The sequence below is a fragment of the Cervus canadensis genome, chromosome 8 (genome assembly GCF_019320065.1).
Source record: "Cervus canadensis isolate Bull #8, Minnesota chromosome 8, ASM1932006v1, whole genome shotgun sequence".
NCBI lineage: Eukaryota > Metazoa > Chordata > Mammalia > Artiodactyla > Cervidae > Cervus > Cervus canadensis.
Window position 1 is genome coordinate 13,146,066 of NC_057393.1, and position 72,089 is coordinate 13,218,154.

The following is a 72,089-nucleotide window of genomic DNA, read 5'->3' on the forward strand; positions in this document are numbered from 1 at the left end:
TCTTAAAATTTTTTCTTCGTAGGATCTCTGAATATCATACAATTTTTCAGCTCATTCCTTAGCACTAAGTGCCTTTTAAAAAGCTATCTTAATGTTCTCAGTTCTGATTACAAAAATAAATAAAATATTGCTTATTGTAAATAAGTCAAGCAATAATGGCAACATTCGGCAAACATGTCACACTCCTCTCATGGTCTTAAGTTCGTTAGGGACAAAGACTGTATTGCATTCATCTTTATATCTCCTCTAGAATCTATCCACTATAGCTCCAGTATGTCTACTCCAAGTTTGGTTTATAGTGAGAACTAAATAGATCTTTGTCTGAGTGAAGGAATTAGGCTTAGAACTTTTATAGCTAAACCTAGAGCTGATTTTTTTATTGTGTAAGTTATTTTTATTGGATGTAGTTGATTTATAATCTTGTAATAGTTTCTGCTGTACAGCAAAGTGAATCAATTATACATATATGTATACATGTATCTAGGGGTTCTTGATGAAAGTGAAAGAGGAGAGTGAAAAATCTGGCTTAAAATTCAACATTCAAAAAACTAAGATCATGGCATCTGGTCCCATCACTTCATGGCAAATAGATGGGGAAACAATGGAAACAGTGAGAGACTATTTTCTTGGGCTCCAAAATCATTAGCAGATGGTGACGGCAGTCATGAAATTAAAAGATGCTTGCTCCTTGGAAGAAAAGCTATGACAAACCTAGACAGCATATTAAAAAGCAGAGACATTACTTTGCCAACAAATATCCACCTAGTCAAAGTTATGGTTTTTCCAGTAGTCATGTATGGATGGGAGAGTTGGACCATAAAGAAAGCTGAGCACTGAAGAATTGATGCTTTTGAACTGTGGTGTTGGAGAAGACTCTTGAGGGTCCCTTGGACTGCAAGGAGATCAAACCAGTCAGTCCTAAAGGAAATTAGTCCTGAATATTCATTGGAAGGACTGATGCTGAGCTGAAGCTCCAATACTTTGGCCATCTGATGCAAAGACCTGACCCATTGGAAAAGACCCTGATGCTGGGAAAGATTGAAGGCAGGAGGAGAAGGGGACGACAGAGGATGAGATGGTTGGATGGTATCACCAACTCAATGGACATGAGTTTGAACAAGCTCTGGGAGTTGGTGATAGACAGGGAAGCCTGGCAGGCTGCAGTCCATGGGGTCACAAAGAGTCAGACACAACTGAGCAACTGAACTGAACTGAACTGAATACATATATCTACTCTTTTTTAGATTCTTTTCACGTATAGATAACTACAGAGTATTGAGTAGAGTTCTCTGTGCTATGCAATAGATTCTTATTAGCTATTTATTTTATATATAGCAGTGTTTACATGTCCATCCCAAACTCCCTAACTATCCCTTCCTCCTATTTCTCACCCCCAGCAACCAGAAATTCATTTTCTAAGTCTATGAGTTTCTTTCTGTTTTGTAAGTTCATTTGTATCATTCTGTTTTAAAAAGGATGTCATATGATATTTCTCCCCTGACTCCTCTGGAATACTCCTCCTCCGTATTACAATCTCTTCAATCTCAATGTTTCTGCAAATAACACTATTTCATTCTTGTTTATGGCTGAGAAATATTCCATTGTCTATATGTATCACATCTTCTTTATCTATTCCTCTGTTGATGGACATTTAGGTTGCTTTTATGTCCCGTCTATTGTAAATAGTGCTTCAGTGAACATTGGAGTGCATGTATCTTTTCAAATTATGGTTTTCTCCACGCCCAGAACTGGGATTGCTGGATCATGCAGTGGCTCTATTTTTAGTTTTTTAAGGTACCTCTGTACTGTTTAGAGCTGATTTTTTTACAATTTTATGTGGGATTTATGGTCAGTGATGTTGTTAACATGTCTTTATTTCTAATATTATGCACTTCACTAAAAAACTACTAACAAAATCATTTTGTTACTAGATTAAAGGAAACGCCTCTGCTTTCTTGGAGTGTGGGCCAAATCCATTCCTGATCATCTGTTATTGCTAGAAATCCTATTGCCTTTATCTCCAGACCACTTTGGAGATGAATTATTTAATTCATGCTGAGAACATTTCAGTACTTGAGGTTGTTCACCTTTCCGAGTTCCTCAGGTATCTGCAAGAATTTGTGAGTTAAAATATTCCTGGGTTATAGGTCTTTACTTCATTGGAAATTGACTGCATATTTTTATCATTAAATCATGAGCATCACAGATGACTTTATCCTTTCTGCTGAAGGCATGTTTCTTATTAGACTCAAGCTTTTCAACCTACAATTAATGGTTCATAGCACACTAGGGAACATTTATTAATTTTCATTTTACTTGTTTTTTGAAGGTTATGGGGGTTAAGGGTTCTGAGTTGGAGTTATTGAAAATTTAAAAGGTGTAAATAGGTAAATATTATAGCTCTTGGAAAAGTGAGACACTTTTCCCTTTAAGCAAGTGATTAATATTACTAATAAAAATGTCATCAGTCTTCCCTGCCAGGGTTATACAGTGAGAAAGATATTTTGTATGTATGTGGTTTGCTTTCCCTATCAAATAGGGCATTTTTGAGAGATATTTTATATAAGAAAATTACTTTTAAAAATAGATTATTGATGCTTTGTTGACCAAATAAAATAATTCTAAATGAAAAATAGTACTTTCCTATGTATTTACTAAAGATTTTTCTTGACTATTCTTGGTGGCTTATATCAGTGTTTGAGATGCAGGGAATTTTTTCCCCTCTTATCAGATCACCTAACATGAATACTATTCTTGCTGAAGGCTGGATTTCTATTTCCTATCCTTTTATGGATAGATTACTTATTTTATATTTCATTCAAGTTTCATTTGCAAGCAAGTTTCCTAAATAGTTATTTCCTTATGCTACTATTTATAGTACATGATGTTGGGTATATATGTAATAAAATATGTAGTTTTGGCATCTGTCAAGTAGTATGTTAACAGTTTTGCTGAGATGTAACTCACATACCACACAGTTTACACATTTAAGTGGTTTTTAGTCTATTCACAGAATTGTGTATCCATCACAACAATATAATTTTAAAACGTATTTGTCACCCCCAAAAGAAACCCTATTCCTACTAACAGACACTTGCCATTTTCTGCACTTCACCAGCCCTAGACAACTGCTAACCTAACTTGTGTCCACAGATTAAGCAACATTTTAAAAAATACATTATCTTATTCAAAAAAGATAATTTTAATTATCTAAAAAGTTTGGTGATATTATGACATTATTAAAACCAATACAGTCAATATGATACTTAGGTAAGGTCATTTTTCTTTATCTTCTCACTGATTTTATCCTCAAAATAAAGCATCTTCTTTGCAATAATTTCAAATCCATTGTTAAATGGATTTGTAAATACTACAAAATAGTAGTATTATGTTTGCCTGGGCTGCTCTTCTATTTGGTTAGTACCAGAAAGTTTATCTATACCTCCTCCAATGGAGAAGTGTTACATTAGAAAAATGGTGACCATGTCAGTGGTTAGCATGAAGCACCTCAGAGCAGACCGTCTCAAGCAGCTCCACTGTCCTGTTTCATTCTCCGGTTCCTTCTACCTTATCAACACATACACATGCATATGTGCACACACACACTCACACACACATATTCTCACCCCCCCCCCACATGTATGCATACAGAGTGGCCGTGGTCACATACAGTGGAAGATGCTAGAGAGCAAACTTTATGCAATGACAACCCGAAGGATCAATATAGGTCCAATATAGAACTGACACATTCTTAAGCACCCTATAAAAACAACATGTGTTGTATATTTTGATTGCATGTATATATGGTTTATTTCAGAATCATAGTGGGGTCACAGAACATTCTCTAGAGGTCAGAAATGCTAAAGCAGAAATGTATAAAATAGTATTCTAGGTTGATGCTTATTTCTACTGATTTTGCTCATGGCATCATCAGAAAGGCTGGAGGTCATTCATTTCTTCATTCATTCATGCAACATGTATTGGCTAAAGATAACGTGAAGGGCACAGTGCAAGGCCCCAGGGAAAATGAACACCTAAAAGCCAGCTTCCTTGGGAACTGTTACTCAACTTCAGCACACAGAAGGAAAGAGCTCAATGAATCATGCATCTCTTCCTTTTTCTTGAAAAATTGCAGCCTATATTTTGCAGGAAAATTCAACATAATTGGTATATACCCATCTTTTTAGGTGAATTAGGTCTTAACTGACAGCTAGCCCATTTTGTTCTAAAATTCAACAAACTCTTGGAAAATCTTATTCCATACAATCTTTTGAATATGTCATTTGCTATTTATATTTGATGGCCTTAAGCAAAAAAAAGTTATAAAAGGTATTAATGCAAGTAGATAATAAAGCTGCATTCTATAAATCTATAGCGGCTTACAGTAATCATTAAAGCATGCAAAAGTCTTTCATCTATTCAAAAATATGCAGTGCACAGAATGTCTGCTAAGGTGCATGACAAGTCAGAGTTAAATATATATTAATAAATGAATTAGCTTCATAAATAATAGCCATAATGACATTTTAGGAGACAATAAGTCTGAGGATTGTCAGAAAACGGTTGATGTATGAGCTTCACGTCTCAGTGATTCTTCAAAATGAATAGGCTTTGCGAGATAGTTCAGACCCGCGACCAGCCTATTTCCTTGAATAATTTACTTGTTGTCAATTTGTACAGCCACATTACACATGCAAATTGTGCTGCCTGTGCAAACACCACTTGGAGATGATAAAAACAAATTTACGAAGGCTATAGAAGAAGGATTTATTTCACTTTCTCACCCAGGTCAAGCAATACATGTATCTGACGATTGTGTGTACCCAATTTTGTTGTAATTATATCAGCAAATTATTCCTTATAATCTTATTATTTTTAGCAGTCTCCTTGTGCTTGGGATAATTAGCTTTCTTCACTCAGTGTAAAAACAATTCAACTTGCCAGCCAGGCAGGGCATAGCTCCATTATCTGTTTTGGGTTTAAATTTATTCCCTATATTCTTGGACACTTTGTGTAAATTAAAAATTTCATAGTCCCTAATACTGTACACGCTGTTCATTCAGTGATGAATTAAGGCCCCTAAACCTCTCCGTTTGCTATTAGATATCTCACCCACTTTATATGTTAATCTGTGCTAATGAATTCCACAACCCCTAGCCACAGCGAGATGACTAAAATTATTACCACTTACAGAGATAGGCCTTTTTCATTTAAAGTTCAATTCAAATTGCTCCCATAAACAGTCTGCCACACAAAGATACCTCCTATAAAGGAGAGTTACTTACCTATAAGTAGAGTTCTCTGAAGGTAGTATTATCTTGGGATGCACATTCCTAGGTCACATGCCCTCAGGTCTCTGGTGTAGGGGGAGAGAACTCATAGCTGATGGGTAAGACTTTCTTTCCTTGGGGCACTTCGTTAGCTCTGTGGCCTGTATTCCTAAGGGTTATTGGTGCCACACCCCTTCATGCAACCAATCCCTTCTGGCAGACCAGTCCCCAAGTGCAATCGGAGGCCAATGTAGCCTTCCAATGAGAAGTGAAGGACTGGTTATCATAAACAGTGGCTGATGATCAAGAAACACATTTTCCATTTTAAAAGAAGTTACCTATAAAGTAATATGCCTAATAACTAAAAAAAAAAAAATGAGTTTTTGCCTATAGTATGAAATGTTAAATGTATATTTACTTTTTATAGAAATGGCATTTTTATTGCAGAAGAAATGAAAGTGACAGTGTTAGTCACTCAGTACTGTCCAACTCTTTGTGACTCCGTGGACTGTAGCCCACCAGGCTCCTCTGTCAATGGGATTCTCCAGGCAAGAATACTGGAGTGGATTGCCATTTCTTTCTCCAGGGGATATTCCTGACCCAGGGATCGAACCCCCGGTCTCCTGCTTTGCACGCAGATTCTTTACCGTCTACAACACCAGGGAAGCAGAAGGAATACATTGTCACTATGGAAGAGCTAGAAAATATATATCAACAAAAAGAGTAAAAATCACACATATTCTCACAAAGAATCCTGTCACCCAGCGATAGTCACTGGCTGGTATCTATTTTTACAGACTAGCTTTCTACACACTTTTACATAAACTCTTAAGATGGCAGCACAATCACTAGTCTTATTAGGTCCCTCTTCACCCCATTTCTAGGACAAGGCAGCACCTGCCCTGTTTGCTCCTAAGTCTCCAACTGAACACATTTTAAGATGCTATTTGCTGTCTTCCTCTAAGGTTGAGAGATTACCAGAGTTTCAAGGGCTGAACCCTTGGCTTCTTCCATCTCTGATTCCTCAACAGAATATTCAAGCTGGTTCTCCTGCTTCAGCCCTGAAATACTCTCAGCGATTACCATCTTCCTGAATAATCTTTCACAAACAATACAGCAAGTCACAGGCATGTCAAGCACGGTCTGAAGGCTGGGTCCCTGCACCAGACTTCACCAGATCTTACATACACGGTGTTCTATTGGTATGGGTGCTGCTTCATATTCATTGCTGTCTCTGCCCTTGATTTCCACAACCCCCTGTGAGAACAGGCGGGCAAGTGCAGTTGTTCCTGCTCCACACACGAAAGTATCTCAGGTACCAGAGTTTAAGCCGCCTTCCCGGGAGAAAAGAATTAGTTCCCGAGTCTTTGTGACTTCTAGACCCAAGTGGTCTTCATTTCCATCCTTGTCCTATATGGCTTTGGAACTTAGGGCGTTTGGGGTCTTTTCAGTATTTCTCCTTAAGGGCAGATCCCTCCAAAGGTAACGCTTTGGAAACCTTTTTGGTTAGAAACTCAGAGCTTCGTACATTATTTTGTATTGAGTTTTCCTTAATTATTTATAACTGTAAGAAGGCTATTTACCTAAAGCAAATATTTTGCTTCAGGAGAGTTTATAATAGTCTATCTTTTATAGTATCCTCTGCTGAAAAGTCAAAACAACTTCTTGAAAAAGGAGATTTTTTTTTCCAGTCCATAGGTCAGAAAATGCTCACAGGTGAACTTAATTCAATATGACGCCTGGATGTAGTATGAGTGAGACGCTGCTGAGCCCTTCCTCACTCTTTGCGTTTCCCTTTTGGCCTCAGGGTCACACACAGTGGTAAACACCCAGGTAGTGAGGATGACACGTCACATGTGACATATGCGATGGGAGGAATATCAACCTAGAGAAACCATTTAATCTATCATTTGGAAGTTTGAAAATGTCATGCCCATGATAGGTTGGGCAGCCTGCAATTAACCCTGGTTAATATTTGGCAGAGCCAGACGTATAGCTCTTAACATCTAATCTCACAGAGGTGCTATATGTTCTCTCATTAATGAAAACCAAGTGTACTTTCAGCATCTTCTCTGGATCACAGTACGTTCACCTCCATTGTCTCATCTCCATTCATGAATCTCAAGTGCAGGCGTGGTTCTGCAGGGACCAAGCTCTGAGAAGCATGAAGTGGGAAGGGTTGGGATCCTATGCCTCAACCATCCCCAGAAGTGTCTTCTCCCTTCCTCCTTCCAGTCGACCCTGCCCGTCTCCCTGTGTGCCCTGTGACCCCTCACCTCCCCTCCACTTGTTAAATCCTCCTGTCTGGAGACCAGCTGGTCATTTAGTCACAATGCAGGGCAGTGGCTAATAGCCCTTCCTAGGTTTTCTTTTCCAGAATCATCTTCATTTTGATTGGAATGAATCCTGGTAAGAAAATATTTAGGTGCCAGGTAAACATTTCCAGTGACCATAGAACGATGTGACTTGGATCCAGGTTCATGGGGATTAGGGATATTTTAGTTGTAGAATTGTTGAATTGCCACGAGGATGTTGAATGCCAGTTCAATTGTTGAATGCCAGTTCCTTTTCTGGTCTGTGTGACAACTTAGAATTCTCTTTTTTTGGGGGGGGGTATAACTTACTCTTATACAGAATGAGGATAAAAATGAAATCTCTCTCATGATTGTGGTGATGATTTAATTGGTTAATATGTGTAAAAGCAATTGGAATGGTACTGGCCTTTAGGAAGTACTCAGTGCATTTTGTAGATATTCTTCCTCTTCTTCCTGGGGTAGGCAAGGTGGCATAGAAAAAAGCACATGGGTTTGGGAAGCAGGTGATCTTGGCAGGTGGCTGATCTAGATTCTGCCACTTGCTAGTTACGTGATCGAGGACACATAGCCGTTCTGAAATTTAATTTCCTTTACTATAAAATAAGGATAATAAAAGTATCTTATCTTACTTCTTACTGTCATGAAAATTGAGATCATGCATATGCTATGATTAGCAAAGCATTTTGTACCTGGCAAGTGCACATTAATGAACTGTTATTTTTGGTGCCAATAAAGGCAAAAGGGCTTCCCAGGTTGTGCTAGTGGTAAAGAATCCTCCTGCTAATGCAGGAGACACAAGAGACTCGGGTTTGATTTTTAGGTCCTTTGTGTATGTTGTGTCCCTTCAGACACAACCGAGCGACTGCACTCACTCACTCAAAGGCAAAAGACATACATGTATTTGAGGCTGCAGCACAGTTTTCTAAATATTAAATTGCCTCTTATAGTCACTTAGCTAAATATGAATGTCAGCTTGTTTGCATTTAAATACTGAGAGTTTCCAGGTTAATGAATCATAAACCTCATTTTCTTTATGTAAATGTTTTTCCACTATCCGAAACAAATAAACAGTAACGGAAAACCACAACAGCATAATTTGGCAAACATTCTAATGAAATGGAGGTGCTCGTAAGAGGGTTGTTACTAAAAAGAAAAATTTAGTGTATCTGAAAGTATGAAGTATATGTTAATAAGATTTCAATGAACCAGAAAGTAGAGAAAAGAAAACATAGAAATTCTATTATTAAGTGAAATTATGAAGAAAGTTCCTTGAGTTTCTTTTTAATTAAAAAATTAGAAAACTTTGAAAATTATTCTTTCCCTCAATCTCTTTAAAGTCCCATTGCCATTTAAAAATAGTTTACATATTATATTAATATATGCATCAGATAATTGTCTCTATATTGCAAAAAGGAACCCTACACATATATCATACTAACAAAATTACTGTAAACTACAATCTGGTTTCCATTAAATTCCCTGAGTTTTCACTTCTTTCTTTCCTCCATAGAATCTATTTCCAAGTTGTTTATATTTGTATCCTCATTTTCAATTTCTTCCAAAGCCTATGGCTGAAATAGAAAATACAGTCTTTTGTTTTCAGGTTCAGTCTTGCAAGCATTTTTTTACCTAGCTTATTGCTGTAGCTTCCTAAAAGGCTTCCCCAACTTCAGTCTACATGCTTCTGTCAATCTGTCTTTTAAGCCTCTCCATAATTTGATCTCTACTTGACTTTCCCTGTTTGTTTGTTTGTTTTCCTGGTGGTGAAAGTGAGGCTCAGGGAAATATAAGGAGTTGAGCAGGGTCATGCATATATTTAGGCTTCCTAGGTGGCACTAGTAGGTAAAGAACCTCCCTGCAGTGCAGGAGATGTTAGAGACACAGGTTCGATCCCTGGGTCGGGAAGGGCTCCCGGCGGAGGAAATGGCAACCCACTCCGGTATCCTTGCCTAGGGGATCCCATGGACAGGAGAGCCTGGTCGGCTACAGTTTATAGGGTCTCAAAGAGTTGGACACTAATGAGCAGCTTAGCATATGTGACTTTGTGACTTCAAAGTCCAAGATCTTATCACTAAACCATGCTACTCTTCCCCAAATAAGACCTATAATTTCCCAGGCTTTTCTAAAATGAATTTCCCTACCAGATACACCTACTAAGTTATTTTTATCCTCCTACTTCCCTTTTTTTTCCCAAGGCCAGTATATATCCTACATCTACCAAGAAACTATCCTGGAATTTCAATCTGATTTCATTGCTTCCTACTTACTGCAATCATAACACTTTATTCTGTTTTTGAAATCGCACTTATTGTTGTCTGCTTTATATGTTAGGGTTATTTATATCTGTCTGTTCCTCTCCCCAACAAGATTTTGGATTTTTGGGTGGCAAGGACCATGTTCTTATCTTTCTCATTTAATTGTCCTTCCCTTTCATCCTAAAATAGTCAATGTCTCCCACGGTGCCTTGTATCTAGTAGAAATTAAATCAATATTGAATAAATTGCATTAAAGCTTCATTTTAAAAATGTAAGAAAGTAGGTTCCTGTATTTTTGAAGGAAATATAAGGGTTTTTTTTCTAATAGCATTTTTAATGAAAAAATACCTGTTATTAACTAAGTGTTCTTGTATAGAAAAATTTTTCTCAATAATAAGGTATTCTATATAGGTAGGGAAAATTTCATGCTACGTTAACTCATTTTTCATCATATAATTATTGACTGAATGTCCAATGTATAGGACAAGAGAGCTGGCAGACATTAGGTGGTGCTTAATATAAAAAGTAGTAAAATGAAAGTGCTAGTCACTCAGCCGTGTCCAACTCTTTGTGACCCAGTGGACTGTAGCCCACCAGGCTCCTCTATCCATGGAATTCTCCAGGCAAGAATACTGGAGGCAGTAGCTGTTCCCTTCTCCGGGGAATCTTTCCGATTCAGGGATCAAACCTGAGTCTCCTGCATTGCAGGTGGATTCTTTACTGTCCAAGTCACCAGGGAAGCCCCCAAATCTTTACCTTAAAAACTGTAACCAAAAATGAGTAAACTCTAACAGCAACAAACAGCAATACGATTACATGAAAAACATGAGAATGTTTAAGAAGATACACACCTATCTGAATTAGAAATGCTTGCATTTCCAGTCATGGCCAAGTAAGCTCCTCTGTGGTCCACCATTCTACTGATGACAACTCTAGACTCTGGAAGAAGCAAAATTATTTTTTGAAGACATTGGAGAGTGAAAGAAAGCAGTCAGACACTGGAGAGTTCAGATACTCAGAAGAAGCAGACTCAAAAGGATGAGTTTATCATTGTTTTTCAGCTCTTAGCCTGAGGGAAGGTCTCAGTCAGCCTTATGCTAAGGGCTAGAAATAGATCAGAAATATAAGCTTACTGGGGAAGAGTTTGGGTCAATCACAGGTGCTAAAAAGTAAAAAGGTGTCTCAAAAAGAAGAGACAGAGGGTGAGCCCTCTCTATTCTATTTATAAACTATGCCTTAATCTTTGGAGAGGGCTTCCCTGGTAGCTCAGTGGCAAAGAACTTGCCTGCCAATGCTGGAGACATGGGTTCAATCCCTGGATTGAGAAGATCCCTCAGAGAAGAAAATGGCAACCCACTCCAGTGTTCTTGCCTGGGAAATCCCATGGATAGAGGAGCCTGGTGGCTGCAGCCCATGAGCTGCAAAAAAGAGTCAGACGTGACTTTGCAACTAAGCAGCAACAAGAACACCACTCTTTGGATGATCCTTGAACTATGCAAGTTAAGGACAGATTCCTAGCAGCCCAGCTAACACTAAAACAACTGAATTTAGATTTTAACTGCCACCTATCAGAGGGAGACAGAGGTTGTACTTTGAGCTTAGCCAGTTAACTGCCTGCTTTGAAACAGAGCAAAAGCAGCAGCAAAAACAACAACAAAACAATGTTCTTTAGAGAAACGTAAGCGAATCTAGTGTTTCTACAACATGCCATTCACAGTTTCCTGGATGAAATCCAAAATTTTTCATTGTCTATAGATATGAGAAAATACGAAACGTTAAAAAAAAAAAGGAAAGTCAATGGAGACTAACCTGGAATGCCCCCAATGTTGGAATCGAAAAATAAAAATTTTAAAATAGTTATGCTAAGGCTAGAAAGGAGAATACTATACTATAATGAGTGAGGAGCCGAGGAAATCTCAGTCAAGATATAGAAATTACATAAAAAGAACTGAATAGAAATGATGAAACAGAGAAATAAAATACATATAATGAAAAATTTACTACATAGCTTAATAGCAGCATAAGTATGACAAAAAAAGAGAGATTCAGAGAACTTGAAGATACATCATTATAAGTCATACAATCTGAAGAACAGAGGAAAACATTTGTAATAAATGATCAGAGCCTCAGGGTGTTGTAGATCAATATCAGAACGTCAAATATTTGAGAAATGGAATGACAGAGGGGAATATAAAAAGTGTTTGAAGAAATAATGGCTGAAAACTATCCAAATTTGTTTAAAGACATAAATTTTCTAGTTCAAGAAGTTCAGTGAGCACTTAGCAAAACATATAAAATCTAAAATGTGCATCTAGAATCATTATAATCCAACTGCTGAAAACCAAAGGTAAGGAGACAATCTTATAAGCACATGAGGAAATTTCTGTGCTTTGAAAGACACTAAAGAAAATAAAGACACAACCACAGACCTCATTAGTTATTAGGAAAATTAAAATTAATACCACAAAGAGATACCACTAGACATTTATTTGAGTAGCTAAAATTCTTTTTTGTGTCTCTGGCAAGAATTTGGAGCAACTGAAGCTTTCACCTATGGCTGATGGGAATAAACAGTGGTACAACCACTTTGGAAAACAGTTGGTGGCTACTTATATAGTTAAACACAAATTACCATATAACCCAGCAATCCCGCTCCTAGGTATTGACTCAAGGGGAATGGAAACCTTTATTCACACAAAAGCCTACATCAGTGTTTTCAGTATTCTTTGTTCATAATTCATAATTGGTAAAGATGAAAACCACTCCAAATATCCTTCATCTGGTGAATGAATAAATAAACTGTGTTTTAGCTACATAACTGAATACTACCCAGCAATAAAAAGGAACAAACTGCTGACGGATTCAATAAGAACGATTCTCAAATGCATTACATTACATGAGAAAGGCCAGACTCAAAAGACTACACACTACTAGATTTTACTTGTATAACTTCATTCTGGAAAGGGCAAAACCATGAGGACAGAAAACATCTCAGTGGTTTCCAGGAGCTGTGGGTGGAAGAAATAATTTACTTCCAAGAGACATGAGGGAACTTTAGCCGATGACAAAATGTCATGTATTGATTGCAGTAGTGGTTACATGAGTATATGCATTTGTCAGATTTCATAGAATGTACACTATCAGAGGTAATAGAAATAGAAATCTTTAATCCTTTCTTTTTTTATTTTTTAAATTATGACAGTATGATAACACATTTACAGGAGACTTGGAAAATACAGAGCAAAGTTACATATATTAGTAGCTCCACTGTATATTACAATTATTTTTAAGTAGATAAAGTATGGATTTTAGTTGCAGTTTCAATATCAAACTTTCAAAAATTAATAGAATGAATAGACAAAAAAGTGGAAGGATATAGTAGGCCTGAAAAGTACTATGAACCAATTCTACATAATTAAGATTTATACAATTTTCACACAACAGTAGGATACAAGTTCAAGTTCCCATAGACTATAAACCAGGAGACAGTGGAACATATCCAGGGACATAAAACAAGATGCAAAAATTTCACGGACTAAAGATATTTAAATCATACAGAGTCTGTTTTCTTATCACTTATGGAATTATGTTAAAAATCAGTATCAAAAGATATTTGAAAATAACCCACATATTTTCAAATGCAATGGGACATTTACCAAGAAAGATCTTTGACAAAGCCATTGAAAGCCTCAATAAAGTTAAAAGGCTGAAAAAACACAGAGGGTGATTGCAGAGAAGAAAACATTCAAATGAGAAATTAATATCAAAGATACTTTAAAAACCAGTAAGGGATAAATTTTATTGTACTTAAATTCTACCTCAATAAATTTGACTGAGAAAAAGAATGATATTTTCAGGTAAAAGAAAATGAAGAAAATCCATTGCTAGCAAATGTACTATAACAAAACATGCTAAAGGAAATTCTTCAGAATGAAAGTGAATGAAAGCAGATATAAATTCACATCCATAAGATAGAGTGAAGAACATCAGAAATACTAAATGTGTAGGTAGATGTAAAAAACAAATTCCACCTCTTTATTCCTTTAAAATACATTTAAGGTTTAAAACAGACACTGGATTGTGGGGCTCACAATGCGTGTAGCCCTAGCATCTGTGACAACATTGAGGTTGTGTCTAGAATCACAGATGTACCTATACACCTCCACGGTTTCCACATTTTTCATGAACTGTTAAAATACTAACTTTAAGTCATCTGTGAATAGTTAAGGATGAACACTATAACCCCTAGAGTGACCACCAAAATGTCAGATGAAGAGGTAAAAATAAAAAGCCAATATATAAGTTTAAATGAAATTCTAGAAAGGACCTATGAAATGCACCTGGAAAGAGGGAAGGCATTGCTCTAGGGATGGTCAGGCTCAGAGCTGGGAGGCAGGATGGCAGAGTCTGTGTAGCTCAGTTACTAATTTGGTTGGATGGGCTGAGAACGTAACCATGGAGTAAAATGTGCTTTCCTTTCTTTTTAATTCAAGTATAGTTCATTTATAGTGTGCTGTCAGTTTCAGGTATATAGCACAGTGATTCAGAGATTATATCTATCTCTATCTCTTTTGATATATTCATTTTTTCTGATTCTTTTCCCTTACAGGTTATTACAAAATATTTTTTAAAATGTATTTACTTTTGGCTGTGCTGGGTCCCCATTGCTTTGCGCGTGCTTTCTCCAGCTTCAGTGAGCAGGGGTTACTCTTCATTGCATGCTCGGGTTTCTCATTGTGGTGGCCTCTCTTGTGGCAGGGCGCAGGCTCCAGGCACACAAGCTTCAGTAGTTGCAGCCCTTGGGCTCAGTAGTTGTGATGTGCAGGCTCTAGAGTGCTGGCTCAGTGGTGGGGGCACATGGGCTTAGTTGCTCTGTGGCATGTGGAATCTTCTCGGACCAGGGACTGAACCCATGTCCCCTGCATTGGCAGGCGGATTCCAATCCACTATGCCACCAGAGAAGTCCACCAAATATTTTGAGTACAGTTCCCTGTGCTATACGATAGGTCCTTGCTGAAAATGTGCTTTTCTTAACTGGAATTAAAATAGTACTTACCCACAGTTTAATCAGTCAGTTCAGTTCAGTTCAGTCGCTCAGTCGTGTCCGACTCTTTGCAACCCCATGAGTCGCAGCACGCCAGGCCTACCGGTCCATCACCAACTCCCAGAGTTTACTCAAACTCACGTCCATCGAGTCGGTGATGCCATCCAGCCATCTCATCCTCTGTCATCCCCTTCTTCTCCTGCCCCCAATCCCTCCCCACATCAGGGTCTTTTCCAATGAGTCAACTCTTCACATGAGGTGGCCAAAGTAATGATAGAAAGCAATTCAAAAACATTTCCAAGTTAAAACCTAGCAAGGGAAAATTGTATGAGACAGCTCACTCAGGATGGCCTCAATTTAGCAAATATATGGTTTCAAGTGTTTGTTTCCAAATAGTTACAAGAAATTCAGAAAAGCCATTTCACTAGAGACAGACAATATCCTAAACGCCAATTCAGTTCCCAGGTCATAGAAAATAATGCCACATGGCAATAAAAACCAAACAAAATAAATAATAACACTGAATAAGAAATGATTCTTGCTTACTTTGAAAGATGGAAACTTTGGAAAACTTTCTGAAAGGCTCTTTCCTTTCAGCCATTCAAGGTGAGATGCTAGTTCCATAATTAGTCACTTTAAACTTCCAGCTCCCTTTTTCCTCACCAGCACATCATCACTGTGTGCTTGGCAGTCAGGATGAGTGTGGTGGGTAGCGGTGTTTTATGTATCACAAAAAAAGATGATGGAGAATAAGACACCAATATTACTGGGTTAAAACTGGAAAAGAAGCTTCCAAATGGGTTATCCGTATCTACGAGGAAGAGATTTGCTGGAATTTCCATCTTGTGAACTGTAAAGATTGAAGGGGAGGCAGAGTATCTTTTTCCATTCTCTGCACCAGAGGAAATGTGTTGGTCAGCCTCCAAGCAGGCCACCTACATGACCACTGCTTATCTGGAACAGCTTTGCTGTTTTTTGGAATAATTTGAGGATGTGGTCCTGAAGGTGGAAGGGAGGTGAGAGGTGGCATACAACATGTTTGCTTGAGCAGGTTATTTGAAAGTCAGATTTGACTAAGGGAGTTTCTTAATGAAAAGGATGCTTGAAGATTGTGTTGAATCCATAAAACTGAATGCAATATAGGAATGGGTAGAAAGTAGGGAGCAATAAAAGAACAAAAGCATGAAAGTGAGAATGAAAGGGAATGAATGAATGAGGAAAACATTACCCTTGATGATCAGATTTCTTATCCTCATTACCATTACTTTTATCCAGATGCTTCTCATTTATCCCACGATGGTCTTCTAGCTAGGCATCTTTCATGTTGGCTCACCTACTTCCAAATCCATCTTTCTTATTCACAAGACTATAATATTAATCTTGTTGTGGAGGACCTGCTTCTTCTAATTATTCCCTTGATCAGAATCCATTAATTCCCTCCTCTGTATCAAGGTAGAAATTGTGTGTTTGCCTTAGGGAAGTCCCCTAGGACGCTGACCCAAGTTGGTTTCTTATGTCTGACCTAAACCATAGCATTCTTGCTATTCTACATTGGTTCCTAAACACCTTCCCTGTTTCTCTTCATCTCATGCCTTGACATCTCCACTTCCATCATCCATCTGTCTTCTCCACAAACACTTACTGGATATTTGTGCCAGGACAAGGACTTTGCCTTCAGAGGAGCTCACAGTCCAACAAGGTTAGACTCACCTATGACAACTGATTGCATTTCAGTGTGATGAAGCCCTAGCTGGGCTGTGCATCAGTTATTATGAAGGCACAGAGAAGAAAGCCATAACTGTGTGTCAGGATAGATTTTACTTAGAAGATAATATTTTAATCTAGGTTCTGAAGAATGAAAAGAAGCTCAACAGCTAAAATGAGAAAGGCATTCCAAGAAACAGAGATAGCACATGCCAAATTCCATTCTGGGGGGCTTCCCTGCAGTCCTATGGTTAATACTCTGTGCTTCCATTCCAGGGGTCCCGAGTTTAATCCCTGGTTGGGGAACTAAGATCCCACACATTGTACAGAGCACTCAAAAAAAGTCCTCTTTGGGACTTGTGTAATTTCTACTTATATCATGTACCTCATAATTTTAGTAATTATGGTACAAAATATGCCATTTAAAACTACATTACATTTCTTGCACTAAAGACTTCTTTTTTTTTTTCTTTTTTGTACATATGTGGTTTTATTTATTTATTTTTTTATAATTTATTTATTTTTTCAGTGGGTTTTGTCATACATTGACATGAATCAGCCATAGATTTACACGTATTCCCCATCCCGATCCCCCCTCCCACCTCCCTCTCCACCCAATTCCTCTGGGTCTTCCCAGTGCACTAAAGACTTCTTGACAGGACAGTTTACATACTTCATTTGTATTCTCTTCAAACCTTAGCAAAATGCTAAGCATTAGGTCCAAAGTAAGGACCACAAAGATGCTGACAGATTAATCTGGCAAATCTGTTAACATTTATATTCTTGGTTTTTTTGTGTATGTGTTACCATAGAACTTTATTTACGGACACTAACATTTGGATTTCATGTGGTTTTCACAAGTAATATTATTCTCTGATGATTTTTAAACAGTATTTTCAGAGCAGTTTTAAATTCATAGCAAAATTGAAGTAAGATACAGAGATTCTTCCATATATGAATCGCCCTCCCCCTACACCATGACAGATATTCTCTACCAGCATGTTACATTTGTTACCACTGATGAACCCACAGTGATACATCATAATCACCCTAAGTCCATAGTTTACATTACAGTTTGCTCTTGATGTGGTACACTCTACCAGTTTGGACAAATGTTTATGGTATCATTACAATATCATATAGAGTATTTTCTCTGCCCTAAAAATCCTCTGTGCTCTGCCTATTCACTTCCCCTCCCCTCAAACATGCACACACACACTCCTTAGTTTTTACAGGTAAAGGGAGAAAACTAGTGTTTATTGACTATTAACTACATTCCAAGATGAATGTTAAAAGCTTTACATGTGTTTCCTCATTTAGAGAGATTAAGCAGACAATGGGCTGTTTTGGAAGGTGAAGGTATTAGGAAAAGGGAGCGTAACATAGATTTCAATGCGGCAACCAATGAATTATCGAATAGGATGGGATTTGATAATAGGATGGGATTTGATCACTCACTACTACCAAGAAAGATGGAGAGAGAAGACACATTTTGCTCCTGAAGCCTCTCTTTCCATGAGTTCCCACCCAGTACACATCCCACTGGGTAGTGATGATGTCTACGCTTTATTGACTGCACTGTGTTAGGATTTCCCAGGAACTTCACTGTAAAAGGGACAGTGTGTGACAGTGGAAAGAGCAGGAGCACCAGAGTCCAGTGGAACTTTCCCATCTTAGTTTTGCATGTTATTATTGTGCCCCTTGAGAAAGCTGTATGCAGGTCAGGAAGCAACAGTTAGAACTGGACATGGAATGACAAACTGGTTCCAAATAGGAAAAGTAGTATGTTGAGGCTGTATACTGTCACCCTGCTTATTTAACTTATATGCAGAGTACATCATGAGAAAGGCTGGGCTGGATGAAGCACAAGCTGGAATCAAGATTGCTGGGAGAAATATCGATAACCTCAGATATGCAGATGACACCACCCTTATGGCAAAAGCAGAAAAGAACTAAAGAACCTCTTGATGAAAGTGAAAAAGGAGAGTGAAAAAGTTGGCTTAAAACTCAACATTCAGAAAACTAAGGTCATGGCATCTGGTCCCATCACTTCATGGGAAATAGATGGGGAAACAGTGGAAACAGTAGCTGACTTTATTTTTTGGGGCTCCTAAATCACTGCAGATGGTGATTGCAGCCATGAAATTGAAAGACACTTACTCCTTGGAAGGAAAGTTATGACAAAACCTAGACAGCATATTAAAAAGCAGAGACATTACTTTGTCAACAAAGGTCCATCTAGTCAAGGCTATGGTTTTTCCAGTAGTCATATATGGATGTGAGAGTTGGACTATAAAGAAAGCTGAGCGCCAAAGAATTGATGCTTTTGAACTGTGGTGTTGGAGAAGACTCTTGAGAGTCCCTTGGACTTCAAGGAGGTCCAACCAGTCCATCCTAAAGAAGATCAGTCCTGTGTGTTCATTGGAAGGACTGATGCCAAAGCTGAAAATTCCAATACTTTGGCCACCTCATGGGAAGAGCTGACTCATTTGAAAAGACCCTGATGCTGGGAAAGATTGAGGGCAGGAGGAGAAGGGGACGACAGAGGATGAGATGGTTGGATGGCATCACCGACTTGGACATGGGTTTGGGTAGACTCTGGCAGTTGGTGATGGACAGGGAGGCCTGGCGTGCTACGGTTCATGGGGTTGCAAAGAGTCGGACACGACTGAGCGACTGAACTGAACTGAACTGATTTGACCCTTGACTATATTTGTGACATTAGATCAGTTTCTTAAACTCTTGAAGCCTTAATTTCTTTTGTCTGTCAAATGGATACAATAATAACCACCTCTTGGGTTTACATGACATTAGTTACATGGGGTTGCTAAGAGTCGAAAACGACTGAGCAACTTCATTTTCACTTTTCACTTCCATGCATTGGAGAAGGAAATGGCAACCCACTCCAGTATTCTTGCCTGGAGAATCCCAGGGATGGCGGAGCCTGGTGGGCTGCCGTCTATGGGGTCACACAGAGTCGGACACGACTAAAGCCACTTAGCAGCAGCAGCAGCAGTTACATAATAGCAAGCACCCAGAAATGTTTCCCCTCCTATCTTCCTATGTACAACCAGCTGGACCAGAAGAATCTAAAAGTAAGGCACGATGAATAAAGAAACAGTACTTTTCTTTGGCAACATCCCATATTACAGAAATTTCCTTTCCTCAAATGTCAACTGTTGCTAATGTCATAGTGTTACTTGTTCAACATATTTTTGGAAGATTAACATTACCTAGAGATGCTTCAATTTGCAAGTTTAAAAAATCCAGACAGAGAAATTGTCATATGTTATCTAAAGTTCAGAACTCCCTTGATTCTATTCTTTTGCATAAGTCATTAGCCTAATTTTTCTTCAATGCAGAAAGAAGGGCACTTTATACAGATGCAAAGAACTGTTCTCTTTCTCAGTTTCAGCTAGAAGTACATTTATCATATGTTCAACAAAGTAGCATTCACTTTTTCCAACTGAGACGTATTTAAGGGACTTCAATATATTTGGGAAAATTTTCATCAGAGATTTAGCAGCTACCAAAAAAAGACCTCCACAATTAATCTTTTATAACATGAGTGTGACTTGTAATCTCTATGCTTAGGATAAATATTACTAAATATAAGGAAAAACAATTCATAAACTATAATATTTCTTGGCAAAGAAAAACTGCTTTATGATTTTTAAGATGTTTGAAAATTTAAGTGAAACTTACATGTTTGAAATTAGTGCCAGATGCAACACAATTCAAGCACAATTCTCTAGCTGAATCACATTCACTATGATTTAGTAAAAGAAATTCAATAATTCTGTATTTCATAGAAATCTCACAAAAACAAGTATTTCATTCACAAAATGCATGGTTTGGCAGGTTTCCAAAGTAGGAATTTGCTGGAGGGAAGGTAAATTTATTGATTAAAATAAATCAAATGACTGACAGCTCCTTTAGAAAACTGGCAAAATAATAATATTCAGAGACTGAAGGTCTTACAACCGAGACCAGAAGAAATGTCTGAGCTATTTACATGTATTATAGGAATTCAATAATGTCACAAGAGTAAGTTAATCAGATATTTGAACATTCTCAGATTAACATTGAGAACATTTTAAACTATGTATTTTGGGAGTAGGATTTTCCAAAAATCTTTGATATGAAATCGGTAGTTGTAAGTCTTTGGAGTACTTATAATTATATTCCCCATTTATCCTTTGCAGATTTATATGCACTAAATAATGAGTATTCTGTGATAGAATTTATATAGAAACAATCCAGACAGTTCTTAAACAGGCCGACAATACTTCCTTCCGATCCTTTGTCTCAGTTCTTCTCTCTCAGCATTTGTTATGGACCGATTGTTCCGGTACTCCTAAAATTCAAACACTAAAATGCTAAACCCAGGGTGGCTGTATTTGGAGATGGGGTGGTTAAATAACTGATTAAGGTTAAATGAGGTCATAAGGGTAGGGCCCTGATCCAATAGGATTAGTGTCCTCTTAAGAAGAAACACCAGAGAGCTCTTTCTGTCCTTTTTCCTCTCCTTACACAGTGCACAGAGATTTTATGAGCACACAGCAAGATGACTGCTGCCTACAAGCCAAGAGAAGAGGTATCAGAATGAAATCTACTTTGCTAGCACCTTCATCTTAGATGGCCCAACCTCCAGAACTATGAGATATAAAGTTTTATTGTGTAAGCTATATAGGCTTCCCTGGTGGCTCAGTTGTAAAGAATCCACCTGCCAATGCAGGAGATGAGGGTTGCATCTCTGGGTCAGGAAGATCCCCTGGAGAAAGAAATGGCAATCCACTCCAGTATTCTTGCCTGGAACATCCCATGGACAGAGGAGTCTGGCAGGCTACAATCCACGGGGTCACAAAAGAGTCAGACAGGACTTAGTGACTAAATAACAACAACAAAGCTACTTAATTGTGATATTTTATTATGGCAACCCGGCAGACTAAGATAGCAATTAGGAGGCTTAATGTATGAGCCACAACAGAATTTTCCGACACACTCTCTCTTTAACTGCTAAACTTGTTTTCGTATCTGGTTACAGGGAAAACACTATTGAGAGTCTGGACACACTTGGCCTGGAGAGTTTCACACAGATCCTGGAATCATTCAGCCCTCTTCTATTCTAAAATAAGAGAATGTGAATGTAAGAAAGGGTCTTTGTAACCCAAGCTTGTCAATTCAGATTTTGCTATCATTCTGGGGTCATAGAAAACTACTCCATACACCTAGCACATCTCCTGGAAAACAATGGGGGTTAGGTTTAGCTCAGTTGCTCAGTCGTGTCCGCCTCTTTGCGACCGCATGAATCGCAGCAGGCCAGGCCTCCCTGTCCATCACAAACTCCCGGAGTTTACTCAAACTCATGCCCATTGAGTCGGTGATGCCATCCAGCCATCTCATCCTCTGTCATCCCCTTCTCCTCCTGCCCCCAATCCCTCCAAGCATCAGGGTCTTTTCCAATGAGGGGGTCAGGTAGTGGATAGTTAAGTATTAAACATCTGTTTATACTAAATCATGATATGTTATTTAGTGCCATACACAATTTTTACACAGTTTTGGAATACTTCAAAGGTATTATTGACAAGGTCAGTGACAATAACAACAAATAGCTGAAAGACTGGAAATGAATGGGGGCCAGGTAATGCCTGAAGGGGTTAATATGTATTTTGTTACATGATCGTTACAACACTAGAAAACAGAAATGTATTTTTATTATTACAGAACATTATTTCAGAGTATGAAAGCATTTCTAAAATAGTTCCACTCCCATCATGGTCATATGCTGTTTTATTTTCCTCATAGTTTTTTTTTTTTCTTTTTGGTTATTTCTTTTCCCCTTGCTTATTTTCCATGTTCCTCCCAACCCCCTTCTCAGAGCCTAAGTCAGTGGCTGCCAGGGAAAAGGAGCTCAATGAGTTTCTGGCCAAGGCCACACAGCGGGTCTGTAGCAGCTGCCACCATCACCAGATGCTAAGCGCCACGAGAGCAGGGCTAGAGACCATTTTGCTCTAAACAGAGGCTGGCACGGTGCCTGTTCAAAAAAATATGTATGGGGAGGGGGTGGGAAAGTAAGGAAGGGAGCGGGGGGATAGTTTGAATGAATGGAAACGTTCCCAGAAGGGTCTAGAGAGCTGCTGCAGCGAGTCTCGGTCTTTGCGGAATGAACTCAGTTTAAGGTCTCTGACAGCACTTTCCTCAGCACAGAGTACCAGAGTACAGCAGGGGATGGAAAAAGAACAAAGTCTTTAAGACGTCCAGAAGAAAGGAAAAAATGGCGAGAGAAAAGCAGAGGGGAAAAAAAGAAATAGAAAGAAATGATTTGCCCTTTTTCGTTTATTTAAAAGGCAAGGCAAGCGCGACCGGTTACCATGGCGACCCCAGGCCAGAACGGCCCCAGCCCATTGGCCGAGATGTCGGAGCCAATGAGAAGGCGCGATGTTGGCAGGTTTTAAGATGGCTGCCGGGCGGCACCGTCACGACCGGTGAGTACGGCTGATTGCGAGGCTGGCTCTTGTGCTCCAAGGTGACGGGTTCAGGGAAGACCGGGTGCCAGGAGCGAGGGAGCAAGTGTGGGTGGCCTCACAGCCTCTCGGCCGAGCTCGTAAAGCCTTTGGTCAGGCCCGCCAAGCCTTTGACCGGGCCCGTGGGAACGTCGGCCGAACCGGCCCCCGCTTTGCTCTGACGCGGCGTCGCGGCGGAGTCCCAATCCTGTTGGTGGGAGAGGGGTTCTCCGTCCCACCCCGGCCGGAGTGAGACGGGATGAGAAGGCTTTCGACCCGGGAAACGCCCTCTTGTTTACAGTTGCCGTACCCGGAAACGAGCTGCAGTTGATGGGAGAGTCAGCAAGGTAAACATCCTACGTCAGAATCTGTGGTGCTTAGTTCTGTGCCGGGAGGGGATTCTTCCCATTTGGGCCTCGGAGTGTGGCCCCGCCGCAGGGGAGCCTGCAGAGTTCCGGGTGGTTCAGCCGCGCAGCGAAAGGTGTGCGTTTCTAGAGCCACCCCTCTTGCAGTCTTCCACCCTGTAAGTATTCTCACGGAGACATCCAGTTTTAAAATGGGCCTCGAACTATTGGCTACCTGTAAATCTTTCTTGCAGGGTCTTGACTCTCGGGGAATGTTTTCTAGCCCTAGGCTGAACAAGACACTCGCTTTGACATATGCATACGTGCAAAATGCTGCTAAATAGTTTATCTAGGTAATCGGATTGGTAACTTAATTCCGAAGTCAGGCCTGAGATTCAGTTGTATTTTCTGTTCCTTTTTGAGAAAACGGAGGACATTTATTTCATAAACGTGAACAGGGCATTTGCATTAATGTTGATGATAACATGCTTAGAAGTATTTCAGTTAAGTAATTAATGCCCAGTCACAGAAACTGATTATTGTGTAAATTATTTAACAGGATCTTTATGCTGGTAGGTGGTGATTTACGATTTCTGTAAGATTTAAGTTCAGATCAGACAAGATTTTCCGTTTTCTGTGATTATTTCTAATTGAATACAAAATTTGGGAAATAAGGCAACTTCATTCAGTAAAAATGGAATTGAAAGTCTGGAATATGAGAGTCAGGGGACATTTACCCATAAACTGCTTAGTTGAGTTTTGATTATAAGCTGTTACCTGGACTTCAGAAAATGTGATATTATTACCCAGGCCTGTATTCAATTTGGTATAGCATTTTTGTATAGCTTTCTGCCCTTAAAAAGTGAGAAATAAATTTCTTCTTGATCAAATTTTAACAGAATTACAGGCTGGAGATATTCTTCAGACCCACTCTCAAATCTTTGTCACCAAGAATATAATACTACTTAAACTCTGCACTCTAAAGAGTTTTGAGTTACAGAGTTCTATTTTTCTAAGATTAGTGGATCACCAATCATTGGATGAGTCTGTTGCCGCATCTGTAAAAGGGGTTTAGATAATAATTCCTAGTGGAAGGGTCATTGTGAGGGTTAAGGGTAAAACAGTGCCTGTCACATTGTTTGCATGCCATTTATAGCAATGACCTGGTTTGTTTTTCCTTTTGGTTCTGTTTCTTCTGTCACAGGGGGGTTTCTTTCCCTTTCTCTGGAACACCTTTTAGGTGTTTTCTCTGAAGTGCAGGGTCTTACCGAAAACTTGCAAGCTTGGCTGTGGTGGCTGGGTTAGGAGAGAAACCTGATCTTCTTGGGTGTTGGGGTTTAATTAGTATTGTTCTGACTGAGAGAGAATGGAGTGTTACATTAAAGAATGAGGTGATTCTGGGCATTTGGGCACACATAATATTAAGATCCATAAAAAGGCATATTAGAGCCTCTAGACGTCTCAGAGATTTGATCAAACCCTTCATGTTTTAGGTTAAGGGTGAAGACCCAGAAGATGCAGTAGCTTTTCCACAGTTATGTTGTTCAGGACTAGAAACCCATCTTCTGACTTCTAAAACTGTTCTCTTTCCCTGCTCTACCGCTGGCTCCCAGTCCTTTCACAACCTAGAATCTCATTTATTGTAATTTGATATCTCCATGGATACTGTATTTTGAAATATTGCCTCTACTAAATTATACCCATTTAATTTGTGTTTTTTCCTTTTTAGTAAAACTCAGGCCTTTAGCTACCAATCAGATGAATGAAAATGTGGTGAACAATAATGTTTCATTGAATTTAAGTTTCCTAACCTAAAGGTGTTTCCTAACCTAAATATTGTTTGAGGGAAAATGAAATATGTTGGGCTTTTTGAGTATTGAAATTAGCTTAGAAATCTCCATTACTATCTTCATAAAACTTTGAAAAACACTTAGCTGAGGAACTGCTGAGCTGTGTCATATTCTTCTAGATACACTGTCATCTGCCCAGGTGTGCTAAGTAGTAGCTGTGCTTGATTTCCAAGGGCAAAAGAAAGCCCAGCCATTCAGACTAGGATGTGACATAAATGTTTTTGTTCATCATAAATCATGTCAACCCCGGACTGCATAGCATACACAGAATTTTTCTTTGTAGAATAACTGTGGATTGGGAAGAATCTTCACTCCAGCAGTACAGAGTATGTGAAATGGAGAAGCTGATATTCAAAATCGCAGAGAATAGGGGGATTCTGAATGATTCACATCTTCTTTGGGGCTGAATGATTAAAGTATTTGACTTACAGGCTAAAAACATGAAAGTCAATATATCAACACATGGACTGTTACATAGACTTGACTATAATCTACACTACAAAAACTTCTTTCTTGGTCTCTGGTATGTGATGTTTCTTGAGAATGGCTGAGTAATGCCCACATTTGAAGGGTTATCTGCTTTAAAATGAAAGAGTGCACTCTGAAAGGTATGAGATGAGAGATGCTTCAAAGAACTAGAGAATCAGAATCCAGAGCAACCCAAACAGAAGTAACAGGAGGCCTAATGGGACCAACTGGTACTGTAGTACAATTGGAAATGTATAAATAACATGCGTATGCTTTGACTAGAAAGACAGTGTTTTTGAATCTAAGCCCAAAACAAGTCACAAAGCAGCCACTCCATATTGGCTGATTTGCAGTCAGAGCTGCTGCTCAGATGGGCAGCCTCACTTTGCAGGCTGCTCAGTTAACTGTCCGTGTTTGTCAGTGGCCACCAAGTTATCCTGCTATTTGTGTGTGTGTGTATGTTATGGTCACAGGAGAATGGCACATCACTTTAAAGATATTTAGGGATTAAGTTCAGAAACATGTCTTATTTGATTTTTACCTTTTATGGATTTGGACGTAGAGTCCACTTTTTAAAAATTATTTTAATTTTTCCCCCACCATGGGCATACACAGGGAGTTATCATACTAGCCAATAGCCTGCTGAGGACAGTTCTTAGTGCCACATCAGCAAGAACTTATTAAACATATACGAAGTTGAAGAAGTCCAAAAGTGATCAGAAATGATTAAGGGCTGATGAAGAAAGGCGTGTCCTCTCCACGGCTACTAGCCCTGCTTCCCAAGGTGAAGCCCCTTGGGGTGCCCAGAGCATAGACTTACCCTGTGAAGATACTGCAGTGGCCCAGTGGAAGAACTGTGCCCATCTGAGCTGCCACAACTGAAGTCTGGGCTGAGTGATACTTGGCTGCTGATGAGCAGAAGCTTGCCATTTGTATAAGAATGTTGGTTCCATGAGGGTGGGCATTTTTGCCCATTCTGTATACTGCTGTTTCTATGTCTTGAAGAGTGCCCGGCACACAGTGGATATGCAGAAGATGCTGTGGACAGGGAGAAGAAACAGTGGCTCCAAACCATAGAACCCCCAATTAGTTCTAAGAAAGCTAACTCTGAAACTTGTTACCATCCGTAAGGCCTAAAATGGATAGTGAGTCTGAAGGTGTATTATATGCCAGTGGCAAAGTCATGGTACAGCAGATTATCACAGCCTTCCTCCTGCTTCGCAGAAGAGTAGAAATGTTTTTATTAATAGCTCCACACCTGTTTTTCTATATTGGCTTATTATACGTCATGTCTTTTGTGCTAACAGTATCTCAATACTACCTCCACTCCAACTTTTAAAATCCTCAGTCCAGATTTAGGGATGGATTCAGGTTTCCCCAGTGGCTCAGTGGTAAAGAATCTGCCTACAGTGAAGGAGAGGTGGGTTCGATCCCTCTGCCTGCAGTGAAGGAGAGGTGGGGAAGATCCCCCTGGAGGAGGAAATGGCAACCCACTCCAGAAAAGTCTGAACTTCAGGCAGTCCAACTGCCTGAAAAGTCCCATGGACAGAGGAGCCTGATAGGCTACAGTCCGTGGGGTTGCAGAGTTGGGCATGACTGAGCAACTAAGCACGCATACACATAGCAGGTTTTATAGGGCTTGGAATTTATGTAATTTGAGTCCTCTTTAAAAGAAGGAATACAGATTCAAAATACAAAATCAGGTATAGTGCTTTGGAAGAACTTACGCAAAAGACAAGCCTTGAAGCTTAGGTTCAGTCTTCCTGGTAATTTGCTTCTGATTTTATTGCTCCATTCAGAAAACCAGACATCAGTGTTTTTAATTGAAAGTTCATGTCAGACTGTGGAAATCAGGGAGTTAAATGACTTTTTATCAATTACTAAATGAATTCATCTCAAACATTAGAAATTTCAAAACTTCCTTATATAGATGCTGCCACCCATAATAGAAGTGATAAAAATGCAGTACATGGCCACAGAAATAAATGATAATGGCACAAAGAAGTGGTCATTGATCAAGTCCCCAGAACCTCCTGAACACTGTGTAGAGTGTTTAAGTAGCTTACCTCATTTCATTCTGAGAATAACCCTGTGTGCAGGGTAATTAGCCCCATATTACAGATGAAAACACAGGGTCAGAGGTGTTAAAAATGACTTCCTCAGAATTACAGTTAGAGTAGTTAGATGTTAGAAATCTTCCTCTGAAACAACCAAAACAGTGTTTTGGTGAAGATGCTTTACAGAGAGCCGGCAGCTGATGAGACTGGACCCAAACTGTGAAAAGTGAGAGCTGATTCTTTGGACTTGGGAGGAGGTCGTTAAAAGTGATCAGGAATCCATTGTTCAGAGTATGCAAAATGCCATGATACTTTGTCTCAGAGACAGTGCTGGTGGTTTTCTTATACTCCGTTAACACAATAGAGGGCAGAAAGATAGCGAAAAAGATTTCCACCCTTCCGTTTTATTCCTTCAGTTGATGGTAAATCATGAGCAGAACAACCAGCTTCTCTAGTCTAGGGATCTTTTAAATGAACTAGTTTTGGCTTATTGTGTATGCTAAACTAGACTGTGCCATGGAGATTAAGAGTGAAATGTACTCAATTACCATAATTTTAGAAAATGATTACAACTTCAGTTTTTAAAAATTATTTTTATTAGACTTAACAATAGTTAATGATTCTCTCTACCAAGGGGCTGTGTAACTAATGATAAAAGTCACCCCGAATTTGTTTTCCGAATACAGTCTTGTTACTTTAAAAAGCTATACGTTTTTGTTAATTTGTGAAGATTATACTCCATTTAGTATTATTTTAACAAGCAGTGTAAAATGTAAAACTGGGCCATCCTTTTTACCACCATACTTTTCTCAAACTGCTTGCACAGCTTAAACATTTTCCTTTGTGTAATTGTTTTCCTCCTCCATAAATAGTAAGTCCCCTGAAGTTTTATACGTTCAAATACAGGCGAGAAATCCAATTTTATTTTCTTCTCTAATTGTTACAGCTTGAAATATTAGTGTTATAATTCTTAAATTACCTCCAGTGTATATTGTTAGGCTTTTAACATTCTTGAACTATGAATGCTTTTACTGAATTTCCTGTCTTTTTTGGACAAAATTATTCATGTATTAGAGGATCAAGATTTTGTTGTCATTAAGTCATTCAGCTGTAGGTGTGTCTTGTAACAGACTTACTTAAACTACCTTACACTTCTAAAAAATTTATATAAGCAAAATATTTAAATTATTTTGATATGGAGGGTATATCCTGCTTTATACCAATTTTTAAAAAGTATAAATGGACTTTCTCCAAACCATTGGTATAATTATTAAATTCCTGGTATATCTTTTAATGGTTTTAAAATTCTTTCCATGTCTACTTTGTATATCTTAATTCATTTTTTTTCCCCCTCGAGCAGAAAAGATGTGGAGTGGGCTGCTACCTCCTGGCCTAAATGAAAGTGATGTTGAATTGAGTTCTGACGATGATACCACATTAGAGAGCTCTGAACTTAACTCACAAGAGGGCAAAGAAGATGGGACCTTTAAAAAGACAGAGGCCGTAGACATTCCTCCAGACGGACCAGACGCTGAAGCAGAGGCAAATATAAATGCGTATGCAGAGTGTCCGTCTGGGATTCCCTTAAATATGTGGAACGTAGGTTTTCTCTCACATGTTCTCACTGAAGTCTGTGCCTGTGTCTCTGCCAGGGTCAGAATGTGTGTGTTCTTGGTGGGTAACGGGTAGGAAAGATTGATTCTGAATGATTTTATTGCTCTCTGTGTCTGTGGCCAGCTCATTGGTCACTCGGCATTCATTTTTGTTTTCTTTTTCATAAAAAGAGGAAGGAAAAAAAACATTTAGTAGGATTAACTACTTTGCTTAACACAATACGTGAGAGTTTCAGTCTTAATCTGTTACAAAGTCTATGAGTCATTGACTTTTACCCCTAAATTACCGGATTGACTTGTTTGGAAATAAATGAGGATAATTCAGGTTGTAAAAGTCTCAGACAATAGAGCATCTTAAGAACTAAACTACTTTCATTATATTTGTATTTTTATAAAAGTTAAGAATATAGTTTTTATTGACATGTCATTTTTCAGATGTATACTTTGCTTCAAAACATATTTGCTCTTTTTTTTTTTTTTTTTTGCTTTTATGTAGAAATTTCAAGAATTGCATAAAAAGCATTCTGAGCAGAAAACCTCAGCTTCTAGATCCGAAAAGAAAAAAAGAAAACGCTCCAGAAAAGGTGTTTTAATTCAGGTTAATTGTCAATAGTGTTAAATTGTGACCAGTTGGACTTAACAATTTTTAATAACCATCATTTTGAAATAACCAAATGCTTAGGTATTGATACTTTGTGAATTCTTTTCAGGTAAATTGAAGAATGAAGAAGAATCTCATAGGTAGGTGGAATTTAAAATATCTGTCTGTCCTAGACAGTATTGTAGAACTTGTACAAATAGTTGAATTACCTCTGAAACCTAAGAAGTAGTTGATGTAATATAATTGTAGTAACAAATTAAAAACAGTAAATGTAAAAATGAGTACATTTTGTGTGAAAGCTAAGTTATTGTCTATCTTTTTACAGTGAACAGTCTTCAAGTGAAACCCAGTGGAAGGAGCTTACCCAGTATTTTGGAGTCAATGAGAGGTTTGACCCACCTGTTAAAAGGAAAAAAGTTGAAAAGGTAAGATCTTTTTTATTGCATTTTCTATTCGCCAGTGGGAACTGTTTGTAATTAGTCTTACCTAAGGTATTTCTCCTCATTGATTCATTCAGTGAAGAAGTTAATGTGTGCAGGATGCTAGGTAAACTAGCAAATACATAGTTACAAATCATTTTTTAAAACTGTTTAAAAAGAAACAGGGTATTGTGAAGAAATTAATATGGAGGCCCCACGTTAGCTGAGTGGTCTTTGAAGGCCTGTCTCACTAAGCCTGAAGGATGGCAGGGAGCCATCTGTGTAAGACCCACTAGTGTAGAGGTGATAACCTGGGTAAAGATCCTGCTGGGGAGGAAGGGCCGTCATGGGACATGGGAGTAGCAGTGAGGAGGTCATCCTGGCTGGGTGGCGTCAGCGAGGAGAACGTGAATGGCCAAAGATTAGACTGAAGAAGCAGGCAGGCAGGGAGCAAACTGTGCAGGACCTTAAAGGACGCAGTAAAGAACTGGGTTTTGGTCACGATGCAATTGAGAACCATTCAAGGGATTTATATGAACGGAGTGACGTGATTACAGTTATGTTTGAAAAGATTGCATCTTACATCGAAGATGGACCTTGGAGCAGCAAAAGCAGATGGGAACAGTTAAGAGACTCAGCTAGACATGAGATGATGGGAGCTTGAGTGAGAATGGTGCTGCTGAAGGTAGACGAGAGCATGGGTTTGAGGTACACTGTAGAAGTAGAATGGACAGTATTTGCCTCTGGATTGCTTATGAAGTGGTGGGGAGATTGGAATTAGGAGGATGGGAGAGAACCATTCAGGGTTTTACTTAAGCAGTGGTGTGAATAGCCACATTGATAACAACGATGAGAAAGCTTTGAAGGGGAGATTTAGAGTGAGGCCTATCCAAAGTTCATTTCGGGGCATGGGTGGTATCAGTAAGCAGAATAGAGTAGACCACTGGTAAGATGAAGCAGGAGCTTGGAGGAGAGTCTGAGTCTCGAGATGCATGCTTGGGCAGTTGCCGGTCTATAGATGGTGTTAATATTTGGTAGAGGCTAGAATGAATGAGTAACTTACACATTTATCTCAGGGAATGTTGACAGACTTCAGGAGCATGGAAATTGAGCTCTGGGCTGGAATGGAGGTACAGAGGCCTCTTGGTTAAAGCCCAAGGATATTGTGTCTTGCATATACGGACAGGATCATTGCTGTATACTACTGTATGTACATAGATATTGTTACTGTTTTCTGGTTCATCAGTATTTCTTGTGAAAAACTGCTTGATTTTTAAACCCATCATTGGGGTTTAAAATTGGGTGCCTCATTGAGGGCACATGCATTAAAGAACTGGCACAACAGAGTTTTTACAAGTGAACTGTTGATTCCAACTTTGCCAAGAATTCTTGCCACCTAGTCCATTGAACACTGGGGAATTGGTACCAGGATCACCTTGTACTGCAAATAGTTAGAGATGTTGAGCAATCTCCTTTTCCCAAATGTTCAAGCAGGTACAGAAATGCTAAATTTCTTACAGAAATCACTGGTTAGAGCTGAAGCTAAAACCCAGACTTTGTTCCACCATTCTCAGTTCTCCAGCTTCACCACCCAAAAGGCTGATGAGCGTTTTAACGTGATTGCTGTGCTCTGGACGACTGTGATTCTGCTCTGCCGGGCTGGGAGGAGGGATCTTGTGGGGAGGATGCTCTTGACTGTGACAGACCTGCTCCAAAGCTTGAGGGAGGAGGCTCATGCTGACAGCAGTGGTCCCCAGGCCGTCTCTGGCCCACCTGCTTTAAAGTCCTAACTGCTGACTAGATTGTTATTTTGAGGGAAAAATGTTAATTAAAAAAAATTATATTTTATTTTACTGCCATGATGCATGCATGTAGGCTCTTAGTTCCCTAACCAGGGATCAAACCTGGGACCCTGCAGTGAAAGCGCCAAGTCCGAACCTCTGGACCACCAGGGAATTCCCAGAAATGGTGAAATACTGGTTCTCATCAGAAATATTTTTTAAAAGTTGTGCTTGTGAATTAGGTGGTCTTTGATCTTCAGTTGTTTATAATATTTGTTATGTTTTCTCATAACTATATTGTAAGTCACTCAGTCATGTCTGACTCTTTGCAACTCCATGGACTGTAGCCTGCCAGGCTCCTCTGTCCATGGGATTTTCCAGGCAAGAAAGGGTTGCCATTCCCTTCTCCAAGGGGTCTTCCTGACCTCAGAATTGAACCTGGGTCTCCTGCACTGCAGGCAGATTCTTTATCGTCTGAGCCACCAGTGAATCCTGTATTTACTTTAGAATATCTAAATTGTTTCTTAGTGAAGTTAAAGCCATAAAATTCAGTATTTTAGCCTTTTCAAAAAATAGAAATTTTGAGAGTATTTTTTACAGTCTGTCTGTATTAGAATATTATTTCCCTACATGTATGACGTTGTACCTTCTTGATAATTGGCAAGATATGGCTAAGTTATTCTTTGTCTAAAGTTTGGAATTCGTGAAGAGTAACTTTAATAAAGGATACTAGGATTCCTTGTGCAAAGTCTTTTGTACAGCTCAATTTTAAGAGCTAGTGTTCTGTTTCACATTGTATATTAGATGTATTCTAGAAAACAGTGATAAGTCAAACTCCATTTTAAAAAGAAATTTCTGTTTAAGGGAATACTGCTGTAAATCCTTTTATAAATACTCACGGATCTGTTTTAAGTTTGGATTTTCTTAACAGCAGCGTTTCTCTGTATAAGTGATATCTGACTAAGAAAGTCGTGGCATCTCCTGAACAAGGAAACTGATGCTGGCCAGGCTAGTATTGCCCAGGATGTTGCCAGCACTTAACATTCTATTAGTAAGTGTAAGCATAAGAGTAAAGGAAGGATTCAGTGAAGCCAGATGATTTCATATTCTCTTGGTGAAAAATGAAAGTTAAGTCGCTCAGTCGTGTCCGACTCTTTGCGACCCCATGGACTGTAGCCAACCAGGCTCCTCTGTCCATGGGATATTCCAGGCAAGAATACTGGAGTGGATTGCCATTTCCTTCTCCAGGGGATCTTCCTGATCCAGGGATCGAACCCAGGTCTCCTGCATTGCAGGCAGATGCTTTAACCTCTGAGCCACCAGGGAAGCCCAATTTTCTTGGTAGTTCAGCTTAATTGCATGCCAGCAGGTTCACACTTATTCTTTGGTTTGGATCACTGTTTTCCATGCCCCCTTGGGCTATCATGCCAGTCTCTACCATGAGTCCAACAGAGTAAATAGACAGTAAAAGATGTCCACTTTGGAGACACCAAAATAAAAGCTAAGAATAAATGTCAGTCCACCAGATAATAGCTACTGGCTGAGAAATCTAGAGAGGATCATGAAAATCCCTGATGCAGTTTGGACAAAACCAGCATGGATTTCTGGTCCATTATTTTACTTCTCAGGAGCAAAGGTTGATCTGTTACCATATTAGCAACCCTTTTTAGTCCCCTTTTCACTCAGTCACTCAACTCTCAAGAATGGTAAAATGAAACGAACTTGTTAAGTCTGTTGTGTGATCCATCTTTGTTATTCTTTTCTCCCCCACCCCCCTTTACTGGAACACTGCCAGACTATTGAAACTGTTGCTCAACCAAGGGTGTGTGTTTACAACACTGCTGTCACCTGCTTCCCTGACAACGCACAGAGGCTTATATTTTAAAACACAATCTCCCTAATGTATAGAGCTGTTTTGAAAGTGTTCTTATATTAAATACAGCTATAATCGTGTTTCTGGCAGCAGTTCTGGGTCTTACAAAACTTCTGTAATCGTAACATAATTAATGTTGAATCTATGTGGGAATTTCTTTAGAATAAATTTTACTCATTAATTTCATTATAAATGCCTCAAGTATTCTTTAGTTGCATCAATTTGATTAGTCAGCAGTCATCTTTGGGAGTAGTTTTATGTCTACTTAATGGGTACTTTTTGGCAAGAAAAACCAAAGGTGCGTTTAATAATTTGTAGAGTGACTGCACGAGGTCTGGGATAACTTTTGTTTGTGAGAGGAAGCTGCTGGTGTACTGTGTGCCTATTTTCAAACTTGTTTTTTTAGAAGAATACTTTTTCTTACTAGGCTCTCACATGGAGATCCGGTACACAGATCATAGGCTGGCTGCCTGGAGTGGTAGGGAGTCGGGTGGCTGGTGGTGGGAATGTAGAGGTACCCGATGTTCCTCTGGTATCAGGTACAGAGTTTTCTCTCTTGATCTTTATGTGATCCCTGTTGGGTGGGTTAATACCTACCAGCTATTATTCTCATAATACAGATGAAGCAACTGAAGCCCAGCATGATTTGTCTAAGAAAACAGAGCAGGTTGAAAAGGAAAATGGTCCCAAATCTAGATTCTTTTGAAGTAATAGTATTTAGTTTTACTTTGTTTTTTATTTGCTGAGTGTGTCTTATCTTTTTTGTGACCCCATGGACTGTAACCTGGCAGGCTTCTCTGTCCATGGGATATTCCAGGCAAGAACACTGGAGTGGGTTGTCATTTTTTTCTCCAGGGGATCTTTTCTGACTTGATTCAAATAGTTCAAGTGTGTGTGATTTATATGTAAAAGTAACAACACTTAATTCTTTTTTTTCTTCCTCCTTTATGGAGAGAGTTACCTAATTTTTTCCCTAGATATTTAGATCTGATCATAGAGCAGCAAACTTGAGTGGACATTTCATTTGTATTAAGGTTTAAAAGTTGAATGTATTATCTGATTGAATATTCAGTAGCAAAATATCTGTAGAAATGCATTATGTTACAGTTTGACCTAAACAGTTTTAATCGGTATATTAAAAGAGATTTTACTACACACATAGGGACGGTTAATCCTTAATGTTAAGCCTAGTACCAGTAAATTTCTTAGATTCTTACAGTACTACTGCCTTGATATCTGTAATAAAACTGTTAGTTAGCGGTCACTTATTGCCTCATGGGAACCTGTCAGATACTGGCCTTAGAAGATTTTCCACCTGTGACCAATTTGCCATCCCTAAGTTTGTCTGTACTGAGATATATCTTAAGCTAAATTCTGGGTCCTGCCAGAGGCATCTTAGGAGCACACTGAGGCCTTAATCATCAATCCTGTCCCCATCAGTCCTGAATATTCATTGGAAGGACTGATGTTGAAGTTGAAATTCCAGTACTTTGGCCACCTAATGCAAAGAGCTGACTCATTTGAGAAGACTCTGATGCTGGGAAAGATTGAAGGCGGGAGGAGGAGGGGACGACAGAGGATGAGATGGTTGGATGGCATCACTGACTCAGTGGACATAAGTTTGAGTAAACTCCGGGAGTTGGTGATGGACAGGGAGGCCTGGCGTGCTGCAGTCCATGGGGTCGCAAAGAGTTGGACACGACTGAGCTGACTGACGGACGGACTGAGGCCCTGCTGAGGATCAGCAGTGCTTCTGTGCGTCCTGCTACTCCTGCGGTGTGAAAGAGGTTTCTGGTAAAGGTTACTCGGGGGTCCAGCTTATGACTTGGACAAAGCCTTACTACTCAAATCTTAGTTCATGAGATGACTGACTGACTCAAAGTTGAAATCTTGGGTCTTATACTTGTGTCTGAGCCCTTGACTAACTGTAATGAGGTCTGTAGTTATATAGAGGTGAACCTTCTCTTTAATGGTATCCTGATAGATATAATGTGAATACCTTATTTATTGAGTGACTACTGTTCTAAAAACTTTGCTAGGTATCCTATTTTTTGCCTGTACTGTAACTGCAAAGTATGTGGTGATATTCTCATTTTACAGGTGAGAGAACTGCAGCCTGTAGAGGTTTAGGAACAAAACTCAGGGTTTCTTGGCCAGTAGGTAGAGGAGCTGGGATTTGAATCCAGGTTTAACCTCCGCCACTATGTTCTTTGTAAACTGTTGTTAGCTTTTGGTCTTAAGGTGATAGAAATGTTTGACCTCAGGGTTTTTATTATTATTTAAGCATTTTGAAAATATTTGGAATGTTACTATCTTCTTATAGAAGCAAAGAGTCTGGGTGTGCATATGGAAGCAGAAAATTTTCAAAGCCAAAAGAAGCTGTTATATTTTACTTAAATAAATTGCTTAAAAAGAAAAGAAAAGAGAAAACGGGGAAGAAAAAAAGCAAAGTCATATCTAGTGAAACTTTATTGATATTAAAAAAAAAAAAACTCCTAAAAGAGCTAAAAACAAAGTTGAACATGTAAGGGGAATTCTGGAATTTTATTTCCAGGGGAGAATTTTGGTCGTCCGTGCTGCTTTTCTGATTTTCTCTAAGGAAACTGAAGCTTGTGAGTTAAGTACCTCCTTTGCCTAGTGCTGTCGTCGCCTTCTCTGACTTCCGGCCCAGTGCTCTTCTGCTATATCAGAGGCTGGTTGGAATGGCTCGGGGAATGGGAGTTCATTGATAGTAGAGAGATTTGTAATTTTAGCTCATTTATTTTTCAGTGAAAATTATACCAATCAGCTCAGCAGTTCATATAAGTTTCCAGAAAAAGGGAATGTTCTTGTTTTCCGTTTTGGGGACTTTCACTGTAATCTGTGTCTCCATGGTAACCAAAGGGAGTTAAGTTGATGGATTTCTAGGCCTCACCCCCAGAGTTTTCTGATTCAGATTTGCATTTTTAACAAGTTCTCAAGTAGTGCTGACGCTGCTGGTTCAGACTTGAACTTTGAGAACTTAAGGCTTAGAGTCTAGTTTGAAAAGGTTATTCATGAGTTGCAGGCCTGAAGGGAGGAGAGGAGACTCAGGATGGGGCTGAAGGACTGTGAGAATAAATATGATGGTGCTAGAGTATGGGGTCCAAATGAAGCGATAGGTTCACTTTCTCTGAGGACTCGAGGTAAGTGGAAGGACAGAATCTTGTGTTTGGAGAGAATTCTAGATTGTAAAGCTCTTATGTGACCTAGAGCAAGTGTATTCAAAGGTTCCAGGAGATAAAGTACTTGTGCCTGAGTGTAACCCAGTATACGCCTTCTTTCTTTGAAGAAGTCTGATTGTCCTCATCAAACCTTACCCATCCGCTTCTAATAAAAAATCAACTAGGCAAACCTATGCATAGTCATGTAGTTGATTTGCATTCTGGCACAAGCTCAGTTCACAGACTGTCATCATTTGCAGACTTGAACTGGAACATAGACCACACTTGTAGAGTCCCTGACTCGAGTGTAGGGTGGGGGTGGGGGGGGCTATTATTTAGTGGCCCCAGAAGATGAAGGATGTTGGAAGAGTGAGTCCAGGATGTTGTTTCAGTCATCAAGAGAAGAAATCTGCAGCAATACAAAAAAAGAAATTTCTGGAGACTGGTGGATGATCACAAGACCAGGATGGAAAAAGGACAGTAGAGCAGCATGGCCTGGGCTCAGAGACTCGGAGAGGCTCCTGAATGACACTCTGAAGCTCCAGTCCAGAGCGAGGGAAAAACTGCATCGTCCTCCAGGCCTGGGTGGGGTGAAGGATTGGTCAGAAGGGACAGTCTGGAATGTTAATATAGACACTTAATATAGGTGTCGTCAGCAGCCTCCTTGGTCTTTGCTTCCTAGTCTTTTTAGGCGTGGGCGTTTTTAGAGTCTTGTTTCAACAAAGGCTCCATGGGAGTGAAGTTTCTCTTATAATCAAGCAGTACTCTGATGGAAGAGACATTGCTTGGACTTCTTTTATTAGGTTAAGTAGGGAGAAGTCTACTAACCAAAAATGAGATAAGCCATTGGGATAAACTTTTCTTCTAAGAAACATATATTAGACTATCTCTTTAAAAAATTTGTATTTTCTTTGGTAACTATTTCTTTTTTTTTTGTTTGTTTTGTTTTTTTTTTTTTTTGGTAACTATTTCTACAAACCAAAACTCATTTATTTAAGTCTAACAAGTATCTTTTCATAGGGTATGGTACATCCTACCAAGTCTGTTTGGTAATCCCATGAAAATTTTAATTATGACTTCATGAAGTATCTTCAGCTAGTAAATAGCATTTCCATAGGAAAGTAAAATATAACTTTCCTCCTGTGTTTAATATCCAGCTTAATACCCGTAGTCAGAGACTAGGAGGGGCTGGTGAATGCAAGTATGGGCAGTAGAGAAAGAGGCAGAGGAAAAGGGTGGTTTAGAACATGGGCTCTGGGCAAATCTATTAATAGATTCATGTGATGGCTTAACACTTAACAGACTCTGTGACTTGGATAAATTGATGAGTCCAAACTTCTGTTTCCTTGTGTTCAAAACAGGATAACAGTTTTATTTCATCCAATTGTTATATGGATTAAATGAGCTTTCTTATAGTGAGAAAGGGTGTGCTATATAATAAGCATGCCATAATTTCAAGCTTATTATTATTAACATATTGTTATCAAGGGAAAGTTTAGTCCTTAGGATCACAGAAATGTGGATTTGCATTTCCTTCTTAATTCAATTAAGTCTGACCCTGGATAAGTCAGTTATTATTGCTGATTCACTTTCTCGTCAGTAAATGGGGGTAGCAACTACCATTGCGGTCATTGTAGGAATGAAGTAGTCTAAGTACATAATGTGTTTGGTGTGGTCCCGTGACATAGTCTTTACTAGCAAGGGTTTGCCTTTCTTTCCTGCCTCTAAGTTTGAGATTTCTTTTCTTTCTAGTCGGGACTTGAAAAGAGGATAGACCAAGCTGTGGAAGAGTGGAACGTTGAGAAGGCTGAGGAACTCAGCAACCAGCTAGCTACTCGAGAGGTGAGTCAGCCCCACCATGACGCTCTGCTGTGCTTTCAAATCTTCTGAAATGAGTGTATGTTCTTTGCATGATCACGAGTAAGTGCAGTGTTCAAATATTTGATCTAAGATTTTCCTTCCTGTCCATTTTCTTCCCTCTTAATCTCCCATTTATTTTGAGATACTGGGTTTTATTTTTGTCTTTAATGTTAATAAATTATTCTGATCTAAATCTTGATGCTGGAAATAATCCATGGTTGATCTTCAGCCTCTAGATTTCATCTAGTTCAGAGCTCTTTCTGCCATTTGTGCTGAAAAGGCTAGCTTTCTTTTTCCATTTTCATCTTTAGCTCAGTTTAACTCTCCCTGAGGGCAGCCGTGTGTTCTGGGGTCACATCTCTCAGCGTGTTCCTAACCCTTTCTCCCCAGAATGCTTTCTTACTGCATATTCTAAATAGTTCCCTCAGCCCTAAAGAACTCTCAGCCTTTTTTAACCTAAAAGTCTGTAGTATAAAGCTGATACGTATATTGAATATTCTTTTCCCAAGTACCAAGGCATCCAGAAGATTCTCACTTGCACCTTCTGGGAGAAAGTTGCAAAATTTGTAAAACAATTTCTGTTTGCCCTTCACTCAGATACCTGAAATGTTAACAGTTAACATTTGCTTGATCATTCTTCTCTGATTTATGTACCTTATTTAGATTTGCCAAATATGTCAGTGATTGCCTTTATAGCAAAAGAAAATTTTCTTTTTTCTGGTCTCGGATGCTGAGTTTTGTTGTTGTGTCTTTTTAGTCTTCTTCAGTCTGGAATGTTTCATCAGTCTCTCTGTGTTTCTCAGGACCTTAGTAATTTTGAAGAGTAGCTGATGATTTTGTAGGATGTCTGTCAAGTTTGCTTTGTCTGGTGCTTCCTCATGATTAGATTCATGTTATACATGTATTGGTGGGAAAATCACAGAAGTGTCCTCAGTGTAGGATATCAGAATGCATGTGGCATCTATTTGTCTATTTTATTGACGATGTTCCTTTGATTATTTGCTTAAGGTGGTGTCTCCAGGTTTATTCTAACATTATTCTTCCCTGTGTAAATTAATAAGTATCTCACAGAGAGGTGAGAGATGATTTGAGACTGTGGATATTCTTTTTCTCACTATTCTTTACCTACTAATTTTAGCTGTCATTGCTGATTGTTTTCCAGCTTGAGACAATTACTATTATAATTAAGATCTTGAAAATGTTATTTGAGTGTACTTTTCATCTTTACCTGGCAAATCAGATCTAAAATTTGCCTTCAGTGAGATACTGGATTCTAGAATCTCTTATGTATGTATGTTATATTTTCCCTAAGTGATGTGCTGGGAGGGTTGGGGTTGTGGGGCCTGGTGTCCACCAGGGTTGCATGTTCAGTCCCTGCTTGTCTGTCTCATCAGCGGTCACCTGTGAGCGGGAGGCAGTGTGTCAGAGCGAGCAGGAGGAGAGCCTCTGAGGCCTCAGACCTGGGTGTTTCATTTGAGGGTATTGAGTTTCTGTTTCTGTTTTGCTTTGTCATACTGCTATTTTTGAAATGGGAATTGCATACTACTGACTAGGTATTTTCCATTTTAATAATAATAATATAGTACATAATATAATAATAACAATAATATTTATATAAATAAATAATAACCATTTAGGTTATTATTTCCTGTCACGCTTTATGACAAATGAGATTGCTTTAGAAATATACACCATTTTCAGCACTTGTAAGGATAGTAAGCATTTTCTCAAGAGTTCTTTTTACTTTCATACCAGCATAACGTTTTATTCTAATGAAAGAAAATTTATCTAGCGTAGGGTTAAAGATTTCTGGTTAAAAGGAAAAAGAGTAATTTGTGCCCTCCTCTTTTCCTTGTATAAGTAGAAAGACATCTGGAAAGTGTTTACTGGCCAGACACAGACACTGGAGAGATACTGATGCCATGTTAATTAAACACCTGTGGAAGAATAACTAAAGTAATCAAGATGGAATTCTTGAATAAACAGTTTAGTTTGAGGTTTAAGTTTTTCGAATTTATCTCCTTGGTGCCAATCACTGGATATGAAAGATGAGATTTTGAGGAGTAAGTAATCGTGAGTTTGGGGCAGAAACCCTTTATGAATTAAAGGTATACATGCATGGTAGGTGTCCTTTTGGAAATCAGGTATACAGGTTTTTAATCAGCACTGTTTTCTTTTTTCAAGAAGCAGTGAGTGGGATGTGCGGATAAAGCCTTTGCTCAGAGGCACAGATCTCAGAGTTCTTAAAGCCTTTTCCAACTGTAATAAGTGAAACTAATTTTTGATGTTTAACATTTATAAGCCTGTGAAACCAATAGGGCAGTATCAGTATTGAGAAGAGTGAAGTCAAAAGTAGAACCCATGTCTGAGAATGAGCCTTGAAAACAGTTCTCAAAACAGAACAGAACAAAATAAAACAAACTGGTATGTCAGAATAAAGCTGTCAGTGCACTAGCATTATCACACAGCAAGCACGTATTTTTCCAGAATCACATACCCTTAAATTAATGATGACATTAAAGATGGGTGTAATCTGGTGTGGGGGATGGCTTAAGTTCACATGTTGGAAACCAGGATTGTGCTGTCATGTTTGACTTTGCCAGGTAGTAATGTGGTTGCTTTGGGAAAGTCCATCCTATCGATTAAATCCTTCTTTGTTGTTAACAATCTTGGAGGAGAGATAAAAGTGGAAAAATACATTTGGTTTGTGTCATACTGATGAAAATGTTCTAATTTGAAAAAAAAATAGCTCTTAAAAAATTACTATTTATGTATGTATACATACACACGCACATTCACACGCATGTTTGAGCACATTTATAGCTTCTTAACCTCAGGCCTGAGCTGGAAGAACATTCCATTTATTGATAGTGATCCTCAAAAATGCCATCCTTTGGTTCTTATCTTTTCTGACACACTTTGTTACAGTCCAGATCATACCAATTTGTAGAAACCAGTAGAAACAAGTATTTAAAATTAAGTGCTAAGCCTAGATTTAATAAAGTAAGCAGCATTTCAGTTGAACCTCACATTTTGAAAACAGACTTTGTCTCTAGGCATCTTCATGTTAGCCTGCTGTACATAAAAACCAACTTGGTTTGGCAGCAGACAGTGAATTTCTACCATTGAATGAGTCACACCTACATTAACTAGAAAATATATTGCTTTCAATTATAGCTGTACCATGTTAGGGCAAAAATGAGTGGGGAAGAGAGGTTGCCAGTGAATTTTGTTTGAGCTTTGTATATAACTCATGCCCCTGGAGGTTACCTTTTCTGTAAGTGATTCAAACAGGATGATCTTTGACAGCACCAACTAAACTTAATTCCTTGGAAACATCAGTACATACTTCATGTTGTAATGTTACAACTATTTTATGTAACTTATAGTAATTAAAAAAAATTTTCAAGGTATTAATATTCATATCTGAAATATTTTGGTTATAATCTGCTACTATCTTTGCTAAGGTCAATAGCCTTCAGTTGGAGTAATGGTATAAAATGTTTCATATCCTAATCTTTTGCATCAACCTATTACTTTAGCCTTTAGTACTCTTAAGCACAGTATTTATTTAGAATCTAACCAAGGTGTCACAAGTACAAATGATTAAAAAAAAGTGTCTCACTTTGATAGTATTCTTCTTATAGGTAATGATAAATATTTCATTGGCAGTATGAATTAAACTGAAAATTTAATTTTAGCTGTATTAAATTTCTTAAATAGGCTACTTAGATTTTTGGATTCCAAAACATAGGTGAAGTTAATAATGTTGAAATAGTAATAGCTTGTTAATATTTAAATGGGCAAGGTAGGAATGGTCTTTTTAAAAAACCAATGTTTGAATTGATTGAGTTGTATTCTTTCCTAGCTAAATACATTAAATACTGTGTAAATTTGGGGTATATTATTAATTTGTTGTTGAAGTTCTATTTTTAGAGCCATTTCCTAGAAAAGTCTTAAGGTATTCTTGTTGGAGAGGTATATATACACACATTTGAGGAGTTAGTTTTTGTATTTTATGTTAACGTGTAAGAAGAAACATTTCTTATGAAATATTTCCTATTTCTCAGAAATATTTCCTATGCTACAGCACTTGTTCTGGCACTCAGAATTTTTCCATTGCAATTTATTGTTGGGCTGTAGTTTCCTCGAGAGGATTCTGGCTATAATTCACCCTTTCATTTTGATTATTAATTTCATGTCGATGTACACACTGCATTGTCTTGATGGAATAAGACATTCCCCCCTCCCCCCAAAATAATTCACCCCCTACCCCCAAAATAATCTCCCCTAATAGAACAGTTTTGACAGATGTAGCTATCAAAGTACCTGGAGCATTTGCATATCCAGAGTTCAGAACTGAAACATTTGTTTCAAGTTTTGAGATAGAGATGCTGCCAAACTTGGTGAGTTTGAAGTTGCTGCTGATCAGTGCTGTTTCCAGAGCTCTGATATTTTAGGAAAGTTGTTTGCTTGCATCACATACAAAAAAAAAAAAAAAAAAGAGCTGAGTTCATGGATATTATAGTGAAGAAGTCTTGTGGTTCTAAACTCTTGATTCTCTAATCCAGAGGGCAAAATTATTTTCTTCCTGTTTTTGTGACTACTTTTAGAACTCTCTTAACAACCATGATTCCAGAGGTAAGGCAGTTAGTTCAGATATGAAGCTGAACATATATTCCAATTAGCTGTTATCAGAATTTATCAGTAGAACCTGTGACTCTAAGAAGGCCAGGAGGTGCGTTCTATTTTCTTAATTATTATGGTTTCTAACCACTGAAGATAGGGTAAACGAAGTACAAATACATTAAGTAGTACCCACTGGTACATATTAAGAAATTAAAATTAAATATCTCCATTTCAACATCTTATTTTTACAGAAAGGAGATTTCCTTTGTTGTGAATTCCAGGAGTGTATATGAAGAATAGGTTGTTTCAAAGTCATCTAATGCCTGAACTGTCTGGCAAAATTTATTTTATGTCCCTCTTTGAAATTTTACTACCCTACCTCCCACCCCTTACTTTTTCTTTCTTTTGGTCTTTCCATTAGACAGCAGAGTGTAGGACCATTTTCTTTGCAGTATATTTCACTGATTATCACTGGGAGGGAATCCAGGACACTGGGGAAAAGACGTCCTCACTGAACAGGCTCTTGCTGGTCGGCAGTGATCAGCCACCTGGGGAAGCTGCCTGCCAGGGAGGGAGGGGTGTGTGCCTCCGTTAAGGATCATGTAGAAATGACTCACTTTCATTAACTTTGGTCATTTCTCAGTGGTTTTTTAATTTAAACATTCCTCTTTGTGTCATTTTGTAGTCTGTACATAGTCCGGGGGGCTTTTCAATGGTAATTTTAATTCTTTGAAGCCTTGTTCTCCTTAGTTCTTAAAAGTAGTTCTGTTGTTTCATATAGATGAACAGGTAGCACAGTGTATGGAAAATAAGCTCGGCCTGTCCAGGCGAGGGAAGGCCTAGTTGAATTCCTTTACGTGGAGCTGAAAGATACGTTCTTACCTATAAAAAAATGGTGTACATCCTTGAAGTTGGAGCATTTTAATATGAGAAAAATAAAAATGGTACTGAGTGAAGGGTTTTCCTCAAGCTTTTAGGTGTGCTTTTTAGATCTCATTGCACTGAGGACATTTTCTCTTAACCTCTGGGGTATGATTGGGTGATCACCTAGAATGGTGTTCCTTATGCTCTCTTTTAATTATGTTTATGGTGCTTTTAACAAACCTTAAAAAAAGATTTCAGATGTTACAAGTCTAATTAAAGAGACAGACAAAGCACAGTTTATACTGTAGATTTTTTCTGCAGTTCAATTAATCAGCATGTTTTCTCTTTTAATTAAAACCATTTTAGTAAATTAAAGCCCACAGCAAAACACATATATAATTTGTTTGTAATTAGCTCTTAATTGGTGGTAGTTGAAGCTTAGCACCCTTGGTTTCTTTCTTCATGATTGCCATTTTATTAGCAGCCAGTCATTAATTAATCTTTTTCTAATTAGCTTATAAAACTGTTGATGGCACATTATTGTAAATGTGATTTTAAGTTCAAAGCTTGTTAATAAGCTTTCTTACTTAGAAGAACAGAGATAAAGAAATTGCTGAAAACAGTACTACAGTTCTTTAAAAAAAAAAAAGAAAAACTGTCTTTCTGATGGGGACTGTGTAAAGCATCTAACAGCTTATGGTTAATTTTTTTCCCTTATGAATGGAATAAGTTGCTTGAATATGAATGTCTCTATCCAGGAGTGATTTCGACAGTGTAACATCTTTTCTCCCCCCTTTGGAATACTGTAATCTACATACAATTTGAAGCCTTAATAGTCATCATTAAACCAGGTGTTACATAAACTATTTCATTATGAAATCAGAGTTGAGGATATGAGTCAAAATATATCTTCTCACACATCATGGGCTAAATACATTTTTTTTATAAATTGCAACGTGAATCATCTATATTTATACATGTAAATATACAATATATGTAATATGTCTATACAAATATATCATATTTTAAAAACAGGGTTTGTTGGGTTATGCCTTGAAGTAAAAACCATTTGGCTTTAACTGATTTGAAGTTATAGGTGTTAAAATAAATAACAGGTGTTTGTGCAGTTGTGCACACAACAGAGATACATGTAGTACACAAACATGGAAACCTGTGCACGCACATTTTAAGGTGACAGTGAAATTAGGCTCTTCTTTCTAACAGAGGGAAGAAGACTTGATTTAAAGTCAGTATTTAAATGACTGGATATGGCATAGCTTATTTGCTGTCCTCAGAGCTTCGGCATCTCAGGTATGTCCGTGGAAATGTACCAGTCCCACTGGAGACATCCTGAATTCACTGTAACACCTGCCATGTTAACCTGTGGTTTGAATAAAACACATTAGCCACGTCATATGGTTTATTGAAATATACTATCGGTTTCATAAAACTTAACTTCATGGTATTCTGAGCTGTTCATCAGTATTTTTTCAAAGTTTTGAAAGTTATTAAAAAGAAAAAAATAAAGCATCAGCGGTCCTTGGAAGTGCTTTTTCTTCTTTGCTGTTTGAACTTTGCATGTTATTTCAACTTTGGCTATTTCTCTGCTTGTTTTTAAGAAGGCATTTATGATGCCATGCAAGAGACACTAGAAAGGGATAGCTGACAAGGAAAAAATTAAAAATTGGATAAAAAGTAAATGAATAATGTCATATTACCAAAAAGATGAGAGGCTAATTTGTGCCGACTTTTTGCTAATTTTGTTCAAGCCTCAAAATGAGGAGCTGTCACCCGTTCTGTGTAGCGCTGATGACAGTGCCAATGATCCATGAAATAAGCTGCCGCTGGCTTTGTTCTGATAAGAATGAACAAATCTGCACAATGTTCGGCTCCCAGAATCTCATTTTCATACTTGCATGCAGGCGAAAAGAAATAAGCTGTTTGCAGGCTTGATTAATCAGACATTGGAGGGGTTTTTGTCTCTTTGATCTCTTTCGTCTCCTAGGTAACTTGCTTGACATTAATGTTGAGCTTGAGTAAAGACAATCAGGAATTGTCGACCAAACTGATATAAAAATTAAAGACCTTAACACTTTAAGTACTCCAGTAATGGTTCCGCTTTACTTCAGAAAACATCTGTTTTCATTTAATTAAAGAACAAAAGAGAATGGCATAAATATTTTTCATAGAGACCTATTATTCCATAAAAAGTTAAAGTATGATAATTGGTATTTTTAAATAAGTGCCTTGAAAGTGTGCAAAAGGGAGGGAAACTTCATAAATCTGTTACAAGCTAGTAATTTGAAGATGAGTAAAATTTTTTATGAAATGGATGAGAAGTTTACAGTGATGCTAGATGAAGCTGTTTGAATCAGATTCTTCAAATGAATATCAGCAAACTTTAGCAGGGCAAGGTTTAGCAAGGAAAACTAACTTTATTTTGCAAGTTTGTCTTTTAAAAATCTTGACTATGTTACACGATGTGCCGTTATATCTGTTTTACAACCCAATATGATTTACACATGCTCAACCTGTAAAATTGAAAGGAATTAAAAAAATGTCGCCGTGCATTTGCTTGAGGTTATGCAGACGCTTTTACAAATCTTCCAAGTGGCTGTAAAGATGAATGCCTCAAGGGTCCAGCCAGGGCCCTGCTTTTCCAACCAGCTAAAGCCCTTATCTTAAATCCAAGCAAAGTACCATTAATCTTTTTGAAAGACCTTTTATGGCTTTTAATATATCCCAAATTAGAACATTTTACACCCTTGGTTCCTGAAATATGGTGATAAAAAGCCTTTAGAGCTTAATTTTCCTTACCGCTTGCTCTGACCAATTTGCAGTTCTTTGTGATAATGTTTAGACACCTTAATTAAAATGCAGCAAAATATTGGATGTTCTATATGGAAAATGCTGATACTTTGGCGACACATAGAAAAAATTCTGTATATATTTTTATTCTTGAAAAAAATTCCTTCCCACATGGTGTTGCTCTAGTTATCTGATGACCCGAAACTGGTTTTTAATGTAAAAACCATTGACCAAGGTTTTGTGATGTTTACATTGGGCCTGAAGACGCTTTTTTCTTTTTAGAGGAGCAAAAGGGGGATTCTTGGGGACCTATATTGTTTGTTTGTAATATTGAAATGTAGCATAGTATTCTTTTATCTTCTGGAGCTTGGCTTAGTCTTCTTGCCTGGGAAAACACGTTTCTTCTCAACTGTCTCTTCTGTAGAAGATCTTATGATCCTTTCGGATTTCCAAATATTTCCGTTTTTTCTTTTCCCCTTGGGAATAAGTAAAACACATTCGTCTTAAGCATGCAAAGGCCCTGGCGTTGATATGACTTTTCATCATCCTTACAAGCTAAAAGATCCTTTTAGTTAGATACATAGACCAGGCTTGTTTAATGTTTATCAGTTAAAGAACATTTCATTGAACGTAACCCCAGGCAAAATACAGTTAGAAAATACAAACTTTCCTACAAGCAAGTCTGAATATTGCCTATGTACCTGATCGCTTACGCTGTTCACTTAGTCTGCAAAACGATGGAGCCCTCTCATGTAAACACGTGTTTCTTACATTGTCATGAATGCTTTGTAAGATGTTTATTCTGTCTTACGTGGTGCGTGCACGCTCAGTCTGCTGTGATGCTGATTGTGCTGGGTTTGGCCTTCATGTTGCTAGAAATTCTCCCTTCTGAGAATATGTGACTATGCTGCAAGGAGTCCCACGTGAATCAAATGACCACAGTCAGCATCCAGACATACTGAGATAGATGGTCTTTGGTTTGTCTACTCCAAATCCAGAAAACCCATATTGGGAAGTTTCAATAAGCTAAAAATAGAAGCTACACCCTAATTTGCGACAGTTTCAGGAAATAATTTTGTCTCACAGTTAATGGTACATAGCAGCTGTATAGTTCAGGTCATTTTTGTTTCATACTCAAAAGTATAGGCTCAATTTAAATAGAAGATAAACTAGCTGAGGCGGGGTGATCTCAGCAAAGCTATCATATATCAGCTTTGTATTTGCTGTCTAATACGTAGGAGTATAATTAGACAGACAAATACTGAATTCCGTGTTTTACCTTTTGGAGGTGGGAGACAGAGAAGGAGACTGTCCTACATGAACGTGGGGGGACCCGGCGTACCTCTTAAACGGAAGTGGTAAGCTGCGTGTTCTGACAGTAGGCAGTTCCTCCGGGGCACTTCCTGCTCCCCTCGCGTCCCCGAGCACCCCTTAGCCAGGTGGAATTGTACTCTGACCAGGGGGCTGTGAGCAGAAACGCTGTGTGTCGCTTTTGGACTAAAGCACTGAAGAGGCAGTGTGAGCCCCCCCAGCCAGCTCTTCTCCGCCGCTGAGACTCGAGAGCCGCGTGTTGAGATGCTGGCAGCACCAGATGGAGAGCCTGGCCAGTCCACAGCTGATGTGAAGTGAAACAGAAACAAAAGTTCAGCCAGTGAGATTTGGAGATTTGTCTGATACTGTGGTTTTGACTAGCCTAACCCAACAGGCACTAACTTGATTTTTTTTACATTTATGACAAATGGATGGCATTTTAGTCAATAGGAAATCCATCTTCATGATGAATGATGCCACAGCATTCTTCTGAGCTTCGTTTTCTCCTTCGATGAGGAAGCTACAGCCCTTGGATTCTTAGCCTTTTCTTAGTTGAGTTAGATGAACTGTTCTGTGGTGAAGAACTGAAAGTGAAAAGAGAGCCAAGAGAACAGGGCGGGGGTTGACGCCATCAGCTGTAACTGACAGCCCCTTCTCCCTAGCTCCCTGCACCCCAGCCCTCTTGTTCAAAGCCGTGTCTGCAGTGCCTACAACAGTGCCTGGCAAAATAATGCACCTGTGCCCTCGTTATATTGGCTGCATGAATGTCCTCCTTGTGAGAAAAGATGGTGATGACGGTAGTGGTGCTGGTGTTGGCTTGGGTGTCAGGAAGACTCTGAGTTGGTCTGTTGTCACAGGTGGGCTCTCAGCGACAATCCACCCTCCTTCCTTCAGTGGCTTTCCTCTGGGTTTCGACCATTTCAGCACACTGGCTTGACTGTCACATTGCTTGCATCTGCTTACCTTCTTTATGTGTATTCTTCCCTGGACTGAAAAATTGGATCTGTTTTTGTTCTTGTTTGTAAACGCCTGACAGTGCTTGATGACCGCTTGTTTCTTTCATCCTAAAAGAAGCTGTTCTCCAAGGTGAGCTGAAAGGAATGGCAGGCAAGCCAAACCTCACTTTCCTCGGTCAGCTTCTCTCCTTACCTGTCAGCCCCTAACCGCCTGCCGTGCCTCACTGTTGGCAAGCAGGTCCCCAAACCTTGGGCTCTAATTCTTTGCCTGGAGAGTGGCTTCTGGGTCCTTTCCTCTTGTCCGCAAGTCTGCTGGCTGCTGAAACGCAGTAGGCTGTGGTCAGAGAAAAGGAAAGAAACACCAGGAAGAGATTTTTGTAGCCCTTGTTGTTTTAACGGATACTTTTGAGCCTTCTATGTAGGCGGGCATTTTTAAAATTGGAGCCCACTAAAAACAGAAGAGCCCCGTGCCTGTCCTGGACACACTCACTGAGGAACAGCTCTGCGGCCAGAGGGCCATGGAGAGTCCAGTGTCGGAACCGTAGGCTGTGGCGTAGAAGCTGAGGGGCGGGAGAAATACCAAAAGAAGTTGGTGGTGGGTTGAGTTAGAGGAGTCTTGGGGGCTGGGGCTGAGAGGACGCTTTGTTCTGCTGGGGCCTTTAGGACTGGGGCAGATGGATGGAAGGAGTGTGAAGGGGGGTGCTGGCAGGGAACGCTGTGGTCCTGGGGCCCCGCCTGTTTGCCTCTTGGCACCCCTTATATTCTTTTTTTCTGTCAGTGAGTGAAAAGCAATTGCCCATCACACAAAGTGTGTTTATCAAGTAGTAATTAGCTTTCCCGTGTTTTATTAATCACATCTATGACTGCCAATCCGAGCTTCTGATCAGTGTGAGATAACGGGTGCGCCCATACCGAGTTGCTCTAATTCTAGCCCAAAGCAAAGACACTGGATGTCTCTGTCAGCCTTATCAGGGTAAATTCCTGTCTGTCCTACTGAAATGTGTAAAGCGCTTCAAGATCTTCATCCACAGGCCTGGTGGACCCTCGAGGGGCCTTGGTGTGGGAAGGTGCTCCATCCGGGCGACTGGTCCAGCTGGGTGAAGGGCTGAGGGAGGAGAGGAGAGAAGGAACGGCATCTTTGCATTTGTGATGGGACTTTGGCAGTTTCAGAGGCCCAAGCATTAAGAGTTTCCATTCTTAGCATGTGTAAAATAAGGTTGACCTGGCTTTCTTACCCACAAATTCTCGAGTATCTGTATCACTGTAATTCTTGTATCAGCTAGAATATTTATTTTCACTTTTTCTCCTTTGTAATTCTTAGCTTGGTGTAAAAATTGCCAAAGCTATTGCCTGCCACAACTTTGTGAAAGCCAAAAAGGAGGCTGAAAATTCACAGGTTGCACGAAAAAAGAAGAAACTTGCCTGGGGGTGAGTTTTAAGATTTTTTTTTTTTTTTTAATTAGTGATTCTACTAACTTCAAAGCAATTACAAAAATCCTGTGATACATTTTGTGGATCCAGTTTGTGCATAGTTGTTATTCATTTTATTCTTTGGATCTTTGCTGAATGTTTATCAGATTATAAATATAGAGGCATGTCTTCATCCTATTTGATATTTATTTTGTAATTGATGGAGTCTGTGAAAACTTTTTAATTTTACTTTGGCCCTTAGTAAACATGTTACTTCAGTAAAATATTTAGAAATGATTCGAGATTTTCATGTTCTTCATTTTAGATTTGAAGCAAAGAAGAGATGGGAAACCAAAAGCAACATGGGATATATGTGACTTGCCAGAGTTCTTCAAGACCTTTGAGGCTTCACTCGAGTCTTCAGTTGCTCAATTTACTGAAAAAGATTTTCCTGCTTATGTTAACTATGTCAGAAAATTGATGGAAATGGAAAAAATAAGCATAAAATTTGGGAGTTGATTATCAAATCGTTTTTCAGTCTTTTACTGAAGAGTCCTTCTCACTGAAGTGAGTGAAATGGACCATCCCGTTATTTGTGCAAGTCATCTAAGCATACATACAGGGGGGAAAAAAATAGGATTTGATTTATTTATTTGTATAGACCTCCAGTATAAAGTCAGTTTTACTTTTCATCCATTTGCTGGAGCATAGCCAGTGAGCCCCTTGTACTTTCTTATCTGCACTCAGTGTAACTGCACTTACTGTGGAGTTGTGTTTTTAAGATGGGTATTTGTTTATAATGGATTAGTCATAAGTGCAAGAAAGATCCTGTGTTTACAGATGACTTTATCTTAATGTTATAAAAGTAATTATCTGTTCTTTATTGGAGGCAGTAGAGTTGATATTTCATAGTCACATAATAAAGGCAATTGATTAATCTTTGTACCTTCAGATTAAATAACACCATTTTAAAAAAGGACAGAATCTTACAGTATTTGGAGAATGATTTAAATTCAGGTTCTCTGCCTGGAAATGTCTTCCTAAATATCTCTCTCAGCCATGTCGTTCTTTAAATTATGAGATGGTTCTTAGAGAAATTGATACAGTGGTACTAGACAGTTATAACTCAAGACATTGTAACTTTGAACCTTCTAAGAACAAACATGATTTGATTGTTTGCGCTCCTCTTCCCCATTACTCTGGGAAAGACTGAGTGATTGCATAAGGATAAAGAAGACTTGTGCCCTGCTAAGTGGTTCACTGGTGTGTTTCAGAGTCCTCACTAGAAAGGGCTTTGAGAAATTATCTCAAGCTGGTGGACACGCCCACAGCTGGATGATGTGATTTTTTTTTTTGGTAGGCCTGGGTTATTTTGGCATCTCCCGCTTGGTGCTCAGGAGAGGTAAAGAACTAACTGCCTATTGTGGTTTCTTCCATCAGTTCTTTTCCCTTCCTGCGCCTTCATCAGAGGTTCTCTAGCCATCTGATACAAACTTTCTCTAGGTTGGAAATATAAATTCAGGAACATAGGAAATGAATCATGGTGATAGTAGTAGTATTTTGTTAATTTTAGACTTACAAATAGTAATCAAATTTTACTAATTTATGGTGACATATTTAATGTTTTTTCTGTTCTGGAATAAGTGAGCAACTTGTTGCCATTTAAGAGAACAAAAATCATATCTTGCTTCCACTTAAGTGATAAAAGCCAGTATAGTAGAGAGAGTGAGATTTTAGAAAATTGTGTCCCTACTTATGGACTTCATCATTAAAAGATACTCAGATCAAACATTGGAAAATCTTATATTTTAATATTTAATATTCCCTGTTGAATTTTATAAATATAATCATACAGCCTTCACCTATAACATCTTACTTTAAACTCCTAGTAGGTGAATGCAAACTTAGAATATAGGAGATTTTCCTCTCAAAAAAATATTCATCATGGAGGAAATATCCACTGCACAACCCATTGGTTTTGTCTGAAAGATGAAAAATGTTCTCTCTGAGCAGGCAGGTAGTGTAACAGTCTCATGTACGGGGCTCCAAGACAGTCAGTCATCTCCCTGCATTGTCTGCTCACCTTTTCCCGCTTATCTACTTCCTTAGCACATTTCATGACCCCTGTGGGCACATTTCCCATCTCTTCTCATGCTGAGGCCTGGCCATAGTGGTCACCTTTAGGGTCTGGTTTGGGAGCCCCTGACCCAAGGTCCAGCTGTCTAAACCCTTCTTCCACCTGCCCTGGGGCCAGCAGTCACTCATTCCTTCCACTCAGAGGTCCCACATGGATGAGGACGTTTTCCCTGAGTGGATGGCATTATGGTGGAATCAGGTCTCAGGGGATTCATTGGATAAGAGGAGCCGTGTTGCAGAAGTCCCTTTCTCCTCGAGGCCTGGCTTGTGAAAGAATCCAAGATCGTCCAGCAGAAGAAGGAGTGGGAGGGGAAGAGGATTTGAGGAAGAGGAAGGCACTGGTTTTCTTCGGTTAGCCCTGCTGGCATATCATTTGGGACCACTTTATTTTTAATCTGCTTTAATTTGAATTTTCCTCATTAAAGCATTAAAATGGGGACATTATTCTTAGAAAACCCAGGTTGCCCCAAAAGTATAGTCATTTGTCCTCTCCATCTGGTGACAGCGAAATAAGGATTCTCTTTGGATCAGTAATAATTTCAGTTCCTGAAGCTTTAACATGTGCATTTACTACCATCAGAATGCCTGAATTAGATTAGTAATGTAAATGTCAGTTATTGTTCCCTGAGATTAATATGTTTCAGGCCATGGGTATGCCATTAATGTAACTATGATTTACTGTTTGAGTACTTCAGGCTAAAACACCTTACTAAAGAATAGTAATTTTGAGCTTTGCAGCCCTGGTTCTGAGAAGTAAAGTTGATAGTGCATTCCTCTTTGGAAGCCCTCAGGATGTTTCTGATTTTCCACAGAACATTCTCATTTCTTTCACCAAAAGGAGAGTTTGAATATATAATCTCAGGTTTGCTATAATTAGTTCTGATGACAGACCTAAATACCTTGGCCCAAACTGTAAATCAGTAGTTAAACAGGTTTCTGCAACTGATCATAAATCTCAAACTCCATATTTTAAATGCGCTTATTTTTTTTAGAGAAACAGCTACGGAAGGAACAGGCCAAGGACAGGAATAAAATGTTACCCGAACTTTGGCTAACAGCTTAAAACTTCATCTTTAAAATGTACCGAGTTCCCTGATGCCTTTTGTCTAAAATGTTATCTTGTAAATATTGTAATAACTTAGCTTATTCTTCACTCTGATAAGACCAGTTTGAAGTTAATTCTTTTTTATATAATTTTTTTTTTTTTATTTATTTGGCAAGCAGGAGCTACTCTGGTTGCTGTCCACGGGCTTCTCATTGCAGTGACTTCTCTTGTCGCGGAGCAGGGGCTCTAAAGCACAGGCTCAGTAGTTGTGACCCACGGGCTTAGGTGCTCCGAGGCATGTGGGATCTTCTAGCCCAGGATCGAACCTGCGTCTGTTTCATTGGCAGATGGATTCTTTACCACTGAGCACCTGGGGAGCCCCTGAACTTAATTCTTCAAAGATGAATATTAGTTTTCAGATGTTCAAGTTTTCATTTGTTGGGTAAATATATCACATTTTTAGAAAGGTATGTCCTGCTAAACTGTAAAAAACTACCAGGTTGATCCTTAAAAAAACTGTTCACAGTTGGCCTCTTACCTCAGAGGTAAGGTTTGAGGAAACAAGATAATAACCTTAACATCAGGCCCCATTTAGGAAAATTAGTGAAACCTGGTTAACTTCAGAACCAACTGAAATAATTCAAGTTTTTCCCTGTTGGCAGAAGTTGCTTTATTTTTAGTATCTGGCAGAGCAGCAAATGCTCTGCATGTCAATTTAATGTTTTTTGAAGCCAACTGTTTATTCATTGGCTTAAAATTTACACTCTACTAAAGTCTTTGCCTTGACTTCAGTGAAACAAATAGTAATATTTGGACAAAATATGTGCACGAAAATCTTTTTCCAAGACCAAATGTAGATTGGTATTTGTGGCATCAATGCCTTCTATCATGGTAATAGATCACACACACACACAAAAAATACTTTGAAAAGGCTAAGTCAAAGCCAGGACAATGCAGTTCAAGGAATTAATTTTTATTATGAAATAATCAGAGCATCTTTCTAGATTTTCAGGTTTTTAAACTGCTAAGAAATGGAATCTTTATAGAGTAAATTTCAGTGAACTGTCAAAAGATTATTTTATTGATCTATGTATGTATTCTTGAACTTGATAACATTCTGAGACAGACCTGTTTTTCCAGTTTTGAGGTTGGGGTGCTCTGTAGAATTTGATAAAATAAATAGAGTTGCATTCTTTAGTCTTTATTATTTTATCCTCCCTCCACATTACTCACTGTAAAAGACACATGCATACATGCACGCACGCATGCATGCACGCACTCATTCAGTGTTGTAGCTGTGATCAGCACAAGGATTGGCTGGGGAAAGGATTCTCAACTCCAGTGAAGAACATGGAAGCGTGTAGCAGATCAAGATGCCGTGGAGAAACTCAGGAGTCAAACCATCTGTGCCTTTGTGTCTCAATGAAGTATATTTTTTCTTCATCTCCTCCAATCCGTGAGTGTTCTAGAGACGTATGTTCATTTTGCTAGAATTTCTTCAAACACAGCAGTACTATCAGAGAGCTTCTGGCCACTCTAGCTTTTGTGACCTTGATCCCTGGAACGCAACCACAGGCCTTTGATGGGACTATCCATTAAATGCCATGCAGTATGCTGGGTGTTTAGATGTGCTTTTCAAATCAAGAATTAGCTGAGAGATAATTATCTTTTTATTAGCATTAGTAATTCCTTTTTACATTCAAGTAAGAAAGCATAAGACTTCTCTGAGTAGGATGGAATTTAGAAAAAAAGTTAAGTACATACCTTTTATATCCAGACCAGGTTTCTTAAGGAAACAGAATAAAGGACTGAAGGGAAGGGAGAGTATAGTGTCCAAGGAAAGCCTTGGCTCCTGGCTGCTCCTGCCCCAGGGTCCTTCCTGTTTCCTCTCTGGCATCATTCTAGAAGGCCCAGCCCACCCCTCCCCAGGGCCCATGGGCTGCCTCTTGCTGAATTGCTGCAGGGGACCTGCCCTGTGACAGCTATGGAATGAGGTAATCTCTTCCCGCCTCTAATTCCTGAAAGGCGTGTCTGTCCAGTTATTACTTGTTCATTGAACTGAAAGGTTTAGAAACCAACAGCTATGGTACAAGCTGTAATTATTGATGTCTGTTTCATATTCATCTGTAAGTTCTGGCATTTGATCAAGAAGTTAATACATCATCTTCAGACTGAATATGCCTCAGCTATAAACGTTATATTTTTTGATGGATAGTATACAATTATGACTGCCCAGAATAAAAAGTGTTTTCATTTGTGTGATACTAGAAGAAGTAATTATGAGTGTCACAAGGAGTAGTGAAACAATGAAGCCTTGCGTTGCTTCAAATTCCTCCCTACTTAATATCTGAGAGACAGTCACTGAACACCTACCCTGTTAGACCCTAAGCTAACTCATGCCGATGCAAAAGGGAATGTGCACAGTCTGCTGGGAAATGTTTAGGAAGCATGTTTTGGACAACTTGATTTTCAGGTAGGCTGTTAATACAAAGGGGCTTCCCAGGTGGTTCAAGTGGTGAGGAGTCCACCTGCCGGTGCAGGACACAGGCGGGAAACGCTGGTTCGATCCCTGGGTCGGGAAGATGCCCTGGAGGAGGAAATGGCTACCCACTCCAGTATTCTTGCCTGGGAAATCCAAGAAAGAACCTGGAAGAAAAGTGAAAGTCACTCAGTTGTGTCTGGCTCCTTGCGATCCCGTGGACTATACAGTCCATGGAATTCTCCAGGCCAGAATACTGGAATGGGTAGCCTTTGCCTTCTCCAGGGGATCTTCCCAACCCAGGGATCAAACCCAGGTCTCCTGCATTGCAGGCAGATTCTTTACCAGCTGAGCCACAGGGAAGCCCAAGAAATAACCTACATGTAATAAATAACCTAGACGTAAAATTTTTAATTACATGGGCACACGTTCTTTTCTCTGCAGGACGTGAAGTCTCCTTGCTGGTCAGCTTGGCTCCAGTCATTCACTAGCACTCACCTCACTGACACCCTGACTTTCACCTTATTTTGTAGCCTCACTCAGAGGTGAGGCCCACTGAGGTGAAACTTGGGAATGAATGCAGCTGTCTTGCACAATGCTCCATAATTTTAAGCTTAGTTTTTCTTAGGCTATATCAACATGTCCTTCATTCTACAATGGCTATGTCAGAGTGCCTGCCCAGGGTAGGGAAGTGTTAACTACTGCAATAAATATGCCCCTGAACTACAATGATTCAAACACAGTAGAAGTCTATTTCCTGCTCATGGGACAAAGGGGGACACCCCTATCAGTGGGGGGCTCTACTTACAGTCATTCAGAGATCCAGGTTGACAGCAGCTCTCTGACTTTCTCTTCCTAGTAAACCTGAGGGTCACCATCCCAGCCAACTGGAAGGGAAGAAGCCACAGAGGAACACTCGGAGGAGGTTATGGGCCTGGCCTAGAAGGGGAATGGGTTACTTCTGCTCACTCTGTACTGGCTAGAACCTCATTACTTCACCTAACTGCATCAGAGGCTGGAAAATGTAGACTGTTTCCCTGGAAGGAGGATAAATACATTTAGTAAACAGCTAGCCGTGTTTGCCACATCCATGACCATCACATGTGACCTTGGTGTGTGGTATCCAGGTGATGCTAAGACATGATGTTGAATACCACAAACTACTACTTGTTACTTGATGTAAGCATTGTACTTGGATGTTTTGACAGAGCTGGTCAAAAAGCCTCTCATATTTGCCAAGTAATGTGCATGGTAGATAGAGGTCTCAAGCATCTCCCATGATGTATGGGAAATGCTGAAGTAGAGTCACATTTCAGCAAGACTCAAATGAGAATGTAGTTGCCACCTGGAAAATCAGTCAAGGCCATGGGAAAGGTGATGCTTCAGTCAGTTCAGATCAGTTCCTCAGTCATGTCCGACTCTTTGTGACCCCATGGACTGCAGCACTCCAGGCTTCCCTTCCATCACCAACTCTCAGAGCTTGCTCAAACTCATGTCCATTGAGTCGGTGATGCCATCCAACCATCTCATCCTCTGTCATCCCCTTCTCCTCCTGCCTTCAATCTTTCCCAGCATCAGGGTCTTTTCCAATGAGTCAGTTCTTCGCATCAGTTGGCCAAAGTTTTGGAGTTCCAGCTTCAGCATCAGTCCTTCCGATGAATATTCAGAACTGATTTCCTTTAGGATGGACTGGTTGGATCTCCTTGCAGTCCAAGGGACTCTCAAGAGTCTTCTCCAACATCACAGTTTAAGAGCATCAATTCTTCGGTGCTCAGCTTTCTTTATGGTCCAACTCTCACATCCATACATGACTGCTGGAAAAACCATAGCTTTGACTAGACAGCATATTAAAGGCGATGCTTAGTTTAAATCATAAAGTTAAGATTGGGACTTCATCCAGGGGACCCACTAAAACAAGATCATCCCAGGAAGAAGGAAGCACAGGAATTAAGCAGTGGGGTTGTATGGGAGGGTGGCGGCGGAGCTGGAGAAGGATGGTGCTGCAGAGGGTGGCTGGAACCCACCTCCACACGGACAGCGAGACGTGGGAGGGTGTTTGGGCTTAGGTCTCTAGGGAGTGAGGACACATCAGCATATATTAAGAAATGGCATACGAGAGATGGTGGTTTAGGAGACAGGCCTGAAGCTAGGACAGCTAGGGTATTTCAGTATCCTGGGGAGGAACTGATGAGACCCTAAACCAAGGCTGTAGGAATTGTGGGGAGAGCGTGAATGCTGGGAGTTTTGGGGGGGAGACTTGACAACATTTGCTGACTGCACAGGGGCGCGGGAGGGTTGGGTGCCCATGGATGGTGATGTGGGTTGAGTGAAGCAGGAAGCAGAGAGCAGGTACTATAGGTAGAGTTTAGTAATTTAGTTGTGTGAAATCAGACATTTAATAATAACCCTCATGCTGGGGAAGATTGAAGGCAGGAGGAAAAGCGGGCAACAGAGGATGAGATGGTTGGATGGCATCACTGACTTAATGGACAAGAGTTTGAGCAAACTCCAGGAGATGGTGAAGGGCAGAGAAGCCTGGCGTGCTGCAGTCCATGGGGTCGCAAAGAGTCGGGCGTGACTTAGAAACTGAACCACAACAACATATTTAGTAAAGTAGATGATATTAGGCACACTGTGTCAAGCAAAACGCCCATGGAATTTTTTTCTGGAAGGTTGGAAGAGAAGGCTGTTGAAGAAAACAGGTAGACGCTTATTTAAAAGATGGAATATCAACAGCAACACAACACCGCTGAGCCACTGAGCAAGGTAACAGTGGCATCAGAAAGCCTGGTGATCTGGGTCAAAGCGAAGATTTAAATCTGGATCACAATAGGTGGTGCCTCAGATGAGGTTTCCTAGAAGTAATGTCCCAGACATCTTCTGAAAGCAGTTTATAAATGTGTGCATTTCTGGAAACACCTGTAAGGGAGAGAGTGAAGGCCATGAGGAAGTGAAAGTGGTCAGGCCGTGGCTCTGTGAAACACTCACTGCAAAGGAGCTGGCTCCTCACACCCTCAGCCATCAGCTGGTGGGGAGGGGGGTGGCTGTGGGTCTTTCCTGGTGCACTACTTCCCTGGGCAAGGGGGCCTCCCTTGGTGGAGGGCACTTCTGTCAAAGAGGGGCAGCCTGGCATTGCTATTGGCTGTAGCAGCAGCTGGGGGATGGATAAACACCCCCCCCCCCCACACACACACAGAACAGAGTGAGGTGGATGTGTGTGCAGACAGGTCAGACACACACACAGTAAAGTGAGGTGGATGTGCGTGCAGACACAGGTCAGACAGTCCTGATCATGGCCGTGGACTCAGCTCTACCCAGGGGAGGTTATTTGAACCAACAGCGTGGGCTGGTGGCTTGAAGTCAGAAGGGTTTAAAGAATCCGCCCCTTATCTGATAGGGCTTCCCTGACAGCTCAGTTGGTAAAGAATCCGCCTGCAATGCAGGAGACCCCGGTTCGATTCCTGGGTCAGGAAGATCTGCTGGAGAAGGGATAGGCTACCCACTTGAATATTCTGGCCTAGAAACTTCCATGGACTGTATAGTCCATGGGATCACCAAGAGTTGGACATGACTGAGTGACTTTCCCTTTCACTGGTCTGATATCTTGATGACATGAGAAACAGAGATGCCTGGTAGTGGTGGGTAGAAGCCTGCTGGATTCGAAATCAGAAGTGATTATTGATTCCAGTAATAAATGAAACCCCTTAATAACTGTCCCTGAGATGTATGAAAATTGAGCTGCTTAAAGGTTTTAAAAACTCATGAGCAGGGACTTCCCTGGTGGGCTAGTGGCTAATACTCTGTGCTGCCTGTGCAGGGGGTACTGGTCAGGGAACTAAGATCCCACATGCCTTGTGGCACAGCAAAGAGATTAAAAAAAAACCTCATTAGCGCTTGCAAGCACCCCCATGAGCAACTGTGAGTACTGCAGGTGCTGTACAAGGGTTTGGACACTGGATAAAGGATAGAAATTGAAGCCCTCTACTACTAGAGGACATTTGCTTAAATAGGTGTATATCTTATCGTTTCAGATTATTTCAACTTCTATCCTTTTTCCAGCTTCCCAGGTGGCACTTGTAAAGAACCTGCCTGCCAAGGCAGAAGACATAAGAGACACATGTTTGATCCCTGGGTCAGGAAGATTCCCTGGAGGAGGGCATGGCAACCCACTCTAGTATTCTTGCCTGGAGAATCCCCATGGACAGAGGAGTCTGCCAGGCTATAGTCCATAGGGTCACAGAGTCGGACACAACTGAAGTGACTTAAAATATGCACTTAAATAGGTAGATAAATGTGTGTACATATTTTGATATGTACCTATAGTTACAGACAGGAGGAGCTCCCAAAGAAAGTTTGGTGGAACCTTGGCCCATTAAGAAAAACAGGTTTCTGTGGTCAAATGCATTTGGGAACCATTGCATGTTATTGCCACTGTGACCTTGACCGCTGTCACTTAGCAGCACCTCAAGGCCTCTGAGAATTCAGGAACCCTCTGCTGGTGTTACCACAATGCTTCTCAAATTTGTTGAACAATGTGGTCTTTTTTTTTCCACCCGCAGCTTATTAACAATCCACATGTTTACTCACAACACTCTGGGAAACACAAACCTAACTGTACAACATCTAAATGGTAACATTTTAGAGTATATAAGAATTCTCTGGGGGAAACCTGTCTGGGAAGGGCCTTTGTGCTTTCTCTAGATTTTCCCTGAACCACACCCCCGCCCCAATCCCACCCATCCCTATCCTCTACTCACAAGTTTTCATTTGTATTTCTTTCCAGGGCATGGAGATCATATCCTCTGTACCCTTACAGTATGTAGATTTCTGAGTCCAACCCAGACCTACTGAATCCCTGAGCATGTGGCTTGGAATTGTTTTGTTTGATTTTAAAGGTCTCTGTGGTTTCTAATGCAGCTAGCCTGGCACAGAATTATAGACCAACATTTTATGTGGATGGAAGGATGGTGGATGGATGGATGACTGGATGAGTCAGTGTATACATACCTGGTCCTTTCAGTCAAACCATTTGAAGTCTTGATGTCCTTATTAAATAATCATGACTGATTGAGAAAAAAGTCTTGGAACTAATTGTTACTCTTCCACTGAAAAAAACTTTTAAACATGTTGAGAATCAATACAGTTTTTCCCCTATATACAAATGAATTTCATTCCTAAAGCTGAAAGATCGTCAGCAGTAGGAGACGGAGGGCAAGCTGCAATTTCACTCACGCCTGATGTTGTTGGAATGCACATTTGCATCTTTTAAAGTTCTCAACTTGAATGTTCATATACAGGGGACTTACTGTATTGTATATGCTCCTGCCTTAAAGAGACACCTTAATTTTGCATGCATCATATAAAAGTCTAGCAGGTTGAAAAGTTAAAATGTTGTTCATTATATTTTCATTATATTCTTGGAAGCATCTCTCTAAAGAAGTGGATACATGTTATACTTTTTTAATAGAAGAGGAAACTGAGATGCTGGGAGATTTAGGAGAGAACTCTAAAGCAAGCAGACCTTCTCTATAACATACAAGAGCTGGGGTTAGAGCCCTAGCCAGGCCTTTGCTCTTTCTCCCTCTTTCAGTGATTCTTAAAGAATGGCCCATGAGCTACCAGCAAGCAGATGAATCACTTGTTAGAAATGTAAACTTCCCCGTGTAGGAAGCTGGGACGGAAGAGATGAAAACAAGCCAATGAAACTTGCACATCTTATCACAAGATGGAGCTTCCCTTGTGACTCAGCTGGTAAAAACTTTCCTGCAATGTGAGAGACCTGAGTGTGATCCCTGGGTTGGGAAGATCCCCTGGAGAAGGGAAAGGCTACCTACTCCAGTATTCTGGCCTGGAGAATTCCATGGACTACAGTCCATGGGGTCGCAAAGAGTTGAACAGCACTGAGCGACTTTCACTTTCACTTTTCTTTCACTTATCACAAACGATAGGGAGAGAGGGATACCTCAGTATAAATACTGAGTCTAATTCCATTAATATAAATTCTTATATCCCCAAACAGGCTGGCTCTACTCATAAGCCACTTTCATTAAAGGAAAAAGAAAAAAAAAAAAAAAAGCCAGAAAAAGAAAGGTTCCGTGTCAAAGAACTCAATTGGAATCCTTGCTTGGTCCTCGCTTCCTTGCCAGCAGTGCTCAAAAAGAAAAGAGAAGAAAATCCGAAGTCCGTGTGCATAAAAGTTCCATTCCCCATGGCGGAGGGTTTAATTAAAATCTTCAGATGTTTCTCTGCAGCTTGGAAGGCATTTTTTTATGAAATTCATATATTACTGGAAGTGGCTCCAACAATTCTCGAGGTCAAAAGCTTTGTAAATGACATCAGTGGATCAGGAGCACACCGCCCTCTTCAGGATCTCTGTCCTGGTTTCTTTGCCTCCAGTCTCCTGGCAGGAAGGGCTGACTGCTCCAGGAGGCAGTAGGGGGTTTTCCAAACGTGCAGTCAAATGACAGAATCCAGAAGAAATGGACTTCCCCGTATGTTCCTCCCTGATTCTTTCAGTAAATAGGTGTTGAGGGCTTGCCACATGCCAGGTCCAAGTGGAAGCACTGAGGATACAGCAGTGAGCAAAACAGACAAACCCTGAAAATCACGGGGCTCGTATTCTGGTGGGGAAGACTGATCATAAACAAACTAGACAGCATCCTGGTGGTTCCCGGGGTGAGCTCCTGGGCCGGCAGCCCCTGGGAGATGGAGAGATGCACGTTCTCAAGTTCTAGGACAGACACTGATGTGACAAGCCCTCCAGGTGACGCTGATGGACACTCAGGTTTGAGTACTCCTGTGGGGAGAAGCTATGGAGAAAAGGAGAGCATCCAGCCTGGGGGTGGCTGATACCAGCAAATGTTGAAACAGTGAAGCCCTTACCCCCTGCACTCTGGAGGAGCCCAGATTCCAGTGTCAGCACTCCCACTATGAACTGTGTCACCTCAAACAGGGCAACCTCTCTATGTCTTGGGTCTCCTCCTGAAAAATGGAGATCCGAAGAGTACCTATCTTATGGGACTGTAAGGATTAAAGAAAATGATGAATATGAAAGTGCTCACGGGACTTCTCCAGTGGTCCTGTGGCTAAGACTCCGTACTCCCAATGCAGTAGTTCCGAGTTCAATTCTGGTCAGGGAACTAGATCCCACATGCTGGAACTGAGTATGCATGTCGCAAACTGAATAAGGTCCTGCCTGCTACAATTAAGACCCAGTGCAACCAAATAAATAAATAGTTTAAAGTGCTCAGATCCTGACACATAGCAAATCATATCCTCGTAGGGAGACAGTTCTCTGGGGTTTCTTGCATTACTCCCATCTTGCAAGCATGGTGTTAACTACCCTTTGTCGCAAACTATTTTTGTGAGAGTGTTTATATATAAACAGGATTCCCTGATGGCTCAGCAGGTAAAGAATCTGCCTGCAATGCAGAAGACATGGGTTCGATCCCTGGGTCAGGAAGATTCCCTGGAAAAGGATATGGCAACCCGCTCCAGTATCCTTGCCTGGGAAATCTCATGGACAGAGGAGCCTAGCGGGCTACAGTCCACAAAGTTGCACAGTGTCCTACATGACTGAGCACGCACACACATGTATGCACGTTGGGTATAAGCAGCCTTAGAAGACTGAGATGGTGTCTCTCTCTGGGGCAAAGAGCAGCCATACTTACTGTCCAGTATAACAAAGAATGTCCTCCTTTGGAGCTAAGGCAGCCACGCTTACTCTGTTTATAAAGATACAGCTCTCTAAGGAACTTCTTTCATGAAAGCCATGCAGGGACACGTGTCATTGAGCCCTCTTCAGTTCAGTTCAGTTCAGTTGCTCAGTTGTGTCTGACTCTTTGCGACCCCATGAATTGCAGCATGCGAGGCCTCCCTGTCCGTCACCAACTCGCGGAGTTTACTCAAACCCAGGTCCATCGAGTCAGTGATGCCATCCAACCATCTCACCCTCTGTTGTCCCCTTCTCCTCCTGCCCCCAATCCGTCCCAGCATCAGGGTCTTTTCCAATGAGTCAACTCTTCCCATGAGGTGGCCAAAGTACTGGAGTTTCAGCTTCAGCATCAGTCCTTCCAGTGAACACCCAGGACTGATCTCCTTTAGGATGGACTGGTTGGATCTCCTTGCAGTCCAAGGGACTTTCAAGAGTCTTCTCCAACACCACAGTTGAAAAGCATCAATTTTTCAGTGCTCAGCTTTCTTCACAGTCCAACTCTCACATCCATACATGACCACTGGAAAAACCATAGCCTTGACTAGACGGGCGCCCTCTTAGTATCACATTATTGGAATCAGTGCAAAAAGTGCTGAGACAGCAGCTACTGCTTGTGAGTACAATAAGTCCCCTACATGAGAACTTTCCAGCTGTGGGCTTTCAAACATGCAAATGTGTAATTTACTAGTGAAGATCTGATAAAATTGAAGGCCTAGAGGAAGGACGAAGAGAGATAAGAAGAAGAAGTAAGTGAAGGACCAAAGAGATTCACAATATGCAAGAAACGGCAAAGGGATTCTCTCGACTTGAGGAGGCGCTGTTAGATTTTTGAGACACAGGGCCTAAATGCAGAACTGTACATGAAGGTTGCAACAGCCATTCAGAATGCAATCCAGTACTGCTGTGTCATCTAAGGTGAGAAGAAAAGAGCTACTGCTCAGATGTACTGGATTTTCTTTTTTTAAAAAACAGGATAGATAGAATTGAATCCAGTAAGAAACCAGAACTTAAGCCATCAACATCAGTTGTGAGTAAGACTGCAGCTTGCCCTCTGCTCCTACTGCTGTTGATCCTTCAGCTCTACCATCTCCCACCTCTTATCCCTCCTCCGGTCAGTAACTCTTCTTGCCTGTTCACCCACTGCCAGCTCCTGATGCCAGCGGTTGTACTGTACGACTGTACTTTTCAAGGTACTATAAGATTAAAAATGTTTTCTTTTTTTGTTTTTATATATTATTTGCATGAAAGTATTATAAACCTACTACAGTACAGTACTATATAGCTGATTGTGTTAGCTGGGAACCTAAGCTAACTTTGTTGGACTTATGGACAACTTGGACTTATGAACACACTCTCAGAAGAGAACTCATTCATATGCAGGGGATTTACTGTAATAAATTGTCCCTGGTCTCTGACCCAGGAATCTAGTATCCTCTGCCAACATCCATGAAACAGTGGCAAACTGACTTGCTGGCTTTAAATAGGGTGAAATCTCAGCCCTTTCAGAGCTCTTGATGATACTGTATGAATGTTTGTCTGAAGATGTGATAGTATTGCTGCTGTTACTCCTCCCTATGTACCAAATTTCATAATAAACAAAAATACACCTGCTGACTCCAGCCTTCAAAGTTTCCTAATGACCCAGAGAGGTTAAATATCTAAGTAAAGATGACATGAGAGACAGTAAAGCAGGTTTGAATCTAGGTTCTGGACTCTCACTCACTATGGGAACTCTCTAAGCCTCAATATCTTATTTGTCAAGTGTTGTTAGTAATAATGCTTATTGTGTGAACTTCTTGTGGACGTTAAGATAGTGCATGTAGAAAGTTTAGCCCAAGGCCTTGTGTGAAGTAAGCACTCAGTTATCACTAGCTGGCATTACTGTATTTTGTGTATTCAATATTATCAAAGCATTTTCTACCCTCTCCCTGGATCTTTAGGGAAGTCAGACCCCAATACTGTACCACATTCCAGGGAGAAGCTGCCTTTCAACTACCCAAACCCCTACTCAATGTATTCCTGGATTCTGTCCAAAAAATTTCTTGAAATTCAGCTCCTATACGTGGGGTAGAGGACTGATTTTAGAGTAAAAAACCTCTAATTTCATGTATAATTTGAGGTTTAATAGGATAATGTAATAATTTGAAGTTTATATGGTTCAGTTCAATTCAGTCACTCAGTCGTGTCTGACTCTTTGCGACCCCATGGACTGCAGCATGCCAGGCTTCCCTGTCCATCACCAACTCCTGGAACTTGCTCAAACTCATGTCCATCAAGTTAGTGATGCCATTCAACCATATCATCCTCTGTCATCCCCTTCTCCTACTGCCTTCAATCTTTCCCAGCATCAGGGTCTTTTCCAGTGAGTCAGGTCTTCACATCAGCTAGCCAAAATATTGCAGCTTCAGCTTCAGTATCAGTCCTTCCAATGAATATTCAGGACTGATTTCCTTTAGGATAGACTGGTTGGATCTCCTTGCAATCCAAGGGACTCTCAAGAGTCTTCTCCAACACCACAGTTCAAAAGCATCAATTCTTTGACACTCAGCTTTCTTTATAGTCCAACTCTCACATCCATTCATGACTACTGGGAAAAGAATAGCTTTGACTAGATGGACCTTTGTTGGCAAAGTAATGTTTCTGCTTTTTAACATGCTGTCTAGGTTGGTCATAGCTTTTCTTCCAAGGAGCAAGAATCTTTTAATATGGCTGCTGTCACCACCTGCAGTGGTTTTGGACCCCAAGAATAAAGTCTCTTACTGTTTCCATTGTTTTGCCATCTATTTGCCATGAAGTGATGGGACTGGATGCCATGGTCTTTGTTTTTTGAATGTTGAGTTTTAAGCCAGCTTTTTAACTCTCCTCTTTCACTTTCATCAAGAGGCTCTTTAGTTCCTCTTCACTTTCTGTCATAAGGGTGGTGTCATCTGCATATCTGAGGTTATTGATATTTCTCCCGGCAATCTTGATTCCAGCTTGTGCTTCATCCAGCCTGGCGTTTTGCATGATGTATTCTGCATATAAGTTAAATATTCAGGGTGACAATATACAGCCTTGACATCCCCCTTTCCCAATTTCCCAATTATATGGTTGGCTGGTTGTAAAGATTTTATTACTGTACATAAAACTCCAGCACATAATTTACATTCAGCCAATGTTATTCAGTCCCCTTGGCTGCAACAGCATTTAGTGTTTGGTTTAGTTTAGGAATGGTTTAGTGGACCATTTCTTTTCATGACTGCATCCCAAGGACTTTTTGTAATGGCTGGCACATAGCAGGTGTTCAGTGGAAAAAAAAAAAAATTGACTGAATGAACCCAAGTACCTACTATATAATTAATAAATTCTGAAAAAAATTTTCTGGCCATGCCATGTGGCATGTGGAATCTTAGTTCCCTGACCAGGGATCAAGCCCACACCCCTTTCACTTGAAATACAGTCTTAACCACTGGACAACCAGGGAAATCCCTAATTAATAAATTCCTATTTTCCCTTCCTTTGGAGACCTTTCTGCTCTAAAATGTCCTCAGTACATTTTTCTGAAATAAAAAATTCTTGACAAAGCTCCTCATTTCCTCAACTTCCTCTCTGCCACTGGCCTGTAAACTTTCGGGAGGCCACAGCAAGACTCTCTCTGTGAGAAAACACACATGTGAACATATACACAGCATTCTGGCATGAACACAGTGGTTCTTGGCTCTCCTAAACCCATCCCATTTAGAGGACCCCATTTACACGCTCCTGTTCTACAGGACACAGTCCACTAAGATAAGAAGCCAAGAAAACCCATCCCCTCTGTCTGTCCCAAATCAACAATCTATTATGGATAACCTATATAACACAGTGGCTATTTCATTCTTCTAGTCAAGTCTGCCCCCTTCATGGATCACAGCTTTGTTGTGGTGAAAGGGTTTGCATAACTCAAATGATGCTATGAGCCATGCTGTGCGGGGCCACCCAAGATGACCCAAGATGGATGTGTCATGGTGAAGAGGAAGACTGAAGGTAAAAGGAGATGGGGGTGGCAGAGGATGAAATGATTAGTTAGATAGTATCACTGCCTCCATGGACATGAATTTGAGCAAACTCCAGGAGATAGTGAAGAACAGGGAGGCCTGGCGTGCTGCAGTCCATGGGTGGGGAGGTGGAGGGGGTGGGGTGGGAGGTGGGGTGGCTGGTCACAAAGAGTTGGACATGACTTAGCAACTGAACAACAACAAAAGCCAAGTCTACATAAAACCTACTTCCCATCTACTTGTGATTTAGGGGAGCAAAGCTGAAGGAATTCAGATATTTTAGGTTCCTTAAAATAGGCTTGTGATCTTTGAATAAGCTCATGGAAATGTTATTTGTAAAAATAGGTTCATTCAGTCTCACTGATCATGCTTATCATCCTGAGAAGTCTTAATGTACTTTCTACATTTCCCCTCTCCTTCCATTCTCTGGTTGTGAGAACACCCAATGGTCAAAGAATAATCAGCCTTCTCTGAGCCCTAGAAAACTGGGCAGTCAAGACATTTCTGGAAGCAGAAAGGAGAATTGAACGGGAGAAGACTTTCTAAAATAAATCACGTCAAGTGCCATGTTTAACCTCAAAAAAACACTTCACCAGGGTCGGTAATTGACAGGGAAACTCAAAGGGAGAAGTGGGGAGTGGATGAAAACACTTACGTAAAACTGCCCAAAGGAAGAACCTGAAAAGTTCAGGCATAGATTTTCTAAGAAGATGAAAGGATAGGCTTTCATGTGTTCAAGAATTAGGCAGTGAGTTTTTTCCATTTGGAAGCTAAAAAAAGAGAATGATCTGCTGCCCAAGACAAAGGAGAAAATGATCTGGGCCCAGAGGGAACTATCGCTCATACCTGCGCTGTCCAGGGGGCTGGGGGAGGATTAGAGCCGCCATTTTGGCTTCTCTAGAGTGAAGCAGCAAAACAATGTCTAGTAGTTGCTAGGCAACCATTAGCTCATCGCTCTGCCCTTTCCCATTAAACATTATCTGCCTTCTTAGATTGTTTTAGTTTATATTTTTAAACAGGGAAGGTAAGGCAACAGAGAATTATCAGTGTGACCTAACACTAAAAATGCATTTGAGGTAAAGATTTTTGCTAAGGTTAGATCACTCTTGGGTGAGACGTTAAAATTAGTGACCGTTGACTAAAACCTCTTCCCTCAAACATTTCATCACTTGACCTCATGTTTCCTGGAGCCAAAAATAACACTGGAGACAGAAGATGATCTCTGAAGGTTGTAAAACTTAAGGTCAGAGGTTTTTACATTGATTCAGTTTGATTCATTCTCTCAGTGCTCTGCTATGACCTAACCCAACCTAGAGCTTGTCGTAAAACAAGTTTATCAGCAAAGAATGGCTGTTTGAGGTGGTGAAATGGAGTTCTGGCTCTGCTCAGCTTTTCAGGCAACAGAAATCACGTTATTCACAGTATCTGAGCAGAGAGATAGGGAAAGACCACCTGTTTATGTAAGGAACAATTTCTGGAACATAAAAATGAAAAGTACCCGAAAGACAATATGAGTCTTTGTTCAGAAACTCATGTGCATTCAAGTTTTAGAGATACATTTGTGGCTTTTACAAAAGATGGTGAGGAGGTACTCAGCAAAAAGGGTACAGAATCAGAACTAGGGGATTTACTGTTAGCCTGTCATGGACCATGCACATAGGGTCTTTTTTTGAATTTCAGTGGGTTCACTGTTTGGCTCAGGGGACCTGTCTGGGAAGGGATTCGGGGAAAAAAGGTGAATTCCATGGACTGGGACTCAAACACGTAAAGCTGCATTTATAAAGGTAGCTCTCTCACTTCCATACACATCCAAGATAAAGAAGATGAGAGTGAGTATAAGGTCTGGGAGAGTGAAACATGCAACTAACTACATTCCAAGCCTGATTCTTCTGCTCATAAGTTGTGGGACCTTGGGGAACTTTACTGTGTTGTTTATCTGTAAGTGAGGGTAATAATATCTACTTCATCAGAGCTGTTATGAGAACTAAACAATATTAATGGATAGTGAATTGCAGTCATCATTATTATTACTTTATTGTTGCTAGTAAACCACTACCAATAGTGCTTCTCTACAGTAGAGAAGCACTGGGTCACATTGCCCTTTTCAGATGTCTGTTATTCTTCCAGACTGTATTTAGTGTTCTAGATGCAACTTCATCTGGACTGGAAGAGTATACATACCATATGATTCCAACTATATGACATTCTGGAAAAGGCCAAGATTTGGAGACAATAAAAATAATCAGGGTTTACCAGGGCTGGGGCTGAGGGACAAGAAAAGAGATGAAAATGCGGAGCACAGAAGATCTGAGGGGCAGTAAACGCACCGTGTATGATATAATGACGGATCTGTGTCATACATTTGAATGAACACTGAGAGTGAACCCTAAGGTAAGCGGTGGGCTTTGGGTGATTATGATGTGACAGTCTAGGTTCATCCTGGTAACATGTATCACTCTGAGAAGTAATACTGATTATGGAGAAGGGTATGCTAGTGTAGGGGCAGGGCATTTGGGACAGCTCTGTACCTTCCTCTCAATTTTGTTAGAAACCTAAAACTGCTCTTTAAAAAATTATCTTTACATTAAAAAAGAAAAGAAGAGAATGTAGGCTTCCCTCTTGCCGTCACTTTCCTCTGCAAGCTTACAGTCCAGTGCAGGAGAAAAAGGTTATCAGACTCACTCAAATAGATTGAGTAAACTGGGGTAAGGGGTTTCCCCGGTGGCTCAGTGGTAAAGAACTCGTCTGCCAATGCGGGAGACTCAGGAGACGCAGGTTTGATCCCTGGGTGGGGAAGATCCTCTGGAGAAGGGAATGGCAACCCACTCAAGTATTCTTGCCTGGGGAATCCCATGGACAGAGGAGCTTGGTGGGCTACAGTCCATGGGGTCACAAGAGTCAGACACGGCTTAGTGACTAAAACAATAAACAACAAAAACTGGGGTGAATGGTGTAAAGGAACTCCTGATTCTCGGCGAGGCCACAGTGAATGGACGTGACTGGATCAAGATCCAGGAGGACCTGAGAGGCATCCTTGAGGACAGGGGAGTGGGATTCAGCTCTGAAAAGGCGAGTCCATGGAAGCGAGGGGACACACAAGGGGACAGTCTGCGTGAAGCCCCCGGGTGCAGGGCAGAGGCACACTTAGAGGCTCGAGGCTGTTGGGGTAACTAAGAGAAATCCAGGAGTGGATAGGTCAGGGGCAAAGCTGCAGGTCAGGTATAGTATAAGTCCGGCCCAATCGCACAGCGTGTTGATGACCCAACTGGGCTGTGATTTCAATGACAGTGTTTTAGGTCTTTCCTTCCAAATGAGACAAATTCTCTGAAGACTCTAACTTTCTTTCCTTAGAGGTTGAAGGCTTGCCTACTAAGTCTCCGGGACCTAAATGACTAAATGGGTGGCCATCTCAACTCCTGGCATGTGTACCTTCCCTTATCACCCTGGTTTGGTGTATTTTCCCTCCTCCTACTATGTCCAATGGGCTCACAGTTGGTGCAGTGGTAAAGAATCTGCCTGCCAATGTGGGAGACACAGGAGATGTGATCCTTGGGTTGGGAGGATCCCCTGGAGGAGGGA

At 40.1% G+C, this 72,089-nt stretch overlaps 1 protein-coding gene across 3 annotated transcripts; it reads left to right on the forward strand.

Annotated features, from left to right (window-relative positions):
* Positions 1–23,014: 23,014 nt before the first annotated feature.
* Positions 23,015–55,203, forward strand: FAM204A (family with sequence similarity 204 member A). 3 transcript variants are annotated; one of them, XM_043475318.1, is made up of 9 exons: positions 23,029–23,076; positions 23,396–23,441; positions 29,174–29,412; positions 29,923–30,010; positions 30,137–30,167; positions 30,353–30,452; positions 39,035–39,124; positions 51,032–51,138; positions 51,446–55,203. In XM_043475318.1, the coding sequence occupies exons 3-9, from the start codon at positions 29,179–29,181 to the stop codon at positions 51,495–51,497; spliced, it is 702 nt and encodes a 233-aa protein (XP_043331253.1). In that variant the 5' UTR covers positions 23,029–23,076; positions 23,396–23,441; positions 29,174–29,178; the 3' UTR covers positions 51,498–55,203. The 3 variants fall into 3 exon arrangements, with proteins under 3 accessions (XP_043331254.1, XP_043331253.1, XP_043331252.1); XM_043475319.1 differs by lacking the exon at positions 29,174–29,412 and having other exon boundaries at positions 23,015–23,076; XM_043475317.1 differs by lacking the exons at positions 23,029–23,076; positions 23,396–23,441 and adding an exon at positions 23,480–23,617.
* The last annotated feature ends 16,886 nt before the right edge of the window (positions 55,204–72,089 follow it).

Bases quoted from the DNA above. Each gene is read 5' to 3' on its own strand.
- FAM204A (XM_043475318.1), top strand. From the start codon at position 29,179: ATGTGGAGTGGGCTGCTACCTCCTGGCCTAAATGAAAGTGATGTTGAA. The intron at 30,168-30,352 runs GTAGGTGGAATT...ATCTTTTTACAG, and splicing joins AATGAAGAAGAATCTCATAG to TGAACAGTCTTCAAGTGAAA. The intron at 30,453-39,034 runs GTAAGATCTTTT...TTTTCTTTCTAG, and splicing joins AAAGGAAAAAAGTTGAAAAG to TCGGGACTTGAAAAGAGGAT.